This window comes from Castanea sativa, chromosome 1 (genome assembly GCF_040712315.1).
Source record: "Castanea sativa cultivar Marrone di Chiusa Pesio chromosome 1, ASM4071231v1".
NCBI classification, from domain to species: Eukaryota; Viridiplantae; Streptophyta; class Magnoliopsida; order Fagales; family Fagaceae; genus Castanea; species Castanea sativa.
The window spans coordinates 57,291,285-57,363,373 of NC_134013.1; the positions used below are offsets into that span (position 1 = coordinate 57,291,285).

Consider the following 72,089-nt stretch of genomic DNA (forward strand, 5'->3'; position numbering starts at 1 on the left):
TGTAACGTCAAAGATGACACGATCTAGTGGAAAGTGGGAGCCAAGGTGCTCCAAATCACACATTTTTATCCAAACAAACCTTGCACAAAACAAACCCCCACGGCTCAAAGACTGAGGAGAGAGTTTGTGTTGTGTTGTGTTTGTCGATCAAAGAAAGAAAAAACAGAGAAAAGAAAGGAGAATGTCTGGTTCTCACAGTGGCTCCAACCCACCATCAACCCTGAACCCAAATGTTGGAGCTAGACATATTGAACAGCTTGGTGGTCTCAGCACCTACATCTCTAGCTCCCCAAACTCCAAGCTCGCAATCCTTCTCGTCTCTGCCATTTTTTGTACCTATACGTACCTACAAATTTCCTTGACACTTCACTTCAAACTGTGATTTGGGTGTTGGGCTTTTGGGTTCTGAAAATATACTATAGGGGGCTATTTGGATTCATTTATGTGATTGTTGGAGGAAATGGTTTTTAAGATTAAATGGGTTATTTATGAATCATGAGGAAAACTGACTGGCACTTTCAGTTATCCTTGGAATTTATCTGTTCTAATGAAACATAACTATGTAAAGAATTCTTGTGGAAACATAGGGGAAAAAAAGGGAAAAAAAAGGCTATGATCAGTATCAAAGGTTGAAATTATATCTTCCGGGTGTTCTTTTTCTTGATGATTAGTTTTTTGTATAGTCATTTATGTTATTATCCCCCCACCACCCCCTTTTCCTTTTATATGTTTGTATCTGCTATAAAATCATTGGCTATGTTAATTCATTACCACTATCTTGTTCCACCTTAACATGTTTGAGTTTTCCGGCAGGATATGAGGTTCCAAACTTGAGGTATGACTAATTCTCATATCTCTTTTCTTTGTATAGTTTATGGGTTTTGCATAGTAACTTTTGCTGTTTTCTTTGTATAGTTTATGGGTTTTGCATAAATACTTTTGCCACAATTTGCTAAAATGGTCCATTGTGAGTCATGGACAATCACTTACACTTTTTTCCCACCACTCAGAAATGACTATATCAAAGTTGTGTGACAAAATTCGTGTCTCTAAATTTTCTTTTCATATTAAGGATGAACTCCTTTTACATCATGACCTTTTGGTTTTGGTGCCACACGTGCGCGCGCGCGCGCACACACACACACATATATATATATATATATATATATATATATATAATTCCTTAAAATTCATAGCCATCATTCCTAAATTTAGCTGACTTTATTTGGTCAAATATTGAGCACTGTGAGATACTTTTATTTTTCTTTTAATCTGGGAGCTGATTACAATAGACAATTCATAATTGTAATTGCTTATTGGAAGCTATATTATGTTATTTTGAAAAAGAAGATGTGACGATAAAGATTTTGCCCTTAAAGGTGGAGTTGTAATCTGCACAAGTCTGTTCACAAATAAACAAAATTAACGTTGACTTTGTGCTTACTTTTCACTTCTGAAAACTAATGTTCATTGTTTTCTATTTTAAAGAAAGCTTGCATACAAGGTTGCAGCTGCTGGATTTTATGTCGTTGTTCCTGACTTCTTCCATGGAGATTGCTTTGTGCTCGATGATGCTAATAGGCCCAAAGAAGTTTGGTTGAAGGATCATGGACCGGTTGGTTTTATATTTCAATAGTTGCCTGGAAATTGTCTATAAATTTTGATTTTCTCACCGTGGACCCTTTTGTGAAATTGAATATATTGCCACATTTTCATTTGAGATTAAATTCTAAGGCCTCATTGTGAGTTTGGTATTTTACATATTGTTGGTGCAAAAACACATATTAGGTTGTTTGAATGTGTTTGGATTCAACTGTGCAACTTCTTTATTATTATGGCTGAAAGCAACAGATGGTTCATACTTCATAAATTATTGATCTGCTTGGCAACCATGATATTGCTGCTTTCTACTAATTGCTATGCAATTTTTAGAATGCACTAATAGTGTCTGAAGCTCTATAATTATTTCATTAGGACAAGGGATTTGCGGAGGCAAAGCCAGCAGTTGAAGCTGTAAAAAGTAAAGGTTTTTTTACAGTTGGGGCTGTAGGCTTCTGCTAGGGTGGTGAGTTTTTCTTATTAACTATCCCAAACTAGCATTGACTCATGTGAAAGCCATTGCTTGTTAGGGAGGATTTTTATGGTTTTGTGTATCTTCATAGTTTTGCCATTGCCCCTTCCCCCTAATTAGAAAATTTCTTTATTTTTTTCAACTGGAAGCAAGTTCGATTAATAATTCTTAATTTCAAACATTTTAAATAATATAGCATTTTATTGCTTGAAAAAAATACTGATATTTGAATTTTTGTATTCTTCTCAGCCAAGGTTGGGGTTGAACTTGCAAAAGCTGAGCTTATCCAAGCTGCTGTGCTATTACATCCTTCATTTGTCCCTATAGATGATATCAAGGGTATGGATTCATATGCTTAAAAATGCTCCAAAGTACTTTCCATTTGTTGTAATATTTGCTTCAATTTTTAAAATGGTACTTTTTTTTTTTGAAAGATAATTACATATGCTGTTAATTCCACAGCTCGAACATTTTTCTTCCTAAACTCCAAACATTTAGTACATGGGGAGGTGCCAATTTAGCTACAAAGCCCTTGGTGAAGTTTCAAAACTTAAAAAGTGTCTTTTGAAACACCTTTTAGGAAAGAACTTATATCACCTTGTAAAGTTGTAATTTACAACTGTTTTATGTTGGCTCTATTCCATGTCAAAAAATTTTGTAATTGCATAAATTTGTTTCTTTGTATTTTTGTGGGATTTTATTGTATTGGGTTTAGTATTAAGTTGGTGAAGACTCAAGTTTAATTGAAGATCATTGCATTTTGTGACTAGCTCGCGAGAAGTTCGCGAGAAGGGTTCCCACAAAAACGGCATGTGAGAAGCAAATGACTGGAAGCTGAAGAGTCGTGCCAAGCTATCAATTTCGCAAGTGTTTCACAGGTAAGGCCTTCTCGCGAGATACTCACGAAACTCTCTGCTTGGAGGATTTTTAAGTATGACTTTCTTACCATTCACTCATACTATATATACCCTCATTACTTACAAATGTATGAGAGACCATTCAGAGAGAAAAACCTTAGATAGGTTTTCAACAAAACACACACACCCATCTTTTAGATAGAGAGCTACCCATCCTTAGTGAGAAATGATTGTAGCCTCTTCTCATTTCCTCTCCCATTGTCATACCTTGAGAGGAGATTTGTACCCAAACATAACCCACACATTTTCAAAGTGTAGAAAGTGTTTTGGAGCTTAGGAAGCTTTGGGGATTTGCCAAAAGAAGCTGGTGAGGCTTGGCAGATGCAATCGGGCGTATTGTAGGATCCGGAAAGCTAGATAAGACACGGTTCCGAGAAGCCTTGTTGGAGTAGGAGCTTGGAGGGCTTAGGTACATTGGGTAGATTAGGCTTGGAGGGTCTCTTGCTATTCATGTATCCTAACTTATTGTCTAGTGGATCAATTTACTGCTTAGAGGGCGATAGAGAGGTTTTTCGCCAAGTTCTTCGGTTTCCTCTTTGGTATGTGTTATCTTGTGTTCGCATCTCTCTTCCTTACTCTTTTAACTTTCATTTTGCTGCTATGATGTGATGAATATGGCTTAGAGTAGTTGTTTTGTTTGTTTGCTCGCATTTATTCTATTTCGCATTTAGTTTAAGTTAGAGTAAAATCAACCGAGCTGTAATTTATTAATTTGAGATCTAAACAGCTCTTGTGTTTTTAACACAAATCTGAACTTTCAATTGGTATCAACACGGGTACACTTGTTTTGGTTTCATTACCTAAATGTGATCTTTGACCCCTTTGTGTGTTTTGCCATAGATAGTGTTTTGTATGCTTCTATGGATATTTTGGATGTTGTTGATTGTAACATGCCATGTGTTTGTGAAAATGCATCTATGAGTGTTAATCCTCAATATTGTGATGACATGTTACATGAATCTATGGGTGTTGTTGTTAATATTCCAAATGTCAAACTCTTGAAGAAAAATGCTAAGAAGGTTCATGAGAATTTGAGCAAGTTTATGTGTGAAAAGGATGATTTGACTGCTAAGCTCAATGAATCCAACAAATTGGTTGAAAAGTACAAGAAACTTGCTGAACATTCTCTTGAAAAACTAAAAGAGTTTGAATGTTTGAATATTTGAATATTTGAATATGGACTTGGATGCTAAACTTGTTTTGTTTAACAAACTAGTTGATGAGCTAAAATGTGAAAATGAATCTCTTAAGATGCATGCCGAGTGTTTGATTGCTGAACCTATTATTAAAAAGGATGAAAATATTTGTTACAATCATGTTGTGGTGCCCGATTTTGTGCCTAGTGTGAGTTCTACCTCTAAAGACAAATCAGTGTATATTCCTCCACACAAAAAGAAACCAAAAAATGGAGAGAAAGGCTCTTAAGCCAAAGCCTCCATTTAGGTCTCAACCTAAGGTTTTGGATGACCTAAGTTTGTTCCAATTTGCCACCATTGCGGTGTGATCGGTCATATAAGACCTCAATGTCCCAAGTTGAAGAGAGAACAAAACCTTATTTCTAGATCCCTCCCTAAAAAGCCTAGTGGACCTAAACCCATTGTTTGTCACCATTGTGGTGCCATTGGTCATTTTAGACGTCATTGCTCTAAGTTTTAAGCTCTTAAAAGAATCAAAAGAAAAGAGGAACTTGAGCTTCTTAGAAGTTGTGTTATGAAAGCTAAACCGGTTTTGGGGGAAAATGGTAAGTTGTTGAAGAAAGTTTTTGATGTTCTTACCTCTTTGTCTATGTGCATCTCCGGTTCTCATTCTTCTAACCCTCATCTCACTTCTCATGAGACACTTACTCCAAACAATCGTTTCGTTTGGATGAGGAAGGGTTCCTATGGTTGAGCTTATGCTCTTTTGGTCCTTGATCTATTTCTTTCGATCTTTGTAGGATCCTTTATGCATTAGATGCTTTATTGTCATGCATTTGTGCATCATGCATCTCTTTATATGCATTTTTTTTTTTGCATTTGATCTTACTTTTATGCTTTTGTTTTTGTGTGTGTAAAAATACAAAAATATATAAAAAGTAGAAAATTCAAAAAGTTTGATCGTATATGTTTGAGCACATATCACATGTGAGTTTGCCTAGTACCTTCGTACTAATGGCGTAGTGCATTTACGAGCTTAGCTTGTTATGTATGCGCATCTATCTTTGTGGGAAAAATCTTGAAATCTATGTGTGACTGTTGTAAATCGATCTTCAAACTTGTCATGAATGATTAGTCAATAGTCTTATTAGTCTTGATACATGCATAGACTTGTGCCTATATCTTTTCTCACGCTTTTATGTTTTTGCTATATAGCTCATCAAATGTCAAATCTCGTAAAGAAATATTGAGCTGCAAAAACCGTCGCACGTACTAGTATTTGACTAGTAAAAAGGGAAAGCGACTTGTATTGAAATGCATTGTGCCTCAAAAAGTCAAAGGCTTACTCTCACAAAATTGAAATATCCAAAATTTCAGGCATCGATCTCAAAAATGAGATGTTTTGTTTAAAAAGATCAAATGTTATGATTTGTAAAAAAGCCAAATGAAAAGCTTCAAAGAATTGTAATCATTTTTTTTTGTGTGGGAGATCATATATGTTCACTTCTATAATTGAGATAGTCCACTTGATTTAGTACTAGTTGTGCATGACTTAATTGAATTTTTTATTAAAGCTTCACTCTAGACTAAGGATGTCAAGACCCAAATCCATGAAACATGAATTTAGATACCTGACTAACTTGCTAACCTTACTTAGCTTAATAAACATAATTTATTTAAACTTAATTCAATAAAACTCCAAATAAACAATGCTTCTGATAAACCTCTTATAATAACTAAAATCCACAATTTATAATAATCTCCAAAATATTGTGAAGTCTAAGCGGAATAAAAAAAAAAAACTAATAATCTTTTCAAAACTCCACAAATTGAAAATAAAATCCACTATATAAAATGTGAACTACAAAACAAAGGTAACTAAAATTTTATGAGTTTTCAAGTAACACTGAAGCCGCCTACAACTTCCATGCTCTACCTTGCACCTCACAAGCGGTCCAAAGGTTCTAATTCCCAACTTTACTTTAATCTGAATATATTAATTGATGGAGTGAGCCACATATCTAGTAAGTAATTATACAGAATACACAACGGAATAGAGTCAAGCAAAGCACGAGTTTGATTTCACAATTTCACTCAAAATATCCAATATAGTTTTCAAAACATGTAAAGAATCACTTAATACACATATAATCATATCTTAAAGTCTTTTGGAAACACATACAAATAATTGATCAGAGCACAGTGTCACATATACACATCACATATTCTCACATACAATCCTGTGAGCGGATACCAACATCTAACTCCTGCTGGTGAGGGATCAACACATATTCTCACATACAATCCTGTGAGCGGATTTACACATATATCTGATCAATTTTAAAAACACTTATTTTGAGTCACATATCACAAACAATAAAGTTTATACAACATATAATAATTTTCTCAATATTAACAATTGTTCCAACAATAAAGATATATTGAATATCACAATATCAAATTGAAACATAAATCAAAAGATGCTTGACTATCTTAGGGAACGAATAGGAATTGAAGAGTTTATATAAATATTTTTACAATTCTTGAATAAGTTTGAAAATCCAATTTGCTAAAAGGAATGTCTTAAATACCATTTGAAAAACAAGAATATGATTTCAGAATCACTTGGTTTGAAACAATTTAAAGAACAAAAATCTTTTTAGAAAACTTACTTTGAAACTCAATTATTTTTAGAAAATAGTTTAGTTAAAAATCATCTTTTAAATGGGTTTTGAACATTCAAAACGTTATTTAAAATTCGAAATTTCTTTTAAAACATTATTTAAAAGCCAATTAAAATTTCTCTTTCAATAGTGTAAAAATGATTTTTTTATAAACTTTTAAAAAATGTAAGCTTAAAAATATAACTTTGAAAATCTTTAACTTCTAAGGACCTAAGGAACAAAACTTGTGCATATTGTGCATAATTACTTACCGCACTCGAATCACTCTGAAAGTCCAGCCAAAATAGTCTCCAAAGAGCCTCAAGACACTCTTAAATAGGACCTATAATCAATTATGAAAATTACTCAATATCCTCTACAAAAATATAAATTTTACTAAACTACAAAAACTGACTCACTAGTAAAATACTTTGCTGAACTAAATGATAGCACTAATGCAAAGTGTCTCTACCCAAAAATGTGTTTTTCTTGAATTTATCAGAACGCAGAGGCAGCAGCTAATACTTTAGAGTTTAAGTTAATATACATAACCCCAAACAAGCCATATTTTATATATATATATATATATATATATCCACCATAGAAAACTTTACAGCTATCCTAATATCCTAATATATATATATATATATACATATATATATATATATATATATATATATATATATATAACACCAGACTGGCATAGCATAAGTCCCAGGGGCAATGAAACCATAGCCGCATTATTTGACTTATAGCATAATCTCAAGGCAAGGTCTCAGAGGCAAAACACAGCCGCAATCTTTGACTTCTTCTATCCATTATATATATGTACCAATTCAATGGAAGAAGAATGGCCGAATTGTTTGACTTCAAACTAGGATTATATGTACAAATCCAATGGAAGACTTAAACCAAATATTGATTCGTGAAATCCCATGGCTCAAATCTAACATCTAATCCAGCGGCAAATCTAAATGTTAGAATATAAATCTTAGGATCAAAATCAAATTTCTAAATAACCTTATAAAATTCTAATTTTTCTTGTTTTTAATTGAGAGAAATCTTACCTTGAACAATCTGATTGTCTCTTCAATTGTATGTGCTCTAATTCCAAGAAAAACACCTCTTAGCCTCTTAGCCTCTTAGATAAAACCCTGACTATCTCTTCCTCTACCCTGTAGTTTGTATTATAAGATGTGGGCTTAGTGGGAAATGGGCTGCAGTAATAATTAAAAGAAAGCCTATAGCCCATCAATTATATTTCAAAGAAAACTCTTAAATAGAATTATGTGGGGTATTACAAAGGACTATTCCACATTTGATACACATACACAATACATAAGTCTATTGTTCAATGAATGCTTATTTCATTTGTGTGATTGTATATGTTCAAATGTGATGTGTGTGTGTGCTCAACCGTATGTGAATCAAACCAAAAATTTTTTTGTTCTTTTTGTTTGCTTTTGGAAGTGATTTGTATCACTCATGTTTTTCAAATTGTTTTTGTGTGAAAAATATGTTTTCTGGATGGTTTTGTGACTTATTTTATGTAAGTTCAGTAACGAGTTAAAGGGTCTAATTCTCAAGTTTTTCAGATTTGGACAGAGAGTTTCGTGACTGTTTTGCGAGTAAAGCTTACCAGTGAAATTTTGCGGGATGCTAACCAGCGAAACTTCCCATAAAATTTCCAGATCAGCTTTTAAAGGGCATTTCGTGGGTCATTTGTTTTAAAAGTCTCCCATCTCCTCCCAAACCCATGTTTTAATGTTTCTACATCAAAACCCAACTAAATTCAAGTGTTTTTCATTCCATTAACATCTCTAAGGTAATCTTTAACTCTTTTCATTGATTTTGATCCTTAGATTATGTTTTTGGGGGGTTTTATGTTCATAATTGGGATTTTCTCAAATGGGAGTTGGAAAACTTATTTTTTGTCAATTTTTTTATTGGGTTTTGTTTTAAATGTTAATTTGCTTTGAATGTTGGTCTCTTCTGCCAAAAATAACATGTATTTAGGCAAGATTTTCATATGTTTTTACATTGTTTAACATACATGTGTAGTGTGTGCATTCTATGTGTTTGATAAAATGACCAAATAACATTTTCTTGTTATTTTGGACTCCGATGAGAACCAAACTTTGGGGATCACCATAATTATTCATGTTTATCATGTTTTGATCATTGGTAGTGTGGTTTATACACTTTGTCTCGTAAGTGCTTATTCAGGCATTGGTCATGCATCTTTCATGCACACTAGATGCACATTTGTTACACACACTCTAACACTTAACATGTTTTGCATTCACTCATGCTAGTTAAGTCTTTTTAGAACCTTTTAGCACATATAACATGTTCTTGTGTCTATGTCATGCCTAGGTCTATATCATGTTCCATCGTCCTTAGCATGTCATGTTTACTTTATGCTTTGTAAAATTTTTTAAAGATGTTTTGTCTTTCGTTTGAGCTTCATTTTCTCATTCATCTTGCACCCCTCATGCATCATACCCTTGCTCATATTTTCTTTTCTTTCCCTCCTTCCTCTTGACACACTTGTCTATTCGTGACAAAAAGGGGGAGAGTATACTAGAGAGTATACCGGATTGTATCGTCATATTCATATGATTCATGTGCACATTCTTAGGGGGAGAAATTCTACCTCGTGCAGATTCTTAGGGGGAGAAAGCCATAGGGAAGATGCATATACCAAGGGGGATAGGACAACTTTTATGAGAAAACCTTGTTTTACTTTGTTTTACATTACGCTTGTTTTCTCGTTACTTTATGGTGCTTTGAGTTACATTTAGTATCTATGCTTTGTTGCTCTCATTGCATCGTATTTATGTGTTGGAACACTCTTGTGCCCTTGTTGGATTTTGTATCCTTAATGCAAATACTTTGGTGTTTTGCATTGGTTATGTGTTGGACATGCATACATCTTTATGTTATTGTGCTTTATTGATTGCATGTTCGGATAATCATTTGCTTTGTCATATGATCATTGTGGTCATTCCCATATGATTGTTTTGGTGTATGATCAAGTTGCTCATATGTTTCACATCATGTTTACTTGATCGCATTTTACTTGTTACATTATACTTGTCCTTTTATTACTTGTTTTACCTTGAAGGTCTAATGTGTTTTGTGCAAGTATTTCAGGTTACAAGTATATATGTTCCAAGTGCTTCACAGCTTCTAGATTTAGGTGTGAGTGAGTTTTACCATTGTTCCCAAACTCACGTTTAAGTCTAAAGTCTGTTATAGAGTGTTTTGTCACGGAATAGCCAAAGGGGGAGACTGTAAAGTTGTAATTTACAACTATTTTATGTTGGCTTTATTCCATGACAAAAAGTGTTGTAATTGCATACATTTGTTTCCTTGTATTTTTGTGGGATTTTATTGTATTGGGTTTAGTATTAAGTTGGTGAAGACTCAAGTTTAATTGAAAATCAGTGCATTTCACGACTAGCTAGAGAGAAATTCGCAAGAAGGGTTCCCGCGAAAAGGACATGTGAGAAGCATATGACTGGAAGCTGAAGAGTTGTGCCAGACTGTCAATTTTGCGAGTGTTTTATGGGTAAGGCATTCTTGTGAGATACCCACGAAACTCTCTGCTTGGAGGATTTTTAAGTGTGACTTTCTTACCCTTCACCCATACTATATATACCCTCATTACTCACAAATTTATGAGAGGCCATTCAAAGAGAAAATTCCTAGATAGGTGTTCAACAACACACACACCCATCTCTTAGATAGAGAGCTACCCATTTTTAGTAAGAAATCATTGTATCATTTTCTCATTCCCTTTCCCATTGTCATATCTTGAGAGGAGATTTGTACCCAAACACAACCCACACATTTTCTAAGTGTAGAGAGTGTTTTGGAGTTCGGGAAGCTTTGGGGATTTGCCAAAAGAAGCCGGTGAGGCTCGACGGATGCAATCGGGCGTATTGTGGGATCCGAAAAGCTAGACAAGACACTGTTCCGAGAAGTCTTGTTGGAGTAGGAGCTTGGAGGGGTTAGATACATTGGGTAGATTAGGCTTGGAGGGTCTCTTGCTATTCGTGTATCCTAACTTATTGTCAAGTGGATCGATTTACCATTTGGAGGGTGGTAGAGAGGTCGCCAAGTTCTTCGGTTTCCTCTTCGATAACACATCGGCATGTTATCTTGTGTTTGCATCTCTCTTTCCTACTCTTTTAGCTTTCATTTTGCTGCTGTGATGTGATAAATATGGCTTAAAGTAGTTGTTTTGTTTGTTCATTCGCTCACATTTACTCTATTCTGTACTTAGTTTAAGTTAGAGTAAAATCAACCGAGCCAGAATTTATTAATTTGGGGTCTAAACAGCTCTTGTGTTTTTAACACAAATCCGAGCTTTCACACTTTTTTGTTTAGGTCAATGGATATTTATTTGGTACTGGCATATTGATATGCAACTATTTATCTTAACGCCTTCTCTGTTATAATAATACATTTTTACCTGTTTGTTAGAAATCATTTCTGTTTTTATGTTGTTCTTGAACCTTGAAGTTGCAAGCAAACCAAAACTTGATAATTTTCTCCATTTTTTTTTTCTGGTTTGGCATGAGTACAAGGAAGCACAAAATTAATGGTTTTGTCATTGTTTACCGATCAATATTTGGAACTAATTTCAGGGGTTAAGGTTCCAATTGCAATACTAGGAGCTGAACTTGACCAATTTTCTCCACCCGAACTCTTGAAACAGTTTGAAGAGGTTTTAGATGCTAAATCTGAGGTAGGAAAATCAAATCCTCGACTTTTTATTTATTTTCTTAAAGTCTTGGTTATTCATTTTTACATGCTACTTTACAGTGTTAAGCCGTTACCTAATTTTATATGCCTTTCCTTTTCTAATTATGAAACTTTCTTTTCTTTAGATAATAAGGAATTCTAAGATTGATGGTTCATCGTTCTTTTAATAAGGGTGGACTTATTTTTTGAGTTTTGGCATATTGGAATATTGCCACGACCCACGAGCCCTTTAGCCTCAGTTTCATGGTCTTAGTATATGTTTCTTTTTTAGAGTAATCTTATGGTCACAATGTGTATTTCGCTTTGTTTTCACAAATTAGGTAAAATTTTATCATTTAAATTTCAACAAATTCAATCCTATTCAAACTAAAAGTCGATTATAAAAAATTTATAAACTTAAATCACACATAACAACTCACATTTTCTTTCTAAAAAAAAAACCCATATTTTGACTAAAAGATAATATTAATTTAACAATAATTTAAAACAAATTAAAATTATATTCAAACTAAAAGTCTATTATAAAAAATTTCTAAACTTAAATCCCACACAACCTAATATTTTTTTTTGTTTATTTTTTTCTCAAATTGCGTGATTTAACAATAATTTAAAACAAATTTAAATTCTATTTAAACAAAAAGTCCATTATAAAAAAAAATTTTAATTTTAAATCTCACACAACCCACGCTTTTGTTTTTGTTTTTTTTTTCCTCCTCAAGTTGCATACTTACATCTTATTAAATTAATATTTTATTAAAAATATTAAGCTACAAAGTTCTTGATTAAGGAATATATATATTCCTTTTGTATTTGGATAGGATGTTTTACTTGATAAGAATTTTTTCCAAGTTGAAGTTGCTCTTAAATGCTTGATTATGTATTAATCCTTCTTCTGTGTCAAATACTTTAAGGTGTTACTTTTTGACAAAATGAAACACCAAAACTTGAGGTTGGTTGCATAAATCTTTGCCTCAGCTTCTTCATATGGGGTCATAGACTTATTATTTTATGATTCCTCTTATATGTCTTCTCTTGGCATTTTGATCAATTTTGATCATATCATCTTTGGTCTTGACTTTGGTGATAAAGAGATTGTTTGGGGTTGGGGCAGAGCATCATTAAATTTTTGATCAATTTTGATCATATCATCTTTGGTCTTGACTTTGGTGATAAAGAGATTGTTTGGGGTTGGGGCAGAGCATCATTAAATTTTTTATGGCGATTCATTAAATTTCCCAGTCTTTTTCAATTTTTTGCATTTTATGATGACCTTTGGCCTTGGCATTTGATGAATGTAAATCTTAGCATCTTTGGCTTTGGCTCTGGTGGTAAAAAAGAGATAGGTTGGGGTTAGGGTAATTAAGGGTAATAAAATATTTTCAAACAAATAAATAAATGCTCATGTCTTGGCATTTGATGAATGTTCATAATAGCATCTATCTTTGGCTCTGGTGGTAAAGAGATAGGCTGTGGTTAGTGTAAAGGTGCCAAATTATGTTCATGCATCAATCCAAATATTGGGATAGAATTTCCACTATGATGATTGTTTGTACTTGTCTTAATTTCCACTATGTTACATGTTGTAGTGGTACACATATGGTTGCTCCAGAAGCTTATAAACCATATGTGGGAGGGAACTCTAACCGATGTGGGACTTGGTGTCAAGCCTGCGAGTCCAAGGTCTAGCCCTTGCTCCTGGTGAAAATCCTGCCTGCACTCGGGGACGAGCCGATAAACCGTGAGGGACTGGCTTCCCAAAGCGGATAAATCCGATTAATTGGGGAAGTATCCTCACATTACACATTTGATTTTATGATTTGACTTCATTTGTAAAAGGTTATGAATTTGTTTCGTCTCAACGAAGAGGACTTTTCTTTTTATCTATAGTAGTTTTTTTGAGGATGATGGTAACTACGTTAACAATGCTAAGTTGATTAGAAAGACCAATATTAAATAACAATTAGATCGATAGAAATAAGTATGTAAGGATGTTTATATGTGATCAAGAAACTACAACCATACACCACGGCGGGCAATAGTAATTACAGAATGTATTTAATTTGTAAATACAATATTTTAAACATAATGTAATGCTACAAGTACATTATAAAATCAAAATAAGAAATTACAAGATACATAGCTACTTACTTGAGGTGCAAAGTGCAAGTATTTCCATACTTTATAATATATGGACTTCTGCAATTAACTCTTTTCTTTAAACTTGCCCCTTGAACTAACAGGCCTCACATCAAAAGTGGGCTAATTTTTTTCTTTCTTCCTTTTTTGGAAAAAAAAAAGAAAGAAGGTTTATGTTGGGAGTAGAGTATGAATTCGAGATTATCATATTCTATCAAGTATTGGGAGCTTTAATAATTTAACAATAATGTAGAGCATGTACTTTGGGGTTGCCTCTTGCTGCTGCCCTTGCACCGATTTCTTTCCAGGATTTGGGTACATAATAACTAGCCAATGTTCTGTCATTAAAATGGTTTTGCTGCTAGTCGTAGTTGTCATTTGTCTGTCTATATTTATCTTTCCTCTCTTTCCAGCACTACATAACCTGTTTGTTCATAGTTTAATACACACACATTGCATATATTCATGGAACAACATTAATGCAAAATATGCATCATTATTGGAAACTTTTTTGCTAGAGAATTATTATTTTCTTGTGAATTGGATTTGGATATTTCTTTACCCCAGTAGCACTTGTGTCTTTTTCATGTTACTTTTTTCTTTTTTCAGAACTTAACATACACACAAATATATAGTATATATATTTTTTGGTTTTGTCCACACCCAGCCACAACCCACATACTGCATTATTATTATCAAGAGCTTCGTGCTGGCCAAATCATTATTTGCAACTTTGATTGGAAAATTCCTTCCATTCAACCCCTTCCAAAACCATCCATTGTTTATTGCTTGAATTTTGTATCCTTTCCTATTTGACAGCAGCATTTCCAGTGATGTGATATGTGGGCTCCTTTATCACAATGTCGGTGCAAGATTAAGAAAATTTTTCCTAATACTTTATTAAATGGTTGGACTTGAACCCATTATATAACAAGATCTTATGTTTGCAGTAAATATAGTACGTGCCGCCAGCAAATTATCTTATTAAAAAAAAAAAAAGAAGAAGAAGAAGAAGAGAAGAAAGAAAGATATTTAAAATAAAAAGGAAAAGAAAAGAATGGAGAAAAGCAGAAGGGGACATCTTAGCTAATGATGACAATGATCAGAGAATTAGTTCAAGAATTTTTTTTCCCTTTTTAATTTCTCTCCGCATCCTCTTTATTTATTTATAATTTAATTGTTACAATAAGTGTGGAAAGATGAATTTGATTCCTAAATCTTCTTACCAATAAAATCAGACAATACCACTAAGTTACAAGACTCTTGATTTCTATTTTCACCTCTTTGCATGCACTTGTTCTTGTGTGTTTCCATATTCTGACTCATCTCATCTCATATGTACACATGTTTCTTAAATTCTTAGTGCAACATGGAATTCATGAAAACTAAGATGAAGAAAAAGATAGCAGTAATATATATGATTCTCTTAAAGGATATATGGAAAATAACGTACATCGTGTTCTCATTTTTCCACTCGATAAATTTTGTAAACATTGCACCACTTTGAATTTGAAATGACCTAAACCAAACAGCAGCAATTTGTCATAGACACCTAAAAGTACTCAAAAACTTTTTCAATTTTTTCTAGTATTGTTTTTGACAGATTTCTTCTCTTTTTTGTCTGCATTCTTGCGTAAAATAAACTTGTTTGCATTATAACTCTTATCTTGCTTAGAACGAGATGTAGTATGTCTACCTTGACCGTTAGAATGTGTATGCTGATAATAACTTGGGCCAGAGGAAGCATCAGAAGCCAATGAATCATCACTATCATCATCCTCATTTTTCTTATCATAATGATGGTGTTGCTTTCTGAAGTGACTTTTGGTGTCGACCTCGTCATCCTGATAGTTACAGAATTCAACAAAATCTTCTTTCATGGGAGAGGATATGTAAATTGTCCACCCGGATTCACTGCTGCTACATCCTTCTTCATGCAATAGGTGTTTCAAGGACTCCATTACTGATGAAAGGGTGAGGTGGAAGAATTTGTGTACTTGGTAAAGAACAAAGATTCTCTGAGAGAGAGAGAGGTACTCACCTATGTGACATTTTGAAGAAAAAAAAGCTAGGCCTATAGCCTCTATATATTATAGAGAAAAGGACTTTTTGATACCTATCGATATTCTATATATGACTATCGGAAAATTATTAGGCAGAGAGCATCTTATCATAATTATGAAATGTTAGATGGGATTATGGCGATTGCGCTCTTGTTCGGTAAAAAAGTTGACTAAGGCTGCGTTTGTTTCGACGGTAAACGGTTTCAGGAAATGGTTTTCCGCGTTTTCGGGTGTTTGGCAGGTGCTGAAAATATGGTCAAACGGAAAATATTTTCTGTTGACTGTAAAACTTAGGCCTCTGACCCGGAAATTCGTTTCCACTTGTATTTTACCTTCAATTGAATTCAGCCCTCATTTTCCCCTCGCGTTCTCGCTGCCTCAAGTCAAGCTCCAGAAACACAGCTCCAGTCAAGCAACAAACGCAGCCTCAAGCCGGTCCGATCTTCACCCCCGTCCGACGAGCACCGCCACACCCACCGCGAGATCGCGCCGTTGCACCCTGGCACTGCGATCTTGCGCAGTCGCACCCCAGCACCGATCGCGATAGCGCACCCCAGCATCGCGATCGCGCCGACGCACCCGGCCCTCGCGATCGCGCCGACGCACCCCGGCCCTCGCGATCGCGCCGACGCACCCCGGCCCTCGCGATTGCGCCGTCGCACCCCGGGATCCTTGATCGCGCCGCGCCTTCGCCATCCTTGATCGCGCCTCCTCCTTCGCGATCGCGCCGCTTCTCTCGGATTTTAGGATTTTTTTTTTTTGGGTTTTGTTTTTTTTGTGATTTTACTGAGAAATGATGATAAATATTTGATTGGAAGTTGAGAAAATGTGAGCATCAAGTAAAAAATGTATTTTCTATAATATTTTCAAGATCATAACCAAACACCTGAAAATATTTTCCAAAGTATTTTTTAAAATGCCACCAAACACCTAAAAATATTTTCCTTTCCGGAAAATATTTTCTTTTCTTGAAAACATTTTCCGGAATTGCTTTACTGTCGAAACAAACGCACCCTAAGTGAAAAAGAGGTTTTTGGTGCACAACTATAATTTTATAGAAAGTTAAACAAACCCAACTTCATATTCTTTTTACATCCAATTAATTTGTCAAATTGTTGAGTGTTAATTATAAATTTATGTGAAAGTGAAATTAATACTATTATAAGTATTTTTTTTAGAAAGAGTTTCAACTTATGACGTCTGCTCCTAATGATAACTTTTTATCATTAAACTCAGATACCAATCAGTTTTTGGTGTAAGAGGAGATCGAACCCCAGATTTCTTATTCAACCATCAGAGACCTTACCAGTTGAGCTAGCTAAAACCCACAACTATTATAAGTACTTGATAATTCAATAAGATGTAAAATTAGGTTTAAAATTAAGTGTATCCGCAGAAATGAGCCCAGTATATTACAACATTTAAGCAGAGCGCATCCACTTTCTTCCTACTTAACTTTCAAAGAATTGATCCATTGTTATAAGGATTTTGCTAATGTGTGCCCTAAGGGCACACAATAATTATTTATTTTTGGAAAAAAAATTTTCAGAAATTGAAAAAATATTGACAGCTTTTTTAATTCTTGAAATTTTTTTACCATAAATGGATAGCTTAATGTGTTCTCTAAGGGCACACATTAACCGGACCCTTGTTATAATTAGGGACATTGAAAATGCTCAAAATTAATGCAACCTAAATCTAGCATTAAAGCTAGTTTTCAATAGTGAAATTTACCCCTTTTTTGTTGTTGTAATTGACAATATGTAATTGAGGATCAAGTCAAGGTATGTTTTTGAGAATCAAATCAAGCCAATCCACGTCCTTCCTGTATTAACTTTCTAAAGATTAACTTTTTTTTGGAAGAAAAAGGAGTTTTCGTGTGTAGTCATCACCCCATGTCTCATGATATATTGCTACTTGGTAAGTCCATAGGTAGTATCAGTGCACAATAGGGTGTGTACCACTATTCTACCCTATTACCATGATTTGTATATTTTAAAGTATGGGTCAATGCTTAGTAACTAAATTGTGTTTGGAAATATATCAGTCTTAACTAAAACAAAATCATGTATCTATCTTTATTCAAAACATTAGGTTTTTTTTTTTTTTTTTTTATCATCAAATATTTCACTTCAAGCATTACTTATTAAATAAAACCAATTTATTTGAAATTCCATCATCTATATAATAATAATAATAATAATCTATATATATATAATAATAGGTAAAGTAAAGAGAAAATCCAATTAAATTTCAAATTGGAATTCAATTAAAGTCTAATTTTGCGCCATGTGTCTCATCTAATCTAAATTTTATAATTTTGTGCCAAGTGAGTTAATTTAGTGTAAAAATTGAATTTTGATTAGAGTTTAATTTTACGCCATGTGTCCCATCTAATCTAAAATTTTAAAGTTTTGTGTCAAATTAGTTAATTTAGTGTAGAAAACGAGGAATCCAATATAATAAACCATAAAAAAACATAATCATATAACTAAAAAAAATTCAAATTTATAAGTCATCTATATATAATAATAATAATAATAATAATACTAATAATAATAATAGGCATAACTGAGAGAAAATCCAATTAGATTTCAAATTGGAATTCAATTAGAGTCTAATTTTGCGCCATGTATCCCATCTAATTTAAGTTTTTAAATTTTTGTACCAAATAGATTAATTCAATGTAATAATTGGATTTCATTTAGAGTTTAATTTTGTATTGCGTTCATACTGCTATATATTTTTTTGTGCATTCACACAGCTATTGTTATTTTATTCTTATATTTTTTCTTTTTCTTATATATTGTTTTTTTATTTGTGCGTTCACACCGCTATTGTAATAGATATATTATTTTATTGTGATGTTAATATTATTTTATTACATTGAAAGCTAAAATAAACCCATTGATGCTAAATGTTTTGTAAAGTGAGTAGGTAAAGTAGATAAAATAACTTTTCGTGGTGCCAAATAGCTAAAAAATAGCTCCACCAATGTGGATGCTCTCATAAATATTCATTCAAATGAGTTATTTTATACAAAAACAAAGAGTCTAGAATCAATGAACATGAAAATATTTTTTAAAAATAGACAATTTACATTTTCTAATTGATAACATTTTTACAAGACTTTTTAAAGAGTTAAAAAAATATAAGAATGAATATCAATAATATTTAAATTATATATGTAAAAATTATACTATGCATCTTAATGTGTATCTCTTAAGTATATTCATGCATATGCATGGGGTAACAAGCTAGTAATAATAGTAGGTGAAGCTGAGAGAAACTCAAATTAGAATTCTAAATTAGAGTTCCAATTTTGCGTCATGTGTCCTGATTTATTTATTCTTAAAGAGTTTTATTTCTTAATTTTAGAATCAAATGTGAGACCACATCATAAATATTCATCTAAGTGAGTTATTAAGTACAAAAACCAAAGAGTTTAGAATAAATGAATCATAAAAAAAAAGCGCTTCACAATAATTTTAAGAAATGGACAATTTACATTTTATAGCTAATAATATCCTTACAAAATTTTTTAAAGAGTTAACAAAATATAAAAATGATTATTAATAGTATTTAAATTATATATATAAGAATTATTTTATGCATCTTATTGTATATCTTTAAGTGTATCCATGCACATGCATGTGATTATAAGCTAGTTTCAATAAAGACTAATTATGATTTTTTCCTTAAACAAACTTAATACTTAATTAAAATAATTAAACAATAAATTTTATCATGAGGATTAATAAATAACTATTCATTAACCGATTATTTTATATTTTTTTAGAAAATTACCATAATCATTTTTAATATTAAATGTTGGGTCATACATTTTATGTTTGAACAATGTAGCTCAATGTAAGTATTACAAGTTGTACAGCACAACATCATCATGTAACTCATTATAAGTACATCAAAAATATGAAAATGGTTTACTTAAGTGAAATTCTATCACTTGAGTGCTTTTTCTTTAAAAAAAAAAATCTAATTAAAACTCAATTATCATAAGCTCTAAAATAATAAAAATGATTTTTGTTAATTATCTTATAATTTTTTACAGGGTAAACTATGTATTTGGTCCTTATCAAATTCATCCATATTTCAATTTGGTTCATAACCTTTCAATTGTATCAATTTGGTTATTAACCTTTTAGTGTCGTGTCAATTTAATCATTGTCGTTAGCTTTTAATTGAAAATTGCTGACGTGACAAATAGTCAAAATAAAAAATTAGTTTATTGTCACATCAATATAAAACTAGTTTTTTATTTGGTCGTTTGCTACATTAGTAATTTCTATTTAAGAGATAACATGAGGACTAAATTGACACGATACTAAAAAGCTATGGATCAAATTAACACAATTGAAAAGCTAGAGACCAAATTAAAATACGGTATAAAGGAAGGATTTTATACAGTTTACTCTTTTTTTATTTTATTTTATAATACTTAGCTTTTAATAAATAATTGAACTTACATTATGTGCGCATATGTCATGTAACATAAAATAATTTGCTCTTTTATTTTTATGATCTACTTTATTGGTCAATATTAATTATATTATTGAAATATTTTATTTAATTATTTTATGATTTTTTATTAAGTCGTACATTTGCATAGCACGGATATAATACTATTATTTTCTTATACAATGTTTGGGAGTTTATAAATAATAGAAATGAAAATTAAAAAGATATGTAATATCAGTTTTATATCCTTACATTTTATTTGTAGACTATCATTTGTTAAATTAAGTACAAAAATGAAAAATTATGTAATTTTATTAAAATAATCAGTGTTGCATAAAAAAAATGGAATGAAATATTCTTTAGAATCTATCAAAACGGACACTGTTACTCCTTTCCATTCTATTGTAGAATGTAGATCTTAGCCGCTGATAAATTAATTGATTATGGAGCCTAAATGGCATGAGAACATTAAAACTACCTCATATGGATTTAACCATAACACTCCAACCAGAATCCTAATTAATGTTTGATAATATCCTCTTACGTTATTCATGTTTGTTTTATAATTCGTGCCCCATATTTAACTTGTTAAAAAATAGGTCACTCTCATTGGAAAATCTTTGGCCTGAAAGTAATCAAACAGAAAAAGATTTTCAAATGTAAATTTTTCGATAAGCCTCCTTTTTTGTACTACCGCATGATTTAGCTAGGTTGTTTCCCACTTGAATTCCTTCTCTGACTACATGGTTCATCTTTAAGAGCATTCAACATTTCAACCGGCCTTTTATGATTTTCAGCTTCTAATCGTTTTGTTTTGTGCCAAATATGTTACAGAAGTGGATTTAATAATTAGTTTAACTAATAAAATTTCTAATAGTTAAATAAGAGATTTGAAGTTTAATCCTATCTTGCATAAAAAATCGATTGATATCTGTTATCAAGAGTGAATGACATAGGTTGATATTTTATATAAAAAAAATATGTTATAAAAAGTTAAAAGTTAGTTTATTTCAACCAAATAAATAAATAAAAGTCAGATTATTTTTTTTAAAAAAAGGTTGAGATAAAAAGTAAAGAAGCAAGTATTTTTTCAAGAGAAATGATATGTCCACAATATTTTCACAACATTTTTACAACAAATTCTAAGTGACAAGTTGTTACTGGTTGTTATTGTTAAGGTAAAAAAGTAATCTTAGTGTTAGGTTCAAACTTGAACCAATAATAACTAACCACTTATAATTTATTGTAAAAATATTGAGAAAATATTGTGGACGTACCACCTCTCTTCTTTCAATAATTTCCAAATGCAATGAACCTTGCCGTGAACTACATGTAAAACTTAAGTCCTTTGTGGTATTTATGAAGGGTTCTAGAAGAGCCTAGTGTTGCAAATATGCCATCTCTGTACATTAGTAATGGTTTTTGCATTTTAAGCGTGTTATTTATTTGTAAATGGTATCTGGTCAAACTGTGTTAATTTTCCGTATTGACTTTTTGTTGTTGTTGTTGTTGTTGTTGAGAATCTTGCCGTATTGACTTTGTTTAAATTGGTATAGTTTTTATTATTATTATTTTTAGAAGAGTTTAAATAGGTATACTAAATGGGTAAATATTGGGTACTCACAGAGTACTATAAATGCATATTTTCTCATTTCACATAATTGTGGGTCTCACTAATTAAATTTTTGATAAGATCCACAATTCATGTGAAAGGAGGGAGTACGCATTTTAATACTCCCAGAGTATTTAATAATTTTCCATACTTAAATATTGAGATAATGATGAATTATGTATCCTTATATTGGGACAACTATCTTATGAGATTAATGATTTATAAAGTGTTTATTACATTATATGTGATTTTTTTTTTTGAGAAACATCATGTGATATTTAAAAGTGTGTGAGACTCACTAAATATAAAAGCGATCTTTCCCTCTTATAATATATTTTATCCATATGTTAGCCGTACAGTCACGGCACGAAACAATTAGGTAGTGTGGGATGAATCATGAAATTCCAACATTCATTTTTATTTATTTATTTGATCAGATAGATAAAAACACAGTTAGCAAGAAGAAGATAAGTTACAGTCCTATCTATTGCCAAGAAACATGGAATTAATCTGTAATTATTGTCTTTGACTCTTAATATAGATTGCTTTGCAGGTGAACATAAGTATAAAAAATGGATGAATTTTCATTTTTGAGGCAAATGCTTAATTTCTTCTTCTTCTTCTTCTTTTTATTTTTTGAAAGACAAATGCCTCAATTGATGTTAAGAGGAAACGTTGTTCATGTTTTGTCTACTAAAACTTTTTTTTTTTCTTTCGTTCAAACTCAACGTTGGTCTATTTTTGCAGCTGTTGTTAAGAGGAAAAGTTGTTCATATGTTTTATCTACTAAACCATTTTTGTTCTGCTCGCACATGTTTTCTATTTATATGGCCGATCGAGTTGATTCTTTAACATCACTTTTTCTTTTTAATAATTAAAGTAAACTCACGTTAGTAATCAATAATAACATTGACATTTTCTTAATTTTTTCATCTTATTATTATTTTGATTTTAATTATACTTGCATCAATAAAATTAACATTGTCTTAATTTTTTTTCACTTAGTATAATATTACTTTATAACTCATGCTTATACACAGAAACTTTCAATAAACATTCAACAGTAGTAATGATAAAGTGGTCTTTATCTAGATGAGTGCATATTGAGCTTGACTTTTGCACGGAGTATTATGAATGAATAACTTGGCATCAAAATTGAGAACAATAATTTGGACGTGTGACAAAAATTAGACAACAACTCAATTTTTACAACTCATTGGTCTTTGTTATTTATTAACAAGAATTATTTTTGTTTTTTTTACATTACTTTATTAAAAATTCAATACAACAATACAGTCTTTAAAAGTAATAAGATTGTCTTCACTTTGTATCATCACACTTAATTATTTTTTAGTGTTTAGTGTTTACACTCTAGTGCCCTCTAAATTGTCTTTTCTAAGATTTCAAATCAACAAATTCCTAATTTTTGTTATTTGGTTTGCTTTTTTTTATAGATCGAATTGGTTTGTTGTTTAAAAAGGCCAACATAAAGGTTGGTGTTAAATTGGCTTGTTGTTAGGCTTGTTTTAGGTTGTTCAAAATTTTTATTTATGGAAGGTCAAAAACAAAAAATTTTAAAAATATTATATGTAATTATTTTCCCCCAAGCCTTAATACAACGTGGTGACGTCACTGGGGGCTGTCCAAGTGAATTAACTGCACATAGTTGAGGTCAACATGGCGCATAGGGTTTTATTATTATTTATTTTAGGCACCATAGAATTGTAAAGAATGACATCTACTTTATCTATCTATTAGCGTGTCTAGAGGTTATTCTATATTTTTTTTATAAATGTTAATAATTTGCATCTATTATAAATTGAGATTACTATATTTTTCAATTACAAAAATTTATAGGAGTGTGATGAGTGTTATGCATCAAGAAAGGTTAATGATTTTAATATTTGGTACAAATGTATAATACTCATAATGCTTCTAGGTATTTTTGTGATTGAAAAAATATAGTAATCTCAATTTATAAGAGCATTCTCATAAGCTCTTCTATAAAAAATATCATTTTAACACACCAAAAGTCTACTTTATTATTTTAACACACCATTTTACAATTCACCATTTAATACATCTTCTATTCTTTGATTCTAAACATTAAAATAATATATACAACACATTAAATAATATATTTTCTCAAAACCCAGCAAATATACAAATGCATAGCAAGAACCAACAACCACTGCCACAACAACAACCACCACCACAAACTACAACCACAATCACCAGATTCTCCAACAAATTCCAAATCCAAAAACCTTAACAAAATAAAAAATAAAAAAAAACCCAAAATCTTCAACAAAACCCCAACCCAACAGATCAATTAATGACCAAACTTAACCAACCATCGGCGGCGAGAGCTGTGGAGGACGACAAGCAAAGATCAGTGACTGCCACTGGGCAAGCAGAGCTTTAGATCGGCGAGCTTCAACCAGTGAGCTGAGCTCCAGATCCTCGACGACCCCGCTGTTGGAGTCCCACTAGCGCATTTGTGAATATCGAATCAGAATCACCTTCTTCTTCGTGACATGAAAAGAAAGAGAGAGCGAGAGATAATGATAGGAAAAAAAAAAAGAGAGAAAGAGGTGCAGAGAAAGGGAATGGAAAAAAGAAAAAAAAGGAAAAAAAAAAAGAAAAAAGAACCTGAAGCCATGTGGTGAAGATGCTGGAGAAGAAAGAAGAAGAAAAAGGGAAGAAAGAGTGACTGAACATGAGGAACAAGTAGAGGAAGAAAGAAGAAAAAAGTAAGAGAGAGAATAAAGAAAAGTAATAAAAGAAGAGAGAGGAAGTGAATAAAAAAATAATTTTTTAACACATTTGTCCGTACCTTTCTAAAGATGGAATGGTACTATTCATATGTGTCAAAATATATAGGATTTAGAACACCTCATGAGAAGGCTTTTTGGTGTTTGGTGTGCCAAATGCCAAATATTTGGCATTTGGCACCTGATGGTAATGCTTTAATGGATACAAATTATTAACTTTTATTAAAAAAATAGAAGAGCCTCTGAGCACAAGCGTGAGTGCATGCTCAGAAGCTAGTTTTATTTAAGGAAGCCAATAAAAGCATGCAAAAATTATCAAAAGTATTCAAAATCAAACTCAACAATTTATTTTGATACAATATCAAAATCATATAACCTTTTACATGACATTGAAAAACAACGTATGTATAATATTCATATACATATTTATCAACAAAAAATAAAATATCCATATGCATACAAAAATAATAAAGAGAAATGAACAAAATGTGTCTGCTGCATTCTAAACCATCAAAAGAACATTTGTGTGTAGCCTTCTTTATTTCACACACTCTATGCACATTTTTATAGGCTTTTTAGTTTCTTTTTTTCCCCCTTTTCTTTTGGATTTCTTAAAGTTTCTATTGGCATATAGGTTCAAATTAAAAGAAAGTGTTCTAATATAAACTCACATACGTGAATAACATGAAACTAATAGAAAAAACTCAATGTAGTGAGCATATTTTATAAAAACTTTTTAAAGATTCAATAACTTAGGCACCTAGCATGCAGATGAAGAATTTAAATAGAAATTTTGTGTTTATCTTGTGAGACACTTTGAAACAACATCATTCTAAACCGAAAGGAAACTAAAAAAAAAAAAAAAAGAAAAACTTTTCTAGACAGCCATTAACAGAAGCCAAAATGAGGAAATATAAATAAAGCGAACCCAAAGAAAAATCTCATTTGTCATATTAGATGCAAAATTATTAAATTCAAAAAAGAAAAGAAGAAAGAACAGTTTGACATTAAAGAAGAGAAATAAGCACCGAACAAATAGATATTGTCATGTGGCAAGAGACAACCAAATACATATTGTGAAGTCAGGATTTCACCAAATATGTGTTAATTGGTTGTTGGTGAGATATTGACAAAGCAGGAGGGGCCAGTGGCCTGAAACATAATTGCGGCTATGTTGTGCCCTTCTTGATCTAGTGGAAGCATGATATCAAAAGCATGGCTGTGACAGGAACATCTCATTATCACAAATACACGTTTGAGAGGCATTTAATATAAGAAAGCAAAAAAAAAAAAAAAAAATTAAAAATGGTAATTGAATTGGTGAAATAGGAAAACTTAAATAAAAAAAGAAGAAAAGAATCGGATAAGTAAAAGAAAATTATTTGCTCATATATACTTATCCGGTCAAGAAATCAAGTCTATTTCCAGCAAAGCAATTTATAAATATCCGGATTTGTTTAGTTTGATATTTCTAGAAGAAGAAGAAGGATATAGCTTCAAACTCAAAAAATAAAAACCGGAATGTAAAAAAATTAATAAAAGTTGTTCTCAGGAAGTTAATAGAGCAGTTTAAAGTGAGTGTATTAGGAGTGTGGTCCTATTTTGTAGACAGTGTTTTGCGTGAGAGTTAAAGAAGTTTTTTTTTTTTTTTTTGCAATAACGTTATATGATTTTTTTTTTATTCAGTAGATGTATTTTTACAAATAAATGTGTGTTTGTTTTAATTTTTTTTAATAAATAGATAAAGTAATTTGAAAACCATCAAGAGAGTGGTCTTGTTTTGTAGGCAATGTTTTAGTTTGAGTTAAAGATTTATTTTTACCGAGTTGCCCCTGCTTAAACCTAAAGTATAGGGGTATTTTGGAACTTAAAAATATCCGGTCTAAATAGGGGAAGCCCCTTAAAATGCTCTTACAACCTATGTTTAAAGTAAGGACAAAACTTGATAAAACTGTTTTTTTAAGTCCCACGTAAAACACTACCTACAAAATAGGATCACACTTACGTTAGTTTTCAAACTCTCCTTCATCATAATTTGTATTTGTTCTTCCTCAGATCCTCTTAGTTTTAAGTTCCTTTTCTCTCTTTCCCCCAACTGCGAGAAAACCCTCACAAATTAACCCATCACAAATTATGATGAAGGGCTCGGGCCAATGCGTAAGGCTCTAATATTCCCTCAGAGATTTTTCTTAAAAAAAAAAAAAAGAAAACTTCTATTTTTCTCTGGAAAAAAAAATTATAACTCAATAACCTCAAATCTACTGTAGCTGGCTTAACCAAATCAGGTACTTCCTTTTTATTTTCACTATAAATTCAAACTATCGGTTTGATTCCAATTTTGTTGTCTCCGTTCGAATTTCGTAATTTCTCATTCTTATTCAGATCTTCTATATATGTTCAGCATTGGATCTTACGTCTGAATTTATTTGATCCTTCTTGATTATATTTCTTTTAGTGTTTTGCAGTGAGAATTAGAAAAACGGATTCATCAACATCGACGTTTGCTATCTCAGGTAATATATATTGAATAAATTATTATTGTAAACGGTTACTTATGATGGTTTGTTTGGTTGTGGTATTGTTAATCATCATTTTCTTATAAATTTAAAATCCAAAAAAGAAAAAAACTTTACTTACAAAAACAAAAGTGCAATTCTAATTATTCCAATTCTATACATATGTCAATGTACATTGCTCTTTTCTATTTTGTTTTTATAAAGAAATTAATGGCCGTCTAATTATTTGGACTTTGGGTCTTCTTTCATTTTCTTATTTCCTTATGATTATCTTTTTTTTTTTTTTTTTTACTATGCATTTGTAGGTTAAAGCTTAGTCATTGATTTTCTTATTTCCTAATGATTATCTTTTTTGTTTTTTTACTATGCATTTGTAGGTTAAAGTTTAGTCATTGCTTTTCTTTTTCATTTTCTATTGCAATATTACTGTGAATTTCTTTGATTACAATATTACAATAGAACACAAATTGTGTTTGTGCAATTTGGATAAGTATCAAATTGTGTAAAATAAATACAAATTGTGCAATTTGGATAAGTATCACGTATTAATTAATTATATTGCACTTAACTCTGAAGCATAAAATATATACGTGAAGGAGAGTGATTGACCATTTTACTAATATATTTGTAAAAAAAAAAAGAAAAAAAAAAGCCTCTGATTGGATCATTGGGCTTTAGTGTGGACAGGTTTTCTGTGCTGGAAAATAGGCAAAAGAGGCTACTTCTCCTGTTCTCCCTACTCTGTAGTTGACTAGAAACAATTTTTTTGAAGCACAAAGTACAATAGGCACTTGTAGTGCAGGGTACAGGCAGTTAGAACTTGAAACATGTTTATTTATGGGGCGGCTTTTCTTTAAATATTTTTTTCAATTTTCTATTTTGTAAGCGGAAAGAGTGCTAATCAAGTTACAAAGTGCCCAAGTTTTTTGTCTTGGTTGTTTGCAGAACGTTGTTGGATTGCATATAATAGTGCCTAGGTTTTATTGACTTTGTCATATGTATTCTCTTAACATAATAATTGTTTTGTTATTAGTGATAATTGTTCCATTTTTCTCAATCTCATCTAGTTCATATGAGATTATCCCTACTAATTGTTGTGGCTATCTTGTAAGATTTAAAAAAAAAAAAAAAACACTTGATAACCCTCATTTAAATAATAAAAAAAAAAGAACTAGCCTTTGAGTACACATTCACAAGCGTGCTCAAATGTTCTTTTATATTTTTGGGAAAAAGTTCATAATTTGCAATCATTATAATTTGAGATTACTACATTTTTCAATTACAAAAAAACCTAAGGGTGTGATGAGTAATTTTTCATCACACCTCTTGATTTTTTTTGTGATTGAAAAATGTAGTTCTTAAATTATAACGGTGTAAATTATTAACTTTTTTTCAAAAAAATAAAAAAGCCTCACGCACGTGCTCAGAGGTACTCATCACACCTCTAGATTTTTTTGTGACTAGAAAATGTAGTAATCCCAAATTATAATAGATGCAAATTATTAACTTTTTTTCTAAAAATATAAAAGAGCTCCACGTGCGTGCTCAGAGGCTAGTACTACTATTTAAGGGGCTTCCCTTATTTGGACTGGACATTTTTTTTGTTCCAAAATACCCTTATAGCCTATGTTTAAGGAAGAAAAAACTTTAGTATAATACTGTAAAAATATATCTTTAACTCTCTCCTAAAACATTTCTTACAAAATAGGATCACTTTTCCACTAACCCACTTCTTCACAGCAACTTTATGTATATATATTTTTTTAAGTTGAAAAACAAGTTAAACAAAAAATAAAAACTCATCCTCACTTTTATTAAACAAAATACAACTATCTCTCACTAAAACATTGCCTAAAAAATAGAGTCACTCTCCTATTGATTTTCAAATTACTTTATCCACTTAAAAATTAGATTCTCTCAAAATTAAAGTTATATATATAAAATAAAAACAGTTTTTTTTTTTTTTTTGGCTACAAAATAAAAGTGTAATATTTGTTCATTTTTTGAAGCCAACCTCATGATACTTCTGGTTGTATTAGTAGTTCTAACTTCTTAATGCATAATATTATGACATAACAAAATAAAATAAAAGTCTCATCGCATGCGTGAAGCACGTGTGATAAGACTAGTAATCATTACTCTTTACCATCAGGTTAAGACCGATTAATTTTTGGATATATGTGGTGTTTAAACTTCAAATTTCTTATTCAATAATTAAAAAAAAAATTTATCAATTGAGTTAATTGAAAGTTCGGAACCCTAGTCAACATGGCGTATGGTGCCTAGTGATTAAAGGACGCAGCTTGTGTCCTGTGCCTCTTGTGCACTGGGCCCGTTATGATAATGACACATATTCATTTTCAAATACGTGTCATGATCGCAATGAATCCAGTGTTATAGGACACTAGACAAAAGCTACACCTGTGATTAAATAACTAAGTGAGTTGAAAAAGTAGGTAGATGCACACTACCACGTGGGCGGAAATTGATGGGTGTATAAAGAATGTGCAAATAGAGATCGAGCGTGATGAAACAAGATTTTTCTAAAATTAAATTATACTAGACTTATGTTCCGGGCTTGATATGTGCCGCATTGGGCGTACTTGAATCACATGGATCTTCTCTGCAGGCCTAGCTGACGTACCCATGATGCACAACAACTACCTTGTCCAATTGAGTGGAACACTTGGCTTTGTATTTGAACTTTGTAGGGAGATAGGAGTGCTTGGGTGGCACACAGTGGAATCGTGGGACAAGATTAAACACTCCATTTTTAGCCAATAGTTAGCTAAATTTGGAAAATTAGAAGTCTAAATGAATTTGGGGGATTTCATTGGCTTAAAATTTTGAGCTGGCTAACTGAAACCGAAATTTTTGGTTTGTAAAGTTCTCAACTAAAACCGACCGAAATGGTTGGAACTCAGTTTGTTTCGGTTCTGGTTGGTTATCGGTCGGTTGTTGGTTTTTTGTGCCTTGAGTTTGGGTCGGTTGGGCTTTTGGTTTTTTTTTTTTTTTTTTTTTTCCAAGATTTTTTGTTTGGGCTTTTAAAAAAAATGCAGTATTCAAGCTAGTTGTTTTATGGCCATTTTTGGGCCTTTTATGCTCTTCGTTATTAAGCCTCTTTTAGAAACTTGTTTTACGCCTTTTTTAGGAACCAGTTTTGGCCCAGATTCGGGCCTTTTTTTTGGCCATCTTTGGGCCTTTTTTAGGAATTTGTTTTGGCCCTTTTGGCCCAGATTCGGGCCTTTTCTATTTTGGCCATTTTGGGCCATTTTTAGGAATCTTTATTGGCCCTTTTTGGGCCTTTTTACACATCCATAAAGAATTTTACAAATAAGGAAAAATAACAACCTGCTTTGATCAACAACAAAAATCCATAAATACACATTATAGCAGATTCATCAAAAAAAAAAAAAAAAAAATCACAACCTAGATCAGATTCATAAACCCAAAAACTACACATAGCAGATTCATAAATCACAACCTGTCAGATTCGTAACCTGCTTTAGAGCTTCTATTATTCTCATTAAAATACACATATCACATATTCATAAATCCAAAAATAACCTATCAACAGTATATAACCTGTCAACAATACATTTGCACAACCTATCAACACAGATTCATAAATCCAAAAATAATCTAGAGCAAAAAAGTGCTCTAGTGCTCAAACTAATCCGTAACTTGTTACAGGTACCCATCAAATTTAAACAAGATTAAAAAATAACTTGTACAAGTCAAAATAAAATAACTAGTGCAGATTTAATTACTTCATTAGTAATATGTCAATGTCCACATATTGTCCATATGTCAATACCTACATAACAACATTATAGCCAAAGACACAAATAAATTGGCCATATGTCAATGTCAACATATACTGTCTATATTTAATATTTCGCCAAAGACTCAAAATAAATTGGCTGAATGTCATTGCCTATTGCTTAATATCATATATTGTCTATGTATAGGCCACTGTCAAAGCTAAAAAAAAAAGTCCATATCTATATGTAGGCCACTGTCTAGTAGTGTCTAATAGCAAAAAGTCCACATATCAATATGTCAAGTTCACACATCAATATGTTGTCAAAATAAAAACTAACAAAACCCAATATGCCATCATCAATACCACCCGTCCAAAGAGCAAACAGCAAAGAGCAATCTTCAATCATCAACTTCAATAGGTGTTGGTGTGGACATGTCTAGTTTCGATGTTAATGCAGCATCACTCACAAGTTCTACAAGCAGAAAATGAAAAAGAAAACATAAAAGTCACTTAGACAATAAAAAAATAAATATGCCAAGAATCCAAGATATTTAGTTTTTTTTTTTTAATAAAGAAAGAAAGACATGCAGAATGTACAATAAAACAATAAATATGCCAAGAATCCAAGATATTTAGTTTTTTTTTTTTTTAATAAAGAAAGAAAGACATGCAGAATGTACAATAAAACAATAAATATGCCAAGAATCCAAGACATTCAGTTTGTTTTTTTTTTTAATAAAAAAAAAACAGACATGCACATTTTTTTTAATAAATAAAGACATGCAGAAAAATAATAGTCATATCTCTATAAAGCTTTTCAAACTCTTCAACATCATCCATGGTAGCTCGATGGTTTATTGGTGCCGATGAAGAACGAAACCAATTTTGACCGCAAATGAGGGCTTCCACCATAAGTGGAGATAATGAACTCTAGAAGGGATCAATAACATGACTAGCCATACTAAATGTAGATTCTGAGGCCATAGTGGATACTGGAATTGCAAAAACAAGTCGTGCAACCCTTAAAAGCACACGGTATCATGGAGAATTAACCTTCCACCAAGCCAAAACATTAAACTTCTCATCCAAGACATCCTCACAACTCTCCAACAAGTATTTATCAACCTCTGATTTGGTATTTGAAGAATCAATACCTTTCAAGTGCTTCTTATATCCCATCATCCTCATTGCCTTCACATCCACAACTACACTAGAATCATCTCTCTCCATTGATCCACTTGGTTTTTGGCCTTGGGCTTGTGCAGCAGCACTAGCACTACTACTCCCCATATAGTTTTGAGTATAAGCATCATACAAATCCACCAAAATAGTCTTTATTCTTTCTATCATATCAGTAGCCTTTTGGTTCTCATATAAAGTACCAAAACAATACTCAAGATACCGTAATTTGTATTGAGGATCAAGAACTAACCCTACATACAACAAGTTGATGGGAAATTTAGACCCCGGTTGATAGAATTAACAAGTTTTAAACCCAAGTTGTTAATTAGATTTATTATGAATAAAATTTGTTAAAACAAACAAACATTAATATCATGTCAAAATCATGTGCAGCGGAAAAGTAAATAAGACAAGATATGATGACCCAGGAAAACTAATGAAACAAACTAGTTTCATAGTAAAAATTCTAGGGGGAAACCTTCCCAAAAAGCAATTTACTATAGTAAAGAGAAGTTTCAGATCTAGTACAAAACCTTTGTCCCTAGACTATACAATCCCCGTAAATGAACTTACAGTAGAAACCTTCTACTGCTTCAGAACTCTTCAATATATAAACGCCACCCTTTTGATGCATGGATCCCAGTACGTGACTAATTCATTTGCACGAATCCCAGTACGTGACTCACTCTCCAACTTGAGAAAGAAGAATGTTGGCTGCAAAGTTCTTCACTTCATCAACAATGAATATCAAGAAGCACTTTGTTATAAAACCTTAAGGCGCAAAGACGCAGTAGCTTCTTTCAGAGAGAATAAGGCATTGGTCACTTTTTGCATGTGTTCTTCTTGTATTCTCTTATGTAACAGCCTTTAAAATAAGCCTTATATATGCTTAGGGTTGTAAGAAAAGAAAGCCTAAACACATACTCACAGATTGGATGAAAAACAACTCTGAAAAACTGAGTTTCATAAACTTTGATAGATAGCCATCTATCGAGATAGCTGTCGAGCCACGGGCTTCAATAGCTTTTAAACTTGGACGGATATCAGCTGTCGAGCTTTAATGACCAACACTTCCTTACTTGATTCTTGGACAGACTTGCATGACTTTAACACTTGAACTTGAAACCTTGTTCCTTGAAGTATTAAACACATCCTAGATCTACCCAATTATAAGTAAAGTGAGTTTTGTTAAAGGATTAGTCAATTACATAAAATGTTGACATATGTTCCTAACATCAGATCACATATGTCCTAACACAAGTGATTCATATTATCAAAGTTCCCCCAATACCTTTCAAGTTTGTTCTTCATGTAATCGACCATTTTTCTCAACAAATAACCATCTTTTTCATACTCCAAGTTAATTGTGTCATGAGCTCCAAAAAGAAAGAATTGCTAGTAACATAATTAGCACCGGAAAACCTTAAGGTTGTATCATAGAAAATTTTAAGAAATTTGAAAAAGATCCTAATCTTTTCCCAATCCACATCTCATCAAGCAACCTCATGTCTATCATTTCCTTCTTCCTTTGCCTCCTCTCTAATTGTCCTAAGATAATTTGGATCTTCTTCCTCTAATCTCTCAAAAGCCTTTTGATACTTCTCGGCCCTCTCCAACATCATATAGGTGTAGTTCCACCTAGTGGGCACATCTAAGCACAATTGACTTTTAAAGCCAACTTTCTCCTTCTCCGCACATAACTTAAATGTGCTTTGTCTTTGTGGAGATGATCTCACATATCGCACAAATTTCCTCACCTTCACTATTGTCTCATCCATTTCAGTTAACCCTTCACGAACAATTAAGTTCAAGATATGAGTACTACACCTCAAATGCAAGTATTTATGCCCTAAAATTGTTGCCTTCCTATACTTAGTCTTTTTTTGAATAAATGAAATCAACCTAATATTAGAGGTAGCATTATCAACCGTAATAGTTAGAACCTTATCTATCCCCCAATCAAGCAAACACATCTCAACTGCCTTCCCAAGTGTTTCACCCTTGTGATTTTCCACTAAATGAAAACTAAGAATCCTCTTGTGTATTTTCCAATTACTATCTATAAAATGGGTAGTGAGACACATGTAGTTTAAATTTTGAATGGATGTCCATGTATCTGTGGTAGGACAACCCCGCTGCTCTCTTAGGGTTTCTTTCAACTTCTGTTTCTCATCCAAAAACACCCTAGGTTGGATGGAACCTAGGTTGGGCAACATAAATAAACTTCCTAAAACCAAGACCCTCTATAAACCTAAAAGACAGCTCATCTAGAATAATCATCTCCGCCAATGCTTTCTTACATTCCTTAAAATTAAACACATGAGACACAAGTCTCCCACTACTTTCTTCTTTAGGTTTGAATGCTAGGGTTGATTGGTTTTTTTCCTCTTTCCTATAAGGATATTTCAGACATTGTGATTGTATGTGAGTTTTCATGGCTGTAGTGCCATTCAACTTACTATCACAAGCATAAGTTATGCCACAATAGTTACAAGCTGCCCTAGGTTTTTCCCCCCCTTCAATAGTAGTGAAATGACCCCAAACAAAATATCTTTTTTTACCAGCATTACTTGCTTTTGGTAGGAGTGGAGGTTTGCCTTTGTCTTCATGCACATTGGTTGCCCTTTGACTCTAGGTTTGCCTTTGTCTTGACCCTCTGGGATTTCTCTTGTGTCATTCATCTATAATATAAAATAAAACAACAATAAACACAATAAGTCAGCAACTATAAAAATTAAAAAATTAAAATGTAATACCAAAATGAGTCTAGTATACAAAAAAGAAAAAAGAAAAAAGGTAACAATAGCACAATAAGTTAGCAACAAAGAAAAAAAATAATGAAAAGGACTCTTCACTCTAGTATATAATAACACAACAAGTCAGCAAGAAAGAAAAAAAATGAAAAGTTAGTTAGTTTAATTAAAGTTAAAATGAAAAGTTAGTTACTTAGTTTATAGTTTAATTAGTTTTAGTTTAATTAAATATTTATTTAGTTTAATTATAGTTAGTTAATCTAATGGGTTTTATAAAGATGAAATCATTAAAATGAAAAGTCAAGGCTAGATGGATCTGATGATTCTGATAAGATAAAATGAAAAGCCAAGGCCCAAATGTTTTAAAATAAAATGAAGGATGCCCAAAGCATATATAAACTAACGGAGGCCCAAAGTAAAGAATATATAAACTAATAGAGGCCCAAAGCCCCAAATATTTACAAACGTTATATTATATATTTAATATAATAATATATTTGGTTCGGTGCATGCAAATTTGCCACTGAAAATCGAACCGAAAATTTCGGTTTTTTATATAATAAAACCAAACCGAAATTTTAGCAATGGTTTGGTCGGTTTAAAGCAATTTTTTCAATTTCTCGGTTTTTTGCACACCCCTATTGGATACATAAGAAGGTAAAGGATACCTATGAAAAAGAGAAAAGAAAAAAAAAAAGCAAAAGGATAAAACTTTGAATTCTTAATCATGGGCTTAGGGTTTAGTATATCATGCACTTTGGTGCATAAAATAATTTGCTAGTTAATGTTGAAAAATGATTAGTAAAAAAAGAAAAAGAATTAACCCACTCTTATATGCATAGAAAAATTCTTCCCATAAATAAAAAGATTTAATTGGTCATGGTGCTATTATTGTAGTCCTTATCGAAAAACAATAAATCAAAAGGCATAATTTTATTTTTCCATAGGTACGGTTAATTTGTTATAATAAGGGTCATATTGCACTGAGTCAATCAAAGAGATGTGATGAAATGAAAATTTTGATCAAATAGTTATTCATCTTCTAATGAAGTGACAGTTATTTAATATAATTAATCATGTTTATAGAATGATAACAATAATTTGACAAAAATATTTTAAGGACCTAGGATAGGGTAGAGACATTATGACTCAAACAAATTATAGGCGAATGTACTTGTACCTAGAGTAAGAAAAATAATTTTAATCCTACATGTATTGCGAGTATTATAACATTAGGGTTAGCAATATTGTTAGGTTCTAAGACCTTAGGGACTAATGTATTAGGACTTCAATATGTAATGTGTTGGTAAATCATGGTCAAAACATTTAGTCTAGGTTTAGACTTGCTCAATGTTTGGTTTAATGTAAAGTTGGAATCGAGTAATTGCAGAAAATTACTGTTCACTTTCTGCAAGTCTCGATCGATCGAAAATTAGACTTGATTGATCGAACCTTGTGCAGATTATTTTTCTGCAAAATTTTCCAATTCAGCCTAAGTCCGTTTGACGTATAGGGTTTTATATTTTATGTTTCATATAAATAGAAAAATCCTAGCCACGTTTTTATGTTGTTGTTTACGCTGTGTGTATGAATCTCTTGTGAGATCTAGAGGTGTTTACCTTCATACAAACTTAGGGTTATCAAGATTGAGATTGATGTCGAGGCCTTGGTGATCGTTTCAGTTGCTGCATAAAGAGCTTAAATATATACAAGTGATATACTTGTGGATGTTGTAGATCTGAGAAAGAAGTAGTCCGTGGACTCGAAGTTGTCACGTGGTCATGGTAGTAAGTTTTCTACTCGAGGTAGCAATAGGATGTTAGTGGTCTAAGTCACTATTGTAAAACTTCAATTCTTTCATAGTGGATCTGTTTTACCTTGAGGATAGCTAGGTTAAATCTTCCCCAGGTTTTTTACTGGTTTGGTTTTCCTAGGTTATCATATCATGTGTTCTTTATTTTTCCGCACTTCTTTACATGATATGATTGTTATTATTTTAATCTAAATCTGAATAATTTACCTAAGTTAATCACTTGGTTAAATAACTAGGTTAATTTGTTGGTATTTAAGGGGTTTAAAAACTATACAAGTGGTATCAAAGTGGGTTAGCTCTTGCGTTTAGATCTTTTGATCTAAGAGTTGATCCTTGACCCTTGTTGTCATGGAACACGGTCACTTTCTTATGATCCCACCTCATTTTGATGGGAACAACTACGCCCACTGGAAAGTAATGATGAAAGCATTCCTGAAATCTATTGATGAGAAAGTCTGGAATTCGGTTGAATACGGATAGGAGAAGCCCACTACTCCAGTTAGTGAGTGAAAAACTTCTCAGAAAGAAGCAACCGTTGTTAATAGTAAAGTCATGAATGCTATTTTTAATGCTGTTTCTATGGAGGAATTCAAGAGAATTTCTAATGTTGAGGTTGCTCATACTGCATGGAATATTCTCCAAACAGTGCATAAAGACACAAAAGCAGTTAAGATTAACAAACTGTAGCAGTTAACTACTAGATTGAAAGTATTAGAATGTCTGATGATGAATCTTTTGATGAATTCTATGCTAAACTGAATGACATTGTTAACTCTACTTATAATTTGAGTGAAATTTATGTTCAACCTAAGATTGTTAGGAAGATACTTAGATCCTTGACTGAGGACTTCAGGCCCAATGTGACTCCATTACTGAAAGCAAGGATGTTGACTTCATCCCTGTTGATGAACTTGTAGGATCTCTTCAGTCCTATGAGTTGGACCTACACAAGACAAACAAATACAAATTAATGACTCTTAAGTCAGTTGATGATGTTAAAGGGAATGAATTTGATGATGAATTCTCTGCTATAGAGATTGCATATCTTACCAAGACCTTTAGAAATTTTCTTAGAAACAATAACAAAAGGGTAAAAGGTAAAAACAATGCTAAACCTAGAAATTTTAGGAGGAATGATCCCACTAAGGTGAATAATACTAAAAAACCTAAAGAGAAAGTAGGTCAAACCTCTAGTAATTCTATAAGTCAACAATGTTTTGGGTGTCAAGGGTATAGTCATATGAAATCAAAATGTCCTACATTCTTGAGGTCTAAGGGTAAGGCTATGACTGTAACCCTTAGTGATGATGAAGTTTCTGATAGAGTCTGGTAGTGACGATGATGGAAACTTTATTGCTTCACAGTTATTGCCATAGTTGATGAAAGTATTGCTATTGAAGAGAACCCTGCTGATGGGGAACTCTCTAAGGATGCAGATTTGCAAGAAGCCTATAATAAGTTTTGCAAGGTTGCTGCAAAGGATGTTATAAATATTGATTTAAGTTTAAAGAAAATTGCATCTCTTGAAATTGATAAGAAAATTTTTTGTTGAAACTGTTTGATGCTACAGAATTGTTAAATAATGTGAAGACTGAGAACATGCTATTGCTTGATAAAGTTAAGAACCTGGAACTTGAATTATCTATTGCTAGAGAACAAACAAATAGGTCTGCTAGTTCCAAACTTGATCACATGCTGAGTGTTCAGAAGTCTTCCTCAGACAAAACTGGTTTAGGTTTTGTAGAAAGCATCTCTGTGCCTAAAACTCATTCTACAAACTTTGTTTCTTCTTCTGATCCCCTCGTAAGTGAGGTTGTCAAACCTGTAGAAGTTACACCTCCTAGAAAGATTAGGGTTGATCTTAAAGAATCTAAACCTAAGAACTCTACTCCTCCTAAGGATAAGTTAAATGATAGGCCTGCATGGGTTTGTCATTTTTGTGGAAGGTCTGGGCACATTCATCCAAACTGTTTCAAGTTACTAGCTGCTAAGCAAGCAAATAAACAAAAAGTACCTGTGCCTCAAGCACAAGATCTTATGGTACTTATTGGTGAACTAGTAAAGGCTTTAAACTTTTATTCCAATCTTGGAGTTGCTCAGCATTCTAATCAGAATAATAGCTCTAATGTTAGAGTTGCATCTAAAAAGTTTTGGATGCAAAAAGCTTAATCTACTTGAGTCTTTCTGACATGGTCCTTGTGCTTCATCTCTCAATCATTTGTGACCATTCTTATTTTGTTGTTTTGGTTTTTTATTTTATTTTATTTGCATTGCATAACATTCATGCTTTTCATGCTAGGTTGTTTTTGTTATTTTTTTTAAAAAAAAAAAAGGGAAAAAGGGAAGAAAAATGTGTTTTGCATTATTTTTCTTAGACTTGAAATCAAGGATGGCCATAGTATTTTTACATAACTTCTTTATGTATTTTGTTTAGCTTGGATGAGCTTATTTTATAACACTTTACTAGTTTGAGCTTTGTAGTGCATGTTGTGTGGGAGATGTTTATAGTTTTTGATCATTTGATTTTAATCTTGAAGTTACATGCTTTTGATTGTTAGACTTGAACTTAATGAGAAAGGCATAAATAACCATCTCACCATTGTTTACTAGCCAATCATGAACACCTTAGTGCATATCATAAGATTTTGTGCTCGAGAAAGTGTAGCACATGCACAAAAAGAACATAAGGTGTAACTTTGGCTTATAATAAAATTCAAATAAAATAAAATTGGTGTGTACATTATTCTAACTATTTTTATAAGATTAAAATAAAATGAAATTGGTGTGTACATTATGAGGCAAATTTAAGAAACTTACATGATTGCAAACTTTTATTCTAGGAGATGTGGGAGTTATATGATGTAACTCTTTAGGTGATAGTCATTTTTAAATTTATGTGATGAATTTTATAAAAATTGTGATTGATTACTATCTACTTATCACCTCACATGTATTTCAAGCTCTTGCTCGTTGCACACACTTCACAAGTTACTCTTTGCTAAAATTGGTACAAATTATTATGTGTGATCTTGTTGTGGCCATCCAAGATTGAAAGAGCATTGATTTTGATGCAAAATGTGTTTAAAGTTTGTTTTTTTGAGGACAGATTGATTGCAAATCTTGTTTATGGAAGATCAGGGTTGAATTCAAGGGTTTATGAAAAAAATTTCATCTCATACTCTTGCATTTCATTCATAAAATACTATGCTCTATGGAGTTTCTGCATTAAAATGTTTTGTTTTCAAAAATTTGAAGTTTCAAGATTTTCGATCGATTGAACTTGTTGCTTGACTAATTGAAATTAAGATTAAATATTAGGTTTGAATTTGCCTGGCTCGATCGATTCTGGATCAATCGAATGTGCTTTTCGATTGATCGAACCTGTTTTTTGATCGATCGAAAATTGTTCAGTGAGTGTTTAAAAAACATAAGCTTTTCATGTGTTCTTCAATTTTTCAAAAGATTCAAAAAGCTATTCTCTCTCTCTTCGACCAATCTAGATTCAAAGTTGATTTTTTTGTTGTTTTCCCTCAATTTTTGTCATCTAGCACCGGTAAGACTATTTTACCCTTTCCTTTTTTGGTTTAATCTCATTTTTCATGCATTTAAGGGAAAATTTGAAACCTATGGAAATTTCGGGTTTTGGTGTTTTCGATGCTTTCTTTCTAAATTGATTAATGGGTTTTTATTGTTGGATGATTTAAACATGATATTCATGGTTTCATTTGATCAATTTGATAAATTTGAAAAATTGAAATTTTTAGGGCTTGAAACTACCCGTATTGGGATTTTGTTCAATTAGGCACAAATTTATGAAATTGGCTTGTGTTATTTGTTCATTTTGTCATTCTATACTGTTATCTAACTTTTATAATATTAAATTGATCAATTTGTTGGGATTTTTGAAAGTGCGTTTTCAAAATTTGGGGTTTTTGAAATAAACTCTATGTTCAAGCCAAATTCTGTGTTTGTAAAGTAAAAGTGAACTATTCTCAATGTATTAGATCATGCATCACGTGGTTATTCTGTTCATGCATCATACAGATTGTTCTTTTCTATATTTTGTGCTCTAATCTTATCTGATGCAGTTTGCCCTTGGTTTTTCTTTTTGTCTTTTGTTTTTTTTTTTTTGTCTATCCTTTTCCAATCCTTAGCATCATGGTTAAGAAGACTAGAGCTCATAGGACCACCTCCTCTTCTTCTTCTCCATCCTTTGAGAGTCATAGGTTTCTCACTGAGAAAAACCAAGAAACCTTGTAGAAGTTGAACATCTATAAGAAGGTGTGGGCCGAGAAGAAAGTGATTTTAGATGAGTTGAACCTGAGATTTGTATGAATTTTGATCGTAGGGGTTGGTTTCCTCTCTCAAATATAGGTCCTCCTCCTCCGGCTGTTCTGATCAGAGAGTTCTATTCGAACCTCTCCGTTCACTCCACTTCATCCAACGTTCAATTTGTGAAGAGTTGGATAAGAGAAGAAGAGTATACCATTACCTCAAAGGTAGTGGCCTCTGCTCTTGGTGTACCTTTGGTACAACAACCAGTTATCCATATACTGAGTCTCCTCTCCTGGACGATATTATGTCATTCATCACTGGTACTACCATTTAATGGGGTATTAATCCTCGCATTATCTCTCATGAACTTATTGAGCTCAATTATTTGTTTTTTATGATTTCTTGTCATTCCATCTGGCCCATTTGTCACTTGCACACCATTCCTATTAACTGTTGTGCATTTTTGTATGCTCTTGTGACCGATGTTCCCATGAGTTTTCCTACTCTTTTCTTTCCATTTATGATTGAGGTTCATATGAGTAGTTCTAGATCGCAGGTCTTTTCTTCTCTGTTTTCATTCATCGGATTTTGTTACATCTAGGATTAGAGGTTTTTCCAGCTTCTGAGCCCGTTCACATTATAGCTTCCATAGGTGCCACCTTCCTTCGGTAGAGAGCTGCTTAAATGCGAGAGAGCTCTAAACGCCCTAGAGTTGAGGGTTCTTCGGGTGTTGCACCTCATCCTCCTTCTTCTTCAGGTGATCCTACTGCTGAGGAGTTTATTGATCCGACTGTTGCAGATGATCCTCCACCTTCTACTTCGAATGATTCTAGCATTTGTCGTATTTTGGACACTGTTTTGACCGTTCAGGCGGCAGATGGCCAACTATTGGTGGATGTCCTCAGAGAGCTTTAGGCTTTGCATGCGGAGTTGGCTAGTATTCGGCGGTCACCTCCACCACCTCCTTTTGATGATGAGTCTTGATTGCCCTTTGACAATTCGTCACAAAAAGGGGAAGTACATATGGATGGAGATAAGGGGAATTTTTTTGGTTTTTGGAGCTTTAGATAGTGTCTAGGTGCTTCATCTTGTATCTTTTTTTGGCTCATGCTGTTTTAGTTCTCGATGTATTTATTTCTTGGCTGATGTCTATGTTAGGGAGAGACATTTTATTTTCTATTTCTTTTTTTGCTTCACATTGTGATGCATTGACTATTAATTTATATTTATGAGATTATTCATGATATATGTCTTTTATTTTATGTTATGTCAAATCAAGAATTTATTTTGTTTTACTCATATTTTCCACACATTCGTTTATGTGTTTGTTAAGTGTTTTAGGAATATACAGGTTGGTTCAGTTGTGTTGCTGTCTACACTTGCAACTGATAGATAGTAGTTAGGTTGAATTGTTTTTGGTTGGGCTATTTGCAATATATTGGGCCGTTCTTTTGTAACTTTGAGCATTTTGTTTGTTATGTGCTTTGTCACGGATTGCCAAAGAGGGAGATTGTTAGGTTCTTAGACCTTAAGGACTAATGTATTAGAACTTCAATATGTAATGTGTTGGCAAACCATGGTCAAAACATTTAGTCCAGGTTTAGACTTGCTCAATGTTTGGTTTAATGTAAAGTTGGAATTGAGTAATTGCAGAAAATTACTGTTCACTTTTTGCAAGGCTCGATCGATCGAAAATTAGACTTGATCGATTGAAGCTCGTGCAGATTGTTTTTCTGCAAAATTTTCCAACTCAGCCCAAGCCTGTTTGACGTGTAAATTGTTGTTTATGCTGTGTGTGTGAATCTCTTGTGAGATCTAGAGGTGTTTGCCTTCATACATACTTAGGGTTATCAAGATCGAGATTGATGTAGAGACCTTGATAATCGTTTCAGTTGCTGCATAAAGAGCTTAAAGATATACAAGTGGTAAACTTATGGATGCTGTGGGTCTGAGAAATAAGTAGTTCGTGGATTCGGAGCTGTCACGTGGTCGTGGTAGTAAGTTTTCTACTCGAGGTAGCAATAGGATGTTAGTAGTTTAAGTCACTATTGTAAAACTTCAATTCTTTCATAGTGGATTTGTTTTACCTTGAGGATAGCTAGGTTAAATCCTCTCCAGGGTTTTTACTGGTTTGGTTTACCTGGGTTATCATATCGTGTGTTCTTTATTTTTCCGCACTGCTTTACATGATGTGATTGTTATTGTTTTAACCTAGATCTGAATAATTTACCTAAATTAATCACTAGGCTAAATAATTAGGTTAATCTGTTGGTGTCTAAGGGGTCTAAAAACTGTACAAATATATATTGAAATACCTCTGATATTATCGTCCTCGTCATGTTTCACAAATTTAGGAGTTGTATAGTCCAACTATTGCACACGGGGAAATCTCAAGGTTTCATTCAGTGTGGCCAGCTGAGATGTGTGTAAACCCATAAAAATTGCTCCATCACTCTCTCTAAGCCACTGTTTATAGAAAAAAATTGTTCGCTAATCAGGGGCGGAGCCAAAAATTTTCGTTTGGGGGGTCGATTTGTGTTACTAATTTATTAGTCTATACAAACTTTCAAACACAAACACAAACACATGCATCTATACACATACACAAAAATTAGTATCTTGTATAATGAAATCCTTAAAATTAAATGTTTCATAAAATTATATTGATCTTTCACCACTTTCTATTGTGTAATCCTTACAATTTTCATTTTCAATATAAGTTACCAAATTGCCTACCATTGTGAGTAAAAAAATTTCAATTGAATTAATGAAGTATTCAAAGACATGAATGATTCAAAACTTTAAGAGATATGAGAACACATTTTACCATAAAAAATGAATTTGAGAAACAATACATTCTCTATAACTACAAGACAAATTGGACAATTTTTTTAAGAACATTATTAGACCAACACAAATATTTGGGGAGGCCAAGTCCCATTTTTGGGGGCTAATTAATTAAATATTAAATATTTCTATATAGTAAAAAGAAATTTTGAAAATTTTTTTTGGGGGGGGGGGCATGGGCCCCCACCCTAACATGTAGCTCCGTTCCTATTGCTAATGAATAATCACTCTCTTGGTCTGATGACCTACTGTTCATTAGCAAAAGAATTAATGAGAATAAAATATTCAATCAATCAATTGAAATATTCAATTTTTACTTAATTCGAAATCCTCTCTCTCTCTCTCTCTCTCTCTCTCTCTCTCTCTCTCTCTCTCTCTCTCTCTCTCTCTCTCTCTCTCTCGGATCTCTAAACTCAAGAAGAGACACAATCAAAACACAAACACAAGCACAAAACATTGTTTAAAATTATTATATCAGGTGTAACTTGAATCAAATTAATATAATAACATTACTCAATATTTTTATTGTTTAATTAGACCTTCTAAAATAAATAACTCTCACATAAATTTTCTTTTTGCCTAATACCTAATCTATTTGGACTAGACATGGCAAAACGGGTCAAAATTTTTTGACCTGACCTGAAAAATACCCGACTTGAACCTAATTTTTTTTTACCCAAAGCAAAAACGAGTTGACCCGTGACTCGACCTGTGTTTTTTGCGGGTCAACCCGACCCGACTTGCGACCTAACCCAAATCTGAACTTGAACCATTTTTTTAATCTTTTTTTTTGGTAAAAAAAAAAAATTTTAGACAATATTGGTTTAATTGTTTGTTGTGAGCTTTAAGGAAACAATTGAGACATTTACATAACTGCATGCAAACTAATTGAAAGATCAATGAATGAATATTCTGTAATGAGTAAAGATTTTTAGATATCAAATAGCAAAGTACATGCCAAGATAATTTGGTTACAGTATAGTTAAAAACATAGATTTAAAATTATAGACATGTGTGGGAAACATTCACAAGTGTGAAAATAGTGAAGCTAAAGTATCAAATTAGCATAAATTATGAACGCTTAGATCTATTTTTAACAATTTATGTCCAAAATAAATGGATTTTCAAAATTAATTATGATATTTCCTAGAGTGTGTGTTGCTCAACAATGATATGATATTCATAACAGAGACCATGTATAAATAAGTAAACAATCAAACTTTAATGTATATCTCAAATTGAAATAGAGTGCCAACCACAATTGATAATAGATTATAAAATTAATTTTCAAGATTGTAAATTTATTATATGTTTTTATTCTTTGTCAAATTTGTTATCTAATAAGTCATTTGTAATTTTGTTTTATATTTTGGGATGTTGATATTGTATAGAAATAAAACTTGTGTATTTATTTTACTTATCTTTGTGTTATTTTGTTTTAGATAGCGATGTTAGGATTTGTATAATTTTAAAATTATTGAATAAATATTAATAAGTTTAACTGAGTTCATTCTTGATATACGTGGTGAATTCTAGATAATGCATTTTACATCATGTAATTTGTTGTATGGCTTTCCAAATGGCAAATACATGTTATTTTCTTTATAAAAAAATTCATGTGAAAAATATGGGTCAACTCGACCCGACCCAACTTGCAACCCAATCGACCCGAACCCGTTTTTAACCCGCTTAAAATGACCCGCAACGCGCTTGACTCACAACCCAATTGACCCGACTCAAACCCGACCCAACCTGTCTGTTTTGCCATGTCTAATTTGGACCACTGGATGACTTCTTTAGAAAGCAGAAATCCTTTTATATACATTTTTTAATCCTTTTTTCTTTTGCGTGTGGTGTTACACATAGAACATCCTAACTCTAATTAACTTTGGAAAACCAATTATTAAATTACAATATTAACCTTCTCTTAATTATGCAGACACTCCTGGAGTTCCAGTTACATTCATCTTGATGATGCCAATGCTGTGAAATTAAGCATAAAAGTTCTCTTGTAATAGTTTTCTTGGCGTGTTTAATTAATTGTTGAGGCAGGAAGTTTTAATGTATCATATAAAATTTCCCATAAAAAGCAAATTAATGTGTCCTAATGTTAAGCATTATATAAAATGCAGGAATAGAAAAATCACAAAACTGAGTTCTAAAGGAGTAAACTAGAGCATCCTACAAATGTAATTAAAACTTGTCTGTGTAGCATCTTAAGGGGCACGTAGTTTCTCTTTCTAATGAATACAGTGTCTGAAAGTTAGAAAGCATATTTACGTCGATGAGGCTTATATTTAAGTTGTCCCATCTTAGTTGAAGAAGAAGAAGCATTAGCATTTTCCTTTGCAACATACAGGGACTCAGTAGTAATTGGCAGCATTGACAATAGCAGATGAAGAAGAAGCATTAACATTAGAGTCTCCAGTACCCTTGTCCTTGTCATGTTATCTGTGTATCATACAAGGCTAATAGCTTTCGCAAGTCATAACAGCCAGGACTTCGTTTCAGTTTACAATTGCTGGAATCAATGCCATGGCCGGATGTATGTGCGAGTATAAGAAGTTTCTATGACTTAGACAGTTGGGTATGTTTTAAAAATAATTGGGTATGTTCAAAGCTTAAACCCATAATATTTTGTTGGAAGGCCCAAGCCCATGCTCTAGAATTTTCCTTGACTGACATGGGAATTTTTGGCAGCAAACAAAACCCACAATCATCTCGTATTTCCTTAGCAAACTAGTCAGCCGCACCTTCCCTTCTTTTGCAGAAAATACACAGCAACTTGCGGCATCAATGGGAAAGGAAATTCCTTTGTTTTTGTCTTTCCCTTTTCACTCTAATCGTCCTTGGCTACTTTCTTTTTAAGAGGCTTCGTTTGAAAGTTCATAAGGGAATTAAATGAAATGATAACAAAGGAATAGATAAAAATGAAATGGATTTAAGTAAGGGAAAGCAGTAGAAAAGAAATGAATGGTATGAAATTAAGAAATATTGTTTGCATGTTTTAAAATAAAGGAATGCAAATAAATGAAATGTAAGCAATCTTGTTTAAGAGTAACATAGAGGGAAATGAATGAAATTATTTTATGACAATATTATTATTAGACCCCTATTTTAAAATAAATGGTTGAATATATAAGGGTGTTTTGGGAGTTTTAGTAAAAAAATCATTAAATTTAATTCTATTTCCTCCAATTTCTCCCAATTTCGGAGGAATGAAAATTTAAGATTTTAAATAGGAGTGTGCACAAAACCGAGAAACCAAAAAAACTAGCCGAATTATTGCCAAAATTTCAGTTCGGTTTCGGTTTTCATTTCTTACGAACTGAAATTTTCGGTTTTGATTTTAGTGGCAGGTTTATATTTTATATATATATATAATGTCTTGGGCCTTGCAATGCTAACATTGGGCCTTTTTTATTTTTATAAACATTGGGCCTCTAGCTATTTAAAACCCACTAACCCATTAGATTAACTAATTAACATTAAACTAATTAAGTTAAGCATAAACTATTTGAAAATAAATAAATAACTCTACCTACCCCACATTCAGTCCCTTTCACACACACCCCTCTATCACTCCCTCTCACACATAGCCTCCATCACTCCCTCACACACACACTGGCCTCCATCAGTCCACATCTGCCACTGGCCTCCATCAGTCCACATCTGCCACTGGCCTCCACACTCTAGCCTCCATGGCTACTCCACATGCTGACCTCTTCGTTTCTCACGGTATGATTCTTCTCTTTTCTTTCTCCGTCTCTGTTTCTAATATATATCAACTTTGTTCTTGCTTCGTTTCCAGTAGTCTCTGTCTCAACCAAAACCGACTGAAAATAATCAAAACCTAAATAAATTGATTCTCAATTATTTCGATCGGTTTCGGTTGAGAATTTCACATATCGAAATTTTTGTTTCAGTTGGCAAAACACAAGAAAACCGACTGAATGGAATGGAACCAATTACACCCCTAGTTTTAAATAGAGAGAAATGAGTGTTCCCTCTTATCCATTCCATTCCCCCCCTCCCCCCCACTTAAACTCCCAAATAAGGGCATGGAATTTTCATTCCCTCTGTTAAAACTACCAAACAAGGGGAGGAAAGAATATTCTAAAATTATTATATTCATTCCTTTCTATTTCATTCTCTTCTCCCAAATGAGGGCTAAGACAATCAAATTCTGTAGATATGAGATTAGTTAAAAAAATAAAAAACAGATATTACTTTGATACTTTTTCTCTTCTATCTTTTACTTAAAATTTTCTCTTGGGCATTTGTGACGAGTTCGAAACTTTCTTTGTGAGTGCACATTAACAGAGTTGTCATTGTATCCTGGAGAGCGATCGCCTGAGCCATTTGCACCAATTCATTGGAGGCAAAATAGCTTCTTAAGGATAGCGAATTTAGTTTCATGCCTCAACAATAAGTTTTTCCTTAATCCTTAATTTTATATGCCTTTACAATTGTCTATTTAGCTTATAAGTTACTCTCAACATATCTTGTTTTACTATTATATTATTGATACTGATTTAACTTTGCATGTCAATTAATCTTGGCAATTCTCCAAACTATATTTCCAACAACACGACCCAAAAAATTTTTATCATTCAAATCTTTTGGGGTCTCACTGAATTTTAATCATCTTTCAAACAAAGCAAATCGTTTATCAAATCAAAAAAATCTTTTATCAAATCAAAAACAAGAAAAATATTACATTAGGTGTAACTTGACAATGAGGTTGTTGTTATTGATCTAATCACAACTTTTGCCCAATATGCTATCACCAAATTAAAAGAAGTATTTTATATAATATTCACATGACTTGACTTTGGTGTTCCAAAATTAATGCATTTATTGTGAAACTTTCTCTTAGACACCATTCATAAATCTAGGCCCAAAGTTGAACCACTATAAATTTTGTGTTCCTTGTATAATTGTTTTTTTAAAGAAACTTATATTTCTATCTCTATTTCATATTATAAAACTATTATTATTTAGTTACACATGAAATAAATAGGCCTCAAGTTATTATTTGGTTCAATCTCAAAAAAAGAAGAAGTTATTATTTGGTTACACAAAATAAATAGGTGTCAAAACTTATTCTATCTCAACAACCGCTGAATTAAGCAAACACAGCGTCCAATATTGCCCAGTCAGAGTTGATTCAGTGAGGGCACAAGCCATGAGGTGGAGCAGTGAGATGATTGATTACTTTTGACCTTTTTAAGTTTTTTACTCTCGGGAGAAATACAAAATAGTATCAACACTTGCTATTTTACAAGAAAAAACATTCTTTGTTTCTTTTTCTTTTTCTTTTTTCTGGTTCAAAAAAGAGGCGGGGCTTTATTTTTATTAATATAAAGAGCACTATTACAAAAACTTAGCCCATAGAGAGGTGGCTATATATATAGGATGTGATTTGTTTGAGTGAAATAGGTAAACCCGCCTGGTTTGAAATTCCAAGCGGCTGCAATCTAACAAAATGATAAATCTTCAACAAAAAAGCAACTTTTAATAAAAATAATACATAACTACTCATCATGAAGCCAATGAAGCAACTTAGTTCCCGAGAGGGGTAAAAGAAAGAAGCAATAGATTAGTCGCTGTTTAGGTAGAAAGAGAGGGTTTTGTTTAGTCGCTGTTTAGGTTTCTTGCGGCTGTTTTGGAAGGGAGGAGGCGTGGAAGAAGAGCTAGAAGGGGAGAAAGAAGCGCGAGAGTGCAAAAGAAAATTCTAATTTTTTTTGTTTTTGTTTATATATGTAACCTGCTCTACTGGTAATCAGTATCCATTCAAATTCCAGTAATCCGTATCCACTCAAATTAAATGAATGGTTAAGATTAGAACACCAATAAATTAATGGATTAGATTAAGTTGGTATCGTACCCCCTAAAAAAAAGAGGGGGTACGATAGAATGACTCTTTTAATTAAATCCAACTATATTGTTGTATTGAATTTAATTATTATCAAAAAAAATAATATTTGTGTTTAATTGATCAATACATTCATGTGTACAAATTTAATGAATCCCTAAAATGCTACACCTAACGAACTAAACCTAAATTTTTCCCTCAAGGAGAAATTATTGTTTTAGGTCAAGCTATGAATGTTTTTATGCTCTCAAACCAAAGCCATAGATAGTCATTAATTTACATATTTCCGCCATTAATGCTAATAGAGACAGAATATGTAGTATGATAGAAATCCGAAAAGAAAAATCAGAACAAGAAGCTTTTTTTTTTTTTCTAGAAAACTGCCTTCAAGTTTCAACATGAGTGGGCTTCAGTAAAACAAGATTGAAGCTAGAGTATTTAGAATTGCTCTTTAGTAAACATAACTGAAGCTAAAGTATTTAAACAAGCTCGATGGAGCAAGCTGAACATGTAACCGGTGTAGCCAAGTAGGTTGGCTTGTCATCCCCGGCCATTATGACAACAATCTTTGGCTCGGTATCCACCACCATGTTCATGGGCATTGCTTGGTTCTCTTCGCCTTCACCGGATGACCCAGAGGCTTGTTTCCTGCTTGAGCACGCTAGAATAACCAATGCCACGAAAATGAGTATCAACATTATGGCCAAACCACCAAAGAGGTAAGGTATTGGAGACTTCCAAAGCTGGAGTCTGGTCACTGGTGATGGTGATGGTGTGAATGAACATGAAGGCCTCATCTCCCTCTCTCTCTCTCTCTCTCTCTCTCTCTTATGTAAGTGCAATGGAACTCTCTCTCTTAAATCCTTTTGGTGTTGAAGTGCACTGGGATATGAGTTTGGTGGTTCATGAATATATACATGGAAGTTAAATTGTTTGTGACTTTGTACTATATGATTTAGGACATTTTAATTTAGTTATTTTCCACAATGCCCTCAAGTCTTGAGAGGGAAGATTCTTGGTTTTTCTTTTTAAGATACCTAGCTAATAACTGACCTAATAAAAATTTGACCCGGATGAGCATTTTATTTTCTAAAAAGTTACTTCCATAATGTGTGGTTGTGCAATAGAATGAGAGGTTAGTCTTTCATGAATTTATGAAGGGGAAATTTGAATGGCTTGGGCTTTTTTGATCATTAGGGAATCTTTAATTACGACAACATGGCCATGGTACATGAGATGAGAGGAAGATTCTATAATTGTGCTGTTACGGATGCCTTTTACTTCATAATGTCCACATTCACTTTCTTGAATTGGGGCTTTGCAAATCGCAAGTGCCATATATTTTATTTGATTAAATCAAAGCAAATCTTTCCCCTTTTTTTGATCTGATATTAATTAATCCCAAACAGTTCCTTTGTGTCTACAGAGTTTTTGTTAGTGTCTTCCACAGACAGTGTATGTGAAATTGAAGGAGAGGTTGGTAATTCATTAACACTAATAGAGAGAGATTGGATTATTTTTTTCCATGTGGGGTTAGAACTTTTTTTTCTTTTCCGCCTTAAGCTAGGAGAGGAGGAGAGGAGGTGCAAATCCTAAACGTGTAAGTTAGGGACATCAAGACATACCAATTGACCCAACGGTTGTTTGAGTGGAAGATTCCTTTTTATGCTTTGGCATATGCTTAATACTTAAATTATATATCAAAAGTAACATGATGAGAGGAAGTCTCATAATTATTTTATTATAAATGATGAAATTGTCTGATATCTTGGTTTCTTTGGTTATGATTAGTGCACCACTGGATCTTACTTCACGCCAAATAGTCTCTTAAAAGATTACGTACTTCTAGAAAAGTTTATCTTTATTCATTTCATTCTTTTTCATGACGTTTAGAATATAATCTCTAGTCATGATGTAACAGTAGCAATAGGTGTGAATCATGTGATCATATTCATACCGAACGGCCATGGATTCATTGCTACAGTTTGGATGACATATCCTAGAGACAATGCAAGGAGTGTTCTTTAGCTAGTGACACATCCATGCATGTCGATGCTTGCCAAACAGTAATTAATTATGAGCTGTAATATAACACAAGCTTGTGCATAAAAGCACATCTGGAAGTATGAGGATTGAGATAGAGTAGTCCTTTAGGTGAAATAAATGGTTTAGGATTGCCTTATTAGTCATTTTGTGCTTGTTCACTATAATATTATATGCTCAATTTACTTTTGTATTCAGTGGTAGAGCCAAAAAAAAAAATTTTCAAGGAGCCAAGCTAATATATATATATTAAATATATTTTAATTTAATGAGCTATGTATGATATAAGAGTAATTAGAGGGAGGTTATTATTTAAAATTTATGCCCAATTTTTTTTTATACCAAAAAATACAAGAAGGGAGGATTTTTGAAAAGTCGAGGGGCCATGCCCCCCCCCCCACCCCCCAAGCCTCCTTACTCCTCCCCTGTTTGTATTATCATTTTTGTTAGAGTTAATTGATGGAAAAATTACATGTTTGTATCGCATACAAAACATACGCAGCGGAAAAATAACGAATCTACTTCATTCATAAATGTTAACATATACTATGTAAGTTTCAGAATTTAAGACAGTGTACCTTGGTGCGGTGAATTTCAAAAACGAAGATCAAAATCACTTGGAAACACTTTTAATCTTCACTCCAATTCCACTAATGCCCAAAAAGTGTGGTCTCTCAATTAGTTTTACAAGGGAGAATGTCAAAGTGTCTAACACTTTTTACACACCATTTCACAATAGTGTTATTTTTTACACATACAAAATTCTGTATATTTCTCCCTTTTTATCAAACTGATTATCTAATTGGGCTGGACTTTTGGGCCTTTCCAATTGGGCTTAAGTGTGTGGCTTGGAGTGGGAACAATGGGGACCAATAAGACACTAGCTCCAATGGGCCTTGAATTTTTCTGTCAACTCTTGACAAGTTCAAAATTACCATTAACTATATTTAATATCACTATATAAATATAGTTGCACTCTAGGCCTTATTTATAAATTATATCCCAAGACTTTATTGTACATGCAACATCTTCATAAAATATTCATAGTAACACAAAGTCATAAATGTAGATTGTTACTTTGAAGATTACTACATCTTAATTTCATGAATACCCGGTTTAATCCTTCAAGTTATTCATCATATATTTATGAAATTCAATTCCATAAATATATACATTAGTAATTCCTTACTAAAGTGGTTATGCCTAACACTCTGAATAACTGAACCCTTTAAAATTATCTCAAGGGAATATTTTGTGTCTCCATTAAGAGACTATGAATTCCATCTTGAGAATATATGTTCCATCGACACTAAATGTGATTGCCCAACATATTGAGGTTGTGATCATTTCTTTAGACATCACTCTTGATATATCAAAGCAACCTACACTTCATGATCATGTCCATTATCCTCTCAGGATTAAGAGTTCATGTAAATAGAAGTCGTGAGTTTATTATTTATTTGACAGTCGTTAGAAGAATAATAAATCTCACACCGGTCCAGTTCAATATGTTTTAACTCTTAAAACATATCAACATACCAACTAGAAATCTCCATTTCCATGATCAAGACAAATCATTTTAGTTGGTATGTTATAGTCTTTGCAGATGAAATGCCCTATTTCATCACCAACTACAAACTAAAATTCTGAGTTTACAAAGAACTTGTGATTTATATCTTCTGTGAATAAATCACATACTATGCATCTCATAGACTATATAATAATGTCTCAATATTCATGTTACCATTATTTTTAGATAATAATAAAACAACTTTATTAACCACAACATTAAGTCATACATAGCATCATACAATATGATTTAAGGTTATTGTAAGGTTATTAGCATAATGGCATACATAGCATCATGCAATCAGTTACGTAAGGTTATTTGAGTCATGCTCGATCGCAATTGATTAACCACGTACAAATAATCAAGTCTTAGCTTATGTCCTCTTAATTAATTCAGTAACAAACCATCTATTAATTTTCGAATGCCTAAATCAACGACACACATTTCTCAAAAAGGAAATAAAAATTCAAGGACACTATCCATTGAGCTAGAGTCAATTTGGTGGAGTGTCATGAAAGTAAAGAAGTCTTCATCTTTGTAAGTCCAATTGCTAGGATCACTGCCCTTAAATTTTGAAAATTCCATCTTAATGAATCTTGGTTGATAATGAGCATGAAAAAACTTTTCCTTTAGATTTTGCAGTATTAATTGAGAATTGCCAAGGATTCTTTGATTGATCTCATGAATGGTGTTCTTGATTGCCTCCATGGATTGTTGGTGAGTTGCAGTAGATTTTGTTGTCAAATCATCAGCTTTGATATCAATAATAAAAAAACACTCTTGGAGTTAGTTGATAAGAGTTGTAATTAGGAGCTGAGTGGTGAGTGGCAGTGTTACCTATCAAGATTAGTTAGTGGCATTTAGTTAGTTGTTGTGTTGATGTCATTAGCTATTGTGCTAATGTCAGGGCAGTTAGTTAGCTTAGCTAGTAGTTATTTAGTTGTTATATGGAGTCAAGAATCAAGTTAGTTAAGAGGGTGGAATTGTAATAGTATAAAGGGGGGGGGGGATGCATAACAAAGAATTGCATTTTCATTCCTATCTTCTCTCTAATCCTCATCTCTAACTCTCATCTATCTCAACTATCCTAAGAAACCCAATTCTCTAATGTTCTACCTTTCCTCTAGTTTACTCAATTCAATCAATTTCTTTAAGAGTTACTAAATCTGATCAAATTGGTATTAGAGCCAATTCTATCACTATGGCAAAAACTCAATCTTCTTCTTTCCTTAACGGAAAATTCAATGCTCTGTCATTGATAATGGAGCAACATGACCAGGAGTTTCGTATAGTCCATTTGAAGCTGGATGTAGTCACAAGTATGTTGCAGGCCCTATCAGAGACAATGCAGGGTATGACAGAAGTTGGTAATGGTTGGCAACTGAGATCTCCATCATCCCCTTCAAGAACTTCATCTCCAATGGTGACCAATCAACAAGATTCTCCTTTGACTGCGATTTCTAAGGCTGCGAGATTGGAGTTCCTGAGGATTAAGGGTGAGAATCCATTAGGTTGGGTGTACAAGGCCAACCAATTTTTCCATTTGTACAATACCCCAGTCAACCAGAAGATATTGTTAGCCTCATATCATATGGAAGATGAGGCCTTGATTTGGTTTCAAGATATAGAGGAGGCTAGTCTTTTTACAAGTTGGGAGGCTTTTGTTAGAGCATTGCATGTGAGGTTTGGTTCTTCTTCCTATGATGATCCTATGGAAACTCTAACAAAATTGAAGCAAGTGGGGTCTATATTTGCTTACAAGGGATAGTTTGAGGCTTTGTCCAATCCAATTAAGGAATTATCTGGGAAGCACAAACTCAGTTGTTTCTTGAATGGATTGAGGGATGAAATTAGATTGCCAATTAGAATGTTGAATCCCCAAAATCTAAACTCAACTTTTGGTCTTGCCAAAATACAAGAATAATATCTTCTTACTTGCAAGAAGAATGTCAAACCATGGGGTGACATGTCCAAGCCTTCAATTCTAGGTCCCCCACCAATCAAGAATGACTTAAAGACTACCAAACTTCTTGTGCAGAAGCTTACTGCTATGCAAGTTGAGGATTGAAAGAAGAAGGGGTAATGCTTCTATTGTGAGGATAAATGGCATGTGGGACATCAATGCAAGAATCCAAAGATCTTCCTTATTGAAGGGTTCCAGCAGAACAGCCAGGGAAGTGAGCAAGAGGTGCCTAAGGAAGAAGGGATAGTGGTGAATGGTGCTTTAACAAATTTGCAGCAACAGATGGCAGGGTGTGCAGAAATCACTCTCTATGCCTTCCTTGGAAGTCCTTCTCCAGGTATAATGAGAGTATGGGGTAGAATTATTCATCAAGATGTGCTTATCTTGATTGATAGTGGTAGTATTCACAATTTCTTGGATGTTTCTACATGGTCATCCTTGAAATTTCAATTGTCAACTTAGGAAAGTTTCACTGTTAAGGTGGCTAATGGAGAAGTGCTTAGAACACAAGGTGTTTGCCATAAGGTTAATCTCAAAATTCAGGGTCAAGATTTGCAGATGTTGCAATCCACATTTGGTTGGCTATTCTGCAGATGATATTGCTTCTTTTTTCCTAATTTCCTTTCCCTGTTCTTCTTGGCTGGACATTCTTAAGGATAGTTATGCTTATGATCATGAGTATCAACAGTTGTTTGATGCTTTGGCTGTTGAAGGTTCTACCCCTGCTGGTTTCACTCTTCATAATTGGATACTTTTTTATAAGGGTCGTGTTTTCCTCAGTCACAGTTCACCGTTGAAGCCTCTAGTGTTGTAGCATGTACACAATTCTCCTTTTGGTGGTCACTCTGGTTACTTGAAGACCCTCCATAAGGTTAGGCAGGATTTCTTTTGAAAAGGTATGGTTAGGGATGTTAAATCCCATGTCCAATGCTGTGAGGTTTGCCAAAGGGTCAAGGTGAGCACTTCTAAGTCTACTGGTCTATTACAGCCCCTTCCTAATCCCAACAGACCTTGGCCTGATATTAGTATGGACTTTATTGAGGGCTTACCTAAGTCTCATGGTTATGAAGTGATATTTGTGGTAGTTGACAGATTGAACAAATTTGTCCATTTCATTCCTCTCTCTCTCATCCTTACACAATTGCAAAGGTAGCTGCAGTTTTTATGAAAAATGTGTTTAAACTCCATGGTATGCCTAAGACTATTGTGAGCGATAGAGACACAATTTTCACAGTTCATTTTTGGCAAGAGTTGTTCAAGTTGCAGGGTACTAAATTAGCTATGTCTTTAGCTTACCACCCCCAATCTAATGGCCAAACTAAAGTGGTGAATAGGAGCCTAGAGCAATACTTGAGAGGCTTTGTTGGTGACAAACCTAGTGCTTAGGCCGATTGGCTTCACTTGACTGAGTAATGGTTTAACACCAATTTCCATACTTCAACCAAGCTGACCCCATTTGAGGCTCTTTATGGCATCTCTCCTCCCAGGTTGTTGGACTATTGTCCTGGTGCTACCCAAGTGGTAGTTGTGGACCAATTACTGCAGAACAGACAGGACCTCATTTCCTTGCTTAAACAGAATTTGGTTTCTGCTCAAGCTAGAATGAAATTTCAGGCTGATCTACATAGAGTTGAAAAAAGTTTTAATGTTGGTGATTGGGTTTATTTGAAGCTCCAGCCTTATAGGTAGCATTCATTGAGGCTTAAGGAATTCAATAAGCTTTCTCCTAGGTACTATGGGCCCTTCCAAATTGTGCAGAAGGTTGGTCAGGTGGCTTTTAGACATGGTTTGCCTACTGATTGCTCCATCCATCTAGTTTTTCTGTGTCATGCTTGAAACTTAAGTTGGGTTCAAATGTGGTTCCAGTCCCAACTCTTCCTCTTGTTACTTCAGTTGGTGTCCTTAATCCTAAACCAGTTGCACTCCTTCAACACAGGTCTAAGCAGCTAAGATCTAGGACTATCACTAAAGTATTGGTTCAGTGGTATGGTCAATCTCCAAAGGATGCTACTTGGGAGTCACTCTACAACCTGCAACAACAGTTTCCTCACCTTGTGGACAAGGTTTTGTGACCATTGGGGGGCAATGGATAGACCTTGTGGGCAAGGACTTTTTTAAGGGGTATGGAATTGATAAGAGTTGTAATTAGGGGCTAAGTGGTGAATGGCAGTGTTACCTATCAAGATTAGTTAGTGGCAGTTAGTTAGTTGTTGTGTTGATGTCATTAGCTATTGTGCTGATGTCATGGCAGTTAGTTAGCTTAGTTGGTAGTTAGTTAGTTTTTATATGGAGTCAAGAATCAAGTTAGTCAAGAGGGTGGAATTGTAATAGTATAAAGGGGGTAAAACAAAAAGGTGTACTCAGTTTTTTGATGCATAACAAAGAATTACATTCTCGTTCCTATCTTCTCTCTAATCCTCATCTGTAACTCTCATCTATCTCAACTATCCTAAGAATCCCAATTCTCTAATGTTCTACCTTTCCTCCAGTTTACTCAATTCAATCCATTTCTTCAAAAGTTACTAAAATCTTATCATTAGTGTTCTTTGATGAGGGATTTCAATTATTGATGAATGAGTTTTTGGAATTAGGTGTTTAAGGGATGTAAATTATGGATATGAAGGTGATTATAAGGTACTTGTTGATGGAAACAAAGACATTGGCATATAGGAGGTGCAAGGGTTTATAGGAAATAAGATTAGGGTTTCATTTATGCATAGAGATGTTGGATGAATTGCAAGAGAAAAATAAATGGAGGAGTTATAGAATGGGTTGTGACTTCTTTGAGAGAGTTACATTTTCCAATTGAGACTTCTTCAAGAAATTCTCTTCCTCCAAGCACAACACTAAACAGGTCTAAGCAACAAAAAGTTTATTCTTCACATTCCCCCAAATAGGAGTTATAAGCATCAATTTATAGATGACTAGCCTTAATTTATTTGGCCTATATAGCGTAGTATTGTTGGCTGACTAATTCATCATATGATCAAAAGTATTTACACTTGTTTAATACGATACATGTGCTAAAGCCCTAACTAACTTAATCTTGTCTATGTAGAAATAACTAACTTAAGCAAAGCATGCGCACTCTTAGAATAACATCAATCTAAGCCTTTGATTGTCAACTCAAGGGCAAGGCTGAACCGCGTGCATGGGAGTGAGAGTAAATCACTACACAAAACCAGGACTGATCTATTTAAGAAAGGAGTATCGGTTAGTACCTGACGAGGGAAGGAAAATGTCAAACAACAATTATCCTTCTGACCTAAAGTGTCGTTTGACACTACAGTAAGAAATGTTAAAATATCAATTGTCCCAAAAGTTTAAACTTTTAGGAAATGATGAGTTCAGTCACTTAACCATAATTCTAACACTCCCCCTACTTGTGGGCCTAAACTTCTCCATAATAAGTGGGACCCCAACAAGTGGGAATTTAATATTTTAAATGGAAGATAGAGTGAAGACAAGAATCGAATTCAGGATCTCTTACTCTGATACCATGTTAGAAATACTAAATGAATGTATTGTATTTCTCAAGTAATAGAATATACAAGAGTACCCTTATATAGGAGGTAGATGTGTGTAATACAAGTAATAGTGTAATACAAATATATGTATGGTACAAGTAAACAAAGTGGGTCTGAAGCCCACAACCTATTACACGTTAACAAGAAATTCTTATGCTTGTGTTTTTGCTTCGTTCGCACACCCTATTCAGTTGGTTTTTACTTTTAGCATTTAATAACAATCTTTATTTTTTATTTTTCTTTTTATTTTTTGAAAGGGGAGCCTTATGTCATGGACTAGCCAACCATTTTATTTTCATCTTTCCGTGACCTATTTGGACCAACTGTATTCTTGGACTTCAAGTATTTTTTGGAACCAAAATTTTAAATTTTTATATAAATATATTATATAAAAAAAAAAAACATTTGATATATATATGTGGAGTTTTGCTAATATCAAGAGTGGGACATGGATTATATTCTTAGACTTCAAGTATTTTTTGGGACCAAAATTTTAAATTTTTATATAAATATATATTATATAATAAATCATTTGAGATAAATATATATATGAAGTTTTGCTAGGGACAAAAGTGAGACGTGGCTCTCTTAAGTCTTAACTTAAGGCTAAGAGCACTGGCAGGAAGGTCTCTAACTTAGGGTAAGGGGACAAAATAGGTAAGCAAATTCAAAATACACCCAAAAAACTGTCCACATTAGATTACCCATCTCTACCCTACCCTTGGTTTTACTACAGCTGCTCCTTATATTTAAGAAGCACTATTCATTTTCTGACTTTTTTTTTTTTTGTGTCCAATTTGAAAATTTACAGGAGAGCTGTCTTATTTTTTAGACAATATTTGAGTAAGAGTTAGAGTTACATTTTTACTGAATTGTCCTCTAATTTTGTCTCTACTTAAACATAGGAGTGTAGGGACATTTTTGAATTAAAAAATGTGAAATTTAAATAGGAGAACTTCCTTAAATAGTAAGATAGATATAGAAAAAGTATATTATTTTCTAAAAGTAAAGAGAATTTTTTAGGTAAGTTGATGTCAATGCCTGTCTCTCTCGATGTAATTGACGCTTTCTCGGACAGTGACAAAGTCGCAATCTAGGGTCAAAATTGTTCCATGGACCAAATACTGCAGCAATCGGATATCTTAGGAAGATAAGGGAGGCGCCAAAGTACCGTCGCTGGAGATTCATGTTTGTTTAGTGCGAAAAGATATTGATGGGCACTCATGAGTCTTTGAGTAAAAATCTTCAAAAAAAAGAAAAGGTTGTTTGAGTAAAACCGGTTAAAACATGTTACATGTATATAGCTTGGGATGATCTTTTTCAAGCTGATGTCAAAGATTTGAATTGGATTTCTTTCTAGCACATCGTTTGATGGAACTTCATTCAAGAAATTAATCAAAACGATTTGGATAAGGTGCTCCAACTAGTTACCTGCTAGTGAATGGCGGCTATAATTTCACGTTGCTAATCAATAAGTGATGTTTGCCTTTTGGTTTTTATTTTTAACCACAAATTTTAAATTTATTTTACATTTTCATTTTTCTTACTCTTTTTTTTTTACAAGATAGAAATACTACTCTAGCCTAATTTAAGTGTATATTTGCGTGAAACTCCCTCCTGAAAACTTGAACTCCGGCCCTTATCGCACACAAGTATTTATATTTGTGGAATGATCATCGTACCAAAAATGTATGATAGTTTACATTTTTTTAACTGCATGCCCGTTTGGTTATTGCTTTTTGGACTTAAAAAAGAAAAACAAATTCATGTGTTAACATGATTTTTCGTCATTTGCGTATTGGAGTGGGTGATTTTAAAAAAATGCATAAAGGGGAAGCTAAGCCAATCTCACCTTTTTGAACACTTTAAAAAAAGAAAAAAGAAAAAAAAAAGAAACAAACAAACATACACACAATGAATACTGCTTTATTAATGATCATGTGTATTTTGTCGAGATAATCACTTAATTAATTGGGCATTATATAAGAATCATGTACTTAAATGGCATTATTTATTAGGAAAATTAGGGTTAAAAAAAAAAGATTTGGCTTACCTCTAGTACTTTTTTAACTGAACATTTCCTGTTATTTTAAATATACAATGGTAAGTAGTAGTGGGTTTTAATCTCCACCTTTCATTTATTTAGTGGGTGATGTGGCAGTTTCTCATTAAAACAAAAGGAGATTCCAGTTAAAAAAATACTAAATGTAAGCCAAACCTTAAAAAAAAAAATGTGACATGAAAGAATGTAACTCATTAATGTTTAGGATATTAATGATATGGTTGGTCTCTTTTCGACCGTTGGATCTTATGAAAATCTATGGTTAAAAAAATATTACTATGCATGCTAGCATTAGGGCCGTACACAATGCAATGCAGCCGGTTTTTTGGGGCAATTTTGCACAGCACCTATAGGAGCGGTTTTCCCTTGTTCCCTAACCGCACCTCACTTGTAGAGGGGTGGGAATTGGTCTACACAAGGTGCAGTGCAAAATACTGGTTCGGTGTTATTAGTTCAGTTAATTCCTCACTTTCTCAAGAACCAAACACAATGCAATTAACAATCCAAACCACATCACACTCATGAAAAAAAAAAAAAAAAAACCCAAATATTCCAAAAACAAAAAATCAAAAGAAAACAAATTCACAATCTTTCTCTCAAACATACCCATTTCAAATCACAAAAACCCAAATAAAAAAACTAAACCAAACCTATAAAAGATCAAACAAAACCATTGAAAATAAATTACATAAACAAACCTGGTAGAAAGCAATCAAAGCATTACATTTGCAAGGAAGAGCATCTGAAGTCAGAATCATCACTAGAAACTCTTGAAATATTGTGACAATGAGGAGAGGAGAGAGGGTGAAACTCCAAAAAACACAGCATCAAGCACTAGATTGTGGTGGTAGCAAGTGGCAAAGGTTGAGGGGAGAGAGAGAGAAGAGATGAAGACTTTTGTTGCTGACTTGTTGGGACTGAAAGAGGCGGGCGGATGAGAGTGAGAGATATAGAGAGGGTGGGTAAAAACTTAGGGTTTTAAATTAAAAGGCCAAAAAACTTCTTCTTTTTTTCTTTTTTTCTTTTTTAAAAATCTGATGATAAAACTACGTTGTTTTGGAGCTGATATTAAAATTTAATATCAAGTCCTAAAACAATGTAGTTTTAGTGCCAGATTATATATATATATATATATATATATATATATATATATATATATATATATATATATACCTATATTAATATCGTTAAGTCTAGCGCTGTTTCTTCCTTGCATTTGCTTTCATGGCTTCTCTAAGTTTTCTTCAATCTACTGAAACATAAAAATAAAAAACTATAAACATTGATACATATATTTTAAATTATAGTGTGTGTATTGATATATATATCGGTGTGGTGCGATTTCACGTTGGAGTGCAAAACAGCCACCGCTTGCCGCACCAAACGTTTTTGGTTTGTCCAGATCGCCGCCAACCACCACGCTAGACACCTATGGTGGGCTTCTGAAGTGGTTGGATCGGTTCGGCACCAGCCGGTTTCATCGGTGCAGATCGGTACCTAAACAAGCCTAGCTAGCATTGTCTATATACTCCAATTCTCAACCAACCCTCCTTCTCCTCATTGGCTTCTCCATGCCACCACACCGCATTCCCCTTACTTCTCCATGTTGACATTATCCACCAAGCAACCCCTTCTCCATGTTGACATTTTCCACTAAGCACTAAGCAACATAAATCAAGTGCATCTTTTTCTAAAACATTTTCATTAATAAATATTTTTACGAGTGGAATCGATAGCTTTTACATTGAACAATTGGTTTTTACAGGATTAGTTGAGGGTTTGGTTCCTAGTTGAATCGAATGGTCTGATTTTTTTTTTTCTTTTTTTTTTTATACAAAATAGAATTTCTACTCTAACATAATCTAAGTGCATATGTGTGTGAAGTTCCCTTTTAGAGACTTGAACCCAGCCTTTACCCCCCACACCCCACAAGCACTTATACTTGAGGAGTGACCATCGCACCAACAGTGTGTGGTGGTATCGATTGGTCTGATCTGATTTTTAAAATCTTGGGTGGATTCAAATTCAGCATGTTGCTAGTTAGCACAATGTTGTAAAGGAATTGACTTGGATCTAATGCATAGGAGCATTAGACTTGTTGAAAATTGAAATGCTTACACTTGTTAAATAAATGCTATGTGTCAACATCCTAGGGAATAATAGGTGCCATATATACCATGATATCATTTTTTCCGGCGCTGTGTACATGGCTAAAATATGCGGCCAAGAGAGGGTGGGAGATGAACTTGGTCAATTTCTATCAATTTCAATGTGGAATTCGAAGAATATACATATAAAAAAAAACATAGTGGAAAGTATCTTTCCATGTCTACCACTAAAGAAGATGATGTGGAAATGCACTAACACTTAGAAAAGTTTACTCTATTTTAAGAAAATTGACCCTCTTAACTTTTAATTATATATGCCCATCGATTCTTAAAAAATATAAAAATAAAAATTTTATTGATGCCCATTGATCTACACAATATTTGGATTTTCTTCGCCCCCCATTATTAACAGTAGCAGCACACATTTCCGAGACGCCTCGTCTTTTATAGTTATACCAACTCCGAAAAATAGATGGTTTTCTGCTTAATTTCCTTTTGTCAAACTACGTTGGCTATAAAATGCCATCATAGAGTTTGCCGGCAGCGTATTAGATTAGAACACAACATTTTTATTTTAATGTAAGGACTTGTTTGTTGACTTAAGATGTTTTTTGGCATATTATTTAGAACACCAAATTTTCCATCTTTATTTTTTTGGCTTATTTTAAATTAGCGAGAGGACTTGTTTATTGACTTCAGAAATTTTTGTTTTTGTTTTTTAGCAAGTACTGACTTCAGATTATAAAGTACAAGTACATTGTTTCAACATTTTAAGAAAGATTATGTCTGCTGTAAACAATGGAAACAAATTTCATGAGATGATGAAAAGAAGGTGAAAAAAGGGTTTATTTTATTCATCTATAGTTGGCGGTTGAGGGATTTGATGTTAAAAGAAAAAAAAAGCTTCCATATCCTTTCAAAAACAGAAAAAGAAAAAAAGAAGAAGAAGAAACAATTACACAATTCCATCTAGATCTAGAGTTTGTGGCACTATCAAATTAAACAATAGAATTTGAAAGCTTTCAATTATATCACAAATTTTTTTAATTGTTTCTATTCACTTCTCACAGGATCATTTATAAACTAAAATAAACGAACAATCAAGTAAAGGGCAGGTGAGAGTTTTTTTTTTTGGGACTAAAAGGCCCGAATCTTAAAAAGCTTGTAATATTTTATCAGAAAAAAAAAGCTTCTAAAATGATCACAACTTCAATCAATTTTATTTATCTATTAGGTTTTTTTTTAAGAAAAAAAAGAAGAAGAAGAAGAACTGTATTGCATGTTTCTTTTTCTTTTGTTAATATAATATAGCGTACTCTTCTACTACATAATTATTTACAACATCCATAAAAAGAAAATGAAACAACCATGAAAATTGAAAGGAAGGTTGCATTCACACGAATTAATTGAAAAAAAATTATAGATTGAAAAAAAATTGAACAAATATAATTGAAAAAGAAACGTGACAAAATTAAACTTTAAAAAAAATCTAACTAAATTATGCATGTTAAACAAGCAAACATGAAGATTTTTCAAAAGCATGAGATTCATGATTTTATGTCAACAAATAGTTATATAGTAAACTTATGTAATTTTATGTAGAAACATTACTTATTTTATGTGAAAAAATCAAAAAATTATATAATGCATGTTCATACTTTAATGTTTTAATGTCTACGCTGGAAAATATCATAAATTCTAATCTTGCTAGTGACAAAGAAAATCTAAATTCCCCTTACTTCACCATTACATGTGCGCAATACTTGTGAAAAATTTCTAGAGACACATCTTTTGTATTTTTCTTTTGTAACCATTATCAAAATACCATCAAAATTTAATTCATTGCACTGAAATAGAAATGATATACAAACAATCTAGAATGAAAATCACAAAAGGATTACGAGAATACTTGCATATGATTTTTCATTCATGAAAACGATGGCAAAATCATCCACTCACTCCTTTGCTCAATACTACTGGATGATCTAAACCTCCTTTTTCAATATCACCATGGTGCGACCTACCTCCATGTTTGATAAGAAATGATGTATGTTAAGGGTTTTTTTTTTTCCCTCTCTGAATGATGTACGTTAACTGTTAACTTCTGTTTCTGCAATACTTGATATTAGATGATTGAAATGCCAAAAAAATACCTAGTGTTTTTAGAAGTTGGGAATTGATTATGATGCTGAGTTAATGGAAATGGTTGGGTGTTAAAGTGATTTTTTGTTTGTTTGTTTTTTTTTTTTTTTTTGGTGTGGAAATTTCATGGTTGTGGTGTTTGGGTGAATGGTGATTGATAGAACAAAGCTTCTGTTGTACTCTTCTAATGCCCATCTCTCCCTATTTTTGAAGAGAGGTCATGGATGAGTTCCCCTTTTTTTGATAGAAAGGTTAGAGTACTCTAGGTCCCCCTTGGGCTTTGGAAACTTTGATTCTAGAAGATTAAAAAAAATTATTTTAATCCCAAAACTGATTGGATAAAATCTAATGACAAAAATTGGACAAAGACACTCTGACCCACTCTCTCAACAAGCAGAATATGGCTCTTGACACAATCAAAGTGCCTCTCCCAACACTTCTGAGGCTTAGGAGCTGTTTGGTAACGTTGTTTAAATAACAGTTTTCAGTGTTTAAACAACAATAACACTTTTGACACGTATTTCTATAACACTCAAATATGTATTTTCATAACACTGAAAACTAAATAACAATACTTAAATACTAATATCAAACTGGCCTTAGAGTCTCAATTTTGGAATTTTCTTTCCTTGTATTTGACTTTTTTGAAAGATAATTGCAAATTATATAATCAGATCGAGCTTAATCTAGGATGAGCTTTACTTCAAATGAAATCCATTATGATTTTGAATTTTAATCCTAGGTCAAAAATAGAAGTTCTCAAGTACATAAAATGATCATTTTCTCCTTATGTTGTTTTGGTCAAAAATTAATTTTTCTTGGGGTTGAGACATAAGGTTTCTACACATATAGAACAAGTAAAACATCTATCACTTTGCTTGTTTTGATGAAATTTGATTCCTAGAGAAATATGTTCCATTAAAAATATTTCTAACAAATGACTTGTTTTCCTATGTTTGTTTGTGACAATAAAAGTGATGTGAAATATTTTGTCATTTTGTTCACACGAAAAAGAGAATTAAATTTTCATGTAACGTGGTGGTGGTAGAGGGGGTGTCGATGATTGGTGAGAATGACAAAGGAGGTGTGGTGGTAGTGGCTGTGATGTAAGTTGAGACGTGTTAGGATGGTTAAATTAAAATAAATAACTAAGGAAAAGGAGGATACTATTGAGATGCCACTCAACTGTAGGTAGTGCACAAATAATAAATGTCACTTAATGTGACCAAGCCACAAACTAGATTTTTAGGAGGAATCTCTCAACTTGAAAATAAGATTCACTTGTAAATATAATTTTTTAAATAAAAAAATCTCCATTCTTTTATCTCTAATTGATATTTACATGCAAATATAATGAATGTGAATTCAATGCTTACAATGATAAATGTTGACAACTTCCAATACAAAAATAACTTTCAATATAGACCACTTCTTAGGTAATCTATACATATCTTAGAAGTGGTAAAATTGGACACGATCCGCGAACCTGAAACGACACGACACGAAATTAGTAGGTTGTGGGTTGAGGCTTAATGAGTTCGTGTCATATTAGGGTTGACATGACTGACCCATTTAATAAATAGGTTGGGTTAGTATCCATCACATGGAACCCATGTGACCTGTCTAACTCATTTAATTAAATAACATTTTACCAATATATTCTTCAAACCCTAGGTATATAAACCTATTAGTTGTTGTAGTTATTCTCTTTGACATTGTGAGGATAAAGAGCCCAAATAAGGTTATTGGGCCGTGGGCCTCACCTGAGGACATCATAAGACCCGGGGACAAGTGCCTACCAGGACAAGCAAGTAGAATACTAGATCGAGAAAAAGGTTTGATCATAATGAGCAGGTGACGTTGTCTGGGGAGCAATACTTCCTTGGCCAAGCAGAGCGAAGGCCTCAAGTCCGAACACTCATCAGACACTAGACAGGGGACAACCATGCTTGGAAGGATAAGCACCCAAAAGGAATGAGACAAAAGAGAATTGAGAAATATCTGAGAAGAAAGCTACTACCATCGCATTGAATACTCTGCATCTAACCCCCTAACCGCATTAATGTGGAAGTGATACCTGAACAGTAACTTTCAACCTTACAGCTACCCCCAAAGACTTCAGGATTGTGCTGATGATACAAGCATCAAGAAGACTAGCAATCTGACCTACACGTGGAGGGCTGAGATGAAAGAAAGGGAGGAAGTATATAAAGGATGAACTCCCTTACAGGGGGATCATTAGAAAAACCAAGGAAAAATCATTGTATATTGAATAACAATAATTTTTGTATAAGTCTAAGAGAAATATATAAGAACAAACCTTCCTCGAACTTGATCGAGGAGAACTTTTCTTGTTCAAAACTGTTTTTCTTATCCATTTTTTATATTGGCTAGCCTATTGACCCACTATGGTCCACATAATTGACCCACTGTGGTCCTTATTTACTTACTCATTGAACGTTCATTATCCAGCCCACTCTCTAATAAATTCATTGTTTTGGACTCTTTGAGCCATTGTCCAAACCACTTGGACTGCGGAGCGAATCATGTCCTTACAATTAGCGTCGTCTATGGGAATTTTGAGCATTCTTGAGCTTGTTTAACCATAGTAGGTTTAGGACCCAACCGTGAAGAATTTGTGGGATCCTAATGTCAAGATTAATTGCTTAATCTTGAACGAATGAGAGATCGTGAAGTTAGTGTACATACCACCCATACAAGCAGGAGTCATTCTAGAAGTGGGAGTCATGTGTCCCATGGGGAAGACACCAGGAACATGCAGTTGGAGATAGATCATTTACGAAGGAAGCTACGCCATAAACAATGGAGAGGAACTCCTTCGGGCTCAGAGTCTTTCTCAAATGATGATGATAGTTACAGGCCCAGGTCAGAGACTCCTCCTAGTGAGTCTTTCTCTTTTGATGAGGATCACCATCGTAGGCGAAGGAGTAGAAGCCCGTCTAGTAGGGGCTTGGGGGGCTGCTATAAGTAGGGCCTTGCACCAGATTTCCAAATCCCTGGTCACACAGAGGATTAAAGGGGGAAAACTTCATCGGTGGTTCACCCAGCCAACATTTACCATGTATAATAATAGGACGGATCCAGTGGAGCATGTTAGCCATTTAATCAAAGAATTGCTATCCACTCGAAGAATGAGACCTTAATGTGCAAGGTATTCCCATCTAACTTGGGGCCAGTGGCGATGAGATGGTTTGATGGGTTGCAGGAATGATTGATTAGCTCCTTTCAAGAACTTACCAGGGCCTTTAGGGCTCAATTTGTTACATGTAGTAGGGTTCCTCGTCCCTTGGATTCCTTGCTAGTTATGGTCATGTGAGAGAGATATGTTCAAAAGAATATCCAAGCATGATATGACATGACCCAAGCTAGGGTTTTCTTCTATGCCATAGTCTTCAAACCAGAATGCCAAAGGAATATCCATACGGATATGTTCAAAAGATAAAGAATTATTTGACAAAGGCTGTTGAAAAGTGTGGGCAAAAATGTACATGTTCCCCATTAATCACAGTGGCAAAGACCTTTTTTCCAAGCACATTCAACAATACTATTATTAAACCGATTTGCGTCTCCAAGCCGCCGCATCCACTAACACATATATTAGAATCAACAAACATAAATTAACCTATAAACAAATACATCTCCATTTGCCGGCGCCTCCCAATATGCCGAAATGTGAAATAGTTCAGCCCCCACACACAAAAAAAGAAGAAGAATAATACTAGGTATAAACCCTTTTTTACACTCAAATTAATTCATGTTTATGTGTCAACTTATGATTGATGTGTGGGTTTTTGTTAGTTTAATTAATCGATAAATTTTCTTGTCGTTGAATAAAAGATATGAGGTTTGATCTTGCCTATATTAAAATTCAATTGGCGTATTATCATAAGCAGATACTATGGATTGAAACTCTCTTTTAATAAATAAATTGATAGAACATGTTTATCTAGGGTTGGCCCTAGGCTTAGGCCACTTAGGCAATCGCCTAAGGCCCCCTACTAGAGAAAGGCCCCCAAATTTTGGAACAAAAATTGAGATATATATTTTTTTAAAATATTTTTTTGAGATATAGGAAAAAAATTGTTTTACATTTTTCTTCTACTTTTAAAAAGTACCAAAGAATTGAGTAATGCTAGAGATATTACAATTTTAAATATATAGGGCTTACAAATATGTGTCACTAATTACAAGAAATAATTTAGATAGGAAAATACTTTAAATACTATAAATTTTACTTTAAAACCTTTACACAAATTGATGTGACAATTAATATGATTTGTAGACGTCAATAACCTATTAAATGCATTTTTAAATTACTTAGTGATACATCTTTATAAGTATCATGTTATAAAATTTATAATATCCCTAACATTATTCATTCACATACTTGTTTATTATCTTCTTAAATTGTCATTAATCACATTCATTGCTACAACATTTATACTTTTTTTTAGTAAAATTTGTTATAGTTTTAGCATTTATTCAAAAAAAAAAAAACATATTACAAGATAAAAAGAATGCATTTTTGTAATATAAAAATTATGATATTGAAAACTAATTAAATATTATTTAATTAATAACAAAAATACCCCCTTTAAATATATGACCTTAAACCTCAAAGTTTGTCGGGCCGCCATGTGTTTATCAATTCGTGGTAAATCGAGTGTTAAAATCTAATATAAATAGAATTTTGGATTTGGGTGTGAGGATGAGAGGGTGTATCGGTATGTGGACTGAAAGGCCAAATTGAAAATAGATAAAGGGCTTGCGTGTAGATGCCTGTATTGTTCAATAAGGTTCTCATGAAAAGCATTGTCCAACTAGGACGCTCAACATGTGATTTGGATGGACATTATCAATATATATGTTATGATCTAGCGGCTCAGGAATATCATTGACCTCACTGCAAATCACTAATCTTGGCTCTTTCTCTAACGAATTTAGGTTTAACAATGCTCAGCCTGACATTCATCATGCGCAGTGATATTTTATCTTCCAATAACAATCACCGGTGTCACTGTCCCAACAATTTTAAAATAATAATAATATACGACCTTCGAAACATTATGTAAGTGAGACTTAAATAAAAGCTAACAAAAACATGTCGATTTAATAATATTATAAAATTATTGTGTCTCTCTGTACTCTGTAATATTACTCTCTTAAACCACTAAAACAATTTTTTTTTTAATTACAAAATTTATTGTGTGATTGTTTAACTTAAGCTCTAAATTGCCCTTTGTGGATGGAAGCCACGTCTTGGTCAAGGTTTTAGAGTTTCTACAAAAAAAGAGAGGTAAATTCTATGTTGTCAGAGTGTTCCCAAGCATGGTAATAAGTGCTCATACAAAATGAATTATTAGTGCCATCAAACTTTTGTCCTTTTTTATTTAAAGCCATTGACAGACCTATTTAGAACATTGGTGATTTCGCACCATGAATTGGCTGCAATTAAATGGTCGAAATGACCGCCAGCGACTCACTTTTTGCCTACAAATTATATTCGGCCACGTTTGTTGGACAACAATGAATTATTCGCCGATTAATTTAATATTAATATTCTTCTCTCGTGGTGTAAATAAATATTAATTGCTGATCACAGAATTATTATTAGATCCACCAAAATTTCATTGAAAAAAACGGAGAACTGCCCAGATATCCTTGCAGAAATACAATTTCTCTGGAGTCTGAATAATTTATTTCTTGGTACTTCTTTTTAACAATTTAATTAAGAAGTATATGACCGTGAAGGCCAGACTTTGCATAGCCATATAGATGCATCAAGGATAAAATAAATATTGTAATTAGAATCATACCAAATAGACCAATATTTATAGCAATCGGTTGCTATTTTGATGATATTGATGACTACAAAGTCGAAACAAATGAGAACTGTTAAGTACTAGTCCAGTTTGAACCTGTGATCGAACATATTTTGTTTTATATATACCAAAAATTTATTTGATTGCTCAAAACCAATCCATTAGTACTCGTCAATTTACATACTCAACAAACGCTTCAAAAAGACAAGCAAACCAAAACTCCCCCAAAAGAAAAAGTAGTAGAAGAAGAAGGACAAAATCTTCTACTACCTAGCTAGGAGGAACAATTTTCTTTTACCTCTTTGTGACAAGTAATATTCTTCAAAATAATCTAGAGTTGCTCACAGTCACAGTGGCAAGTTGAAGATGCAGTGACAACTGGTTTAGCTAAGTATGTGGGCTTGTCATCCCCAGCCATAATGACAACAATCTTTGGCTCACCATCAACGACCGTGTTGTTCATCATCTTCATTGCTGGCATTTCCTCGTCTTCACCTGGTGAGTTAGAGGCTCTTTTCTTGTACGAACACACTAAGATTATCAATGCCACAGCGATTAGTAACAATGTTATAGCCAAGCTGCCAAAGAGATATGGCACTGGAGACTTCCATAGTTGGGCTCCGGTGGCTGATGATGACGGTGATAAAGGCATGCTTTTTAAGCTTTTGGAACTCTCTTATTTCTTATTCTCTCTATATATTGCTCTAGCTAGCTAATCTCTATTTTTTCTTTTCTTTTTTCTCTTCTTTGCTTATTGGTGTTGGTGGTGCAATAAAATGAGGTTGGTGGTGTCATGAATTTATAGGCGGGGTTTGGGTTTGGATTGCTTGGATTTAAGTGGAACATTCCCTTTTGTGCTCTTTCAGATGCCTAATAATTCATGATGTCAAAAGTGACCTGGTGATTTCAGCTTTGTTTGGTAATGATGAATACTGCAATATAGCAAGTTAGTTCATGCCAAACGGATTCTTAGGATTAAGTGTAACACACTTAATTTTCTCTATTATATCCATTCAATTTGAAACTGCTTTTAACCTAGTCAAAAACTACTTTAAATCTATCTAGACTAAAAAGTATTTCCAACTCATTCACTTCAAATTAATCCATTTGAAAGTAAGCCAAATTCTTTACCAAACCTTATTATTAATTCAAATATAAATTGTATAAAAATTTTTAA

At 33.0% G+C, this 72,089-nt stretch overlaps 3 protein-coding genes and 1 pseudogene across 3 annotated transcripts; 2 read left to right on the plus strand and 2 right to left on the minus strand.

Annotated features, from left to right (window-relative positions):
• The first annotated feature begins 108 nt into the window (after positions 1-108).
• Positions 109-11,727, plus strand: LOC142630570 (endo-1,3;1,4-beta-D-glucanase-like; annotated as a pseudogene).
• A 20,217-nt stretch (positions 11,728-31,944) lies between these two features.
• Positions 31,945-33,866, minus strand: LOC142630578 (zinc finger BED domain-containing protein RICESLEEPER 2-like). The gene is made up of 3 exons (XM_075804594.1): positions 33,591-33,866; positions 33,345-33,483; positions 31,945-32,339 (listed from the first exon to the last, which is right to left on the minus strand). The coding sequence occupies exons 1-3, from the start codon at positions 33,864-33,866 to the stop codon at positions 31,945-31,947; spliced, it is 810 nt and encodes a 269-aa protein (XP_075660709.1).
• Positions 33,867-56,150: 22,284 nt separating this feature from the next.
• LOC142630594 (uncharacterized) lies at positions 56,151-57,302 on the plus strand. The gene is made up of 3 exons (XM_075804614.1): positions 56,151-56,185; positions 56,718-56,915; positions 57,047-57,302. Exons 1-3 carry the CDS (start codon positions 56,151-56,153, stop codon positions 57,300-57,302), a joined length of 489 nt encoding a protein of 162 aa, XP_075660729.1.
• Positions 57,303-71,243: 13,941 nt separating this feature from the next.
• Positions 71,244-71,564, minus strand: LOC142630602 (protein GLUTAMINE DUMPER 6-like). The gene has a single exon (XM_075804626.1). It carries the CDS (start codon positions 71,562-71,564, stop codon positions 71,244-71,246), a length of 321 nt encoding a protein of 106 aa, XP_075660741.1.
• Positions 71,565-72,089: the final 525 nt, after the last annotated feature.

Bases quoted from the DNA above. Each gene is read 5' to 3' on its own strand.
- LOC142630602 (XM_075804626.1), bottom strand. From the start codon at position 71,564: ATGCCTTTATCACCGTCATCATCAGCCACCGGAGCCCAACTATGGAAG.
- LOC142630594 (XM_075804614.1), top strand. From the start codon at position 56,151: ATGTCCAATGCTGTGAGGTTTGCCAAAGGGTCAAG. The intron at 56,186-56,717 runs GTGAGCACTTCT...CTCTCCTCCCAG, and splicing joins AGGTTTGCCAAAGGGTCAAG to GTTGTTGGACTATTGTCCTG. The intron at 56,916-57,046 runs GTAGCATTCATT...CCATCCATCTAG, and splicing joins TTGAAGCTCCAGCCTTATAG to TTTTTCTGTGTCATGCTTGA.
- LOC142630578 (XM_075804594.1), bottom strand. From the start codon at position 33,866: ATGGATGAGACAATAGTGAAGGTGAGGAAATTTGTGCGATATGTGAGA. The intron at 33,484-33,590 runs GTTGCTTGATGA...TTATGTTACTAG, and splicing joins AAGGAAATGATAGACATGAG to CAATTCTTTCTTTTTGGAGC. The intron at 32,340-33,344 runs GTTAGGACATAT...TGTTGTATGTAG, and splicing joins TGATAATATGAATCACTTGT to GGTTAGTTCTTGATCCTCAA.